General features: G+C 38.0%; 4 protein-coding genes and 1 long non-coding RNA gene across 5 annotated transcripts in view; 2 read left to right on the top strand and 3 right to left on the bottom strand.

Moving 5' to 3' along the window:
- Positions 1-5764, top strand: part of LOC110884577 (formin-like protein 14) — an 8763-nt gene extending 2999 nt beyond the window's left edge. Inside the window, exons 5-18 of the mRNA XM_022132296.2 lie at positions 494-2199; positions 2276-2399; positions 2916-2987; positions 3128-3226; positions 3371-3412; positions 3520-3600; positions 3699-3749; positions 3841-3922; positions 4037-4131; positions 4686-4757; positions 4851-4967; positions 5067-5135; positions 5210-5276; positions 5358-5764. Coding sequence (XP_021987988.1) covers positions 494-2199; positions 2276-2399; positions 2916-2987; positions 3128-3226; positions 3371-3412; positions 3520-3600; positions 3699-3749; positions 3841-3922; positions 4037-4131; positions 4686-4757; positions 4851-4967; positions 5067-5135; positions 5210-5276; positions 5358-5587 — 2907 coding nt within the window. The 3' untranslated portion in view covers positions 5588-5764. The remainder of the gene's footprint in view (positions 1-493; positions 2200-2275; positions 2400-2915; positions 2988-3127; positions 3227-3370; positions 3413-3519; positions 3601-3698; positions 3750-3840; positions 3923-4036; positions 4132-4685; positions 4758-4850; positions 4968-5066; positions 5136-5209; positions 5277-5357) is intronic.
- A 1518-nt stretch (positions 5765-7282) lies between these two features.
- LOC110884576 (regulatory-associated protein of TOR 1-like) lies at positions 7283-10763 on the bottom strand. Its single transcript, XM_022132295.2, has 8 exons — positions 10463-10763; positions 10232-10367; positions 9022-9135; positions 8801-8940; positions 8520-8621; positions 8295-8380; positions 7893-7977; positions 7283-7624 (listed from the first exon to the last, which is right to left on the bottom strand). The coding sequence occupies exons 3-8, from the start codon at positions 9044-9046 to the stop codon at positions 7292-7294; spliced, it is 771 nt and encodes a 256-aa protein (XP_021987987.1). The 5' UTR covers positions 9047-9135; positions 10232-10367; positions 10463-10763; the 3' UTR covers positions 7283-7291.
- A 6561-nt stretch (positions 10764-17324) lies between these two features.
- On the bottom strand, positions 17325-18182 carry LOC110881139. The gene is made up of 2 exons (XM_022129498.1): positions 17854-18182; positions 17325-17397 (listed from the first exon to the last, which is right to left on the bottom strand). Exons 1-2 carry the CDS (start codon positions 18180-18182, stop codon positions 17325-17327), a joined length of 402 nt encoding a protein of 133 aa, XP_021985190.1.
- A 1881-nt stretch (positions 18183-20063) lies between these two features.
- On the bottom strand, positions 20064-36665 carry LOC110884575 (regulatory-associated protein of TOR 1). The gene is made up of 21 exons (XM_022132294.2): positions 35898-36665; positions 33591-33776; positions 33346-33504; positions 33127-33243; positions 32898-33058; positions 32064-32218; positions 31846-31990; positions 31622-31700; positions 31406-31507; positions 28826-28909; positions 28637-28747; positions 28177-28533; positions 27319-28090; positions 26372-26698; positions 26148-26271; positions 24108-24232; positions 23579-23724; positions 22690-22791; positions 22498-22583; positions 20857-20962; positions 20064-20780 (listed from the first exon to the last, which is right to left on the bottom strand). Exons 1-21 carry the CDS (start codon positions 36306-36308, stop codon positions 20442-20444), a joined length of 4194 nt encoding a protein of 1397 aa, XP_021987986.1. The 5' UTR covers positions 36309-36665; the 3' UTR covers positions 20064-20441.
- Positions 36666-53523: 16858 nt separating this feature from the next.
- On the top strand, positions 53524-65244 carry LOC110881318. The gene is made up of 3 exons (XR_004870272.1): positions 53524-53644; positions 54540-54738; positions 64910-65244. It is a non-coding gene; the product is annotated as an uncharacterized LOC110881318 (long non-coding RNA).
- The last annotated feature ends 6845 nt before the right edge of the window (positions 65245-72089 follow it).

Here is a 72089-nt window from a genome sequence, read left to right as displayed (position 1 = left end):
GTTCGTTTATGTTCATTTGTGTTCGATAGTTAATTAGGGTTTTTAATTTTATATTTATTTTTTATACAGGTAACTGAGAAAAATGAACACTATTCCAGTATTCCCACGTTCATTAGTATGTTTTTGGGTGGATATACTTGATGTTTATGATGAAATATTCCTATTTTATTCGAAATTTAATATATGTTCATTTCTATTCATGAACGCTTGTTTGCGTTCGTTTCTGTTCATTTGTGTGTGTGTGTGTGTGTGTTCATGAACGTTTGTTTGCGTTCATTTGTGTTCGGTACCTAAAATTAACAAACGAACACGTTCAGTTCCTTAATGAACGAACATGAACAGGAAATCATGTTCGGGAAGTGTTCATGAACACATGTATTTCCTTGACAAACGAACACGGTTCGTTTGTAGCCCTATTTTCACCCATAAAAACTTTTCTTAGATATTTTTACGTAACCACTAGCTTTATATGCTACTTTTTGGCACATGTCAGGTTCTTTTTGGGGACGTTGAGAATGTTGCAACACCAAAAGCTCCAACAACGATGTTGAACGGAGAAGAAAAAGGTGGATTGCCGATTGAAGCGTTTAACAAAGTTCAAGAACTTTTTAACGGGATTGAATGGGGTGACGGTGGTGATGATACTGCTTTATGGTTAGTCAAACAGCTGTCGCATTTAAATGATGCGAAAGAATTGTCGATGTTGAGGAATAAGTTGGGTACATATTCATCACCTTTTGACTCTGAGGACGAAAATAATGCGTCTAGTGTTGCTGATAGTTTAGACTTTTTGGAATCTGAAAGGAGTAGTGATGTACATACTGCATCGGTGGTTAACTTTTATGATGAATCGTTGGAGCATAAAACATCAGACATAGTTGATTCAAGTGTTTCATCGTCTGGAAGTGGTGATTTGTTACCAAATGGCAGTTCAGCATCGCCAAATAAAGTTTCGGTTGAAGATGTTTCAACAGCTCCTGATTCCGATTCTTCTAGAGATGCTCCTCAAGCAACAACTTCTCCTCCAGCTCCTCCTACAAAAAGTGCACCAGCGCCACCACCGCCACCACCACCACCATCAGGACCACTGGATTCGACGTTTAATTTTTCCAAAAGTTCACCACCCCCTCCACCACCTCCGCCTCCACCTTTTTCTTCTATAGGTCCACCACCACCACCACCACCGCCTCCACCGTTTTCATCTAAAGGCCCTCCACCACCACCACCACCACCTCCGCCTCTACCACCACCACCTGTATCTTCTAAAGGCCCTGCACCACCACCACCACCACCTCCACCTCCACCTGTTTCTTCTAGAGGCCCTCCACCACCACCACCTCCGCCTCCACCACCGCCACCTGTTTCTTGTAAAGGCCCTCCACCACCACCACCACCACCTCCGCCTCCACCTGTTTCTTCTAGAGGCCCTCCACCACCACCACCCCCTCCGCCTGTTTCTTCTAAAGGCCCTCCACCACCACCACCACCTCCACCTCCGGGCCGCAATGGTCTAGGTGCAGCACCCCCACCCCCACCCCCACCTCCACCTCCGGGCCGCAACGGTCCAGGTGCAGCACCCCCACCGCCACCACCTCCACCTCCGGGCCGCAACGGTCCAGGTGCACCACCCCCACCTCCACCACCTCCAGGCCGCAACGGTCCAGGTGCACCACCCCCGCCTCCACCACCTCCAGGCCGCAACGGTCCAGGTGCACCACCCCCGCCTCCACCACCTCCAGGCCGCAACGGTCCAGGTGCACCACCCCCGCCTCCACCACCTCCAGGCCGCAACGGTCCAGGTGCACCACCTCCGCCTCCACCACCTCCAGGCCGCAACGGTCCAGGTGCACCACCCCCACCTCCACCTCCAGGTCGCAACGGTCCTGGTGCGCCACCTCCGCCTCCACCGCCAGGTCAACCTGGTGTACCGGGTCCGCCTCCGCCTCCAGGTCACAGTGGTGGACCAGCTCCACCTCCACCGCCTGGACCAAAGGGCTCTAATGGGGTGCAGCAACCTACCCCAGCCAGTGGACGACTACGTGCTTCTGGGACTCTATCTAGTGGAAAAGGTAGAGTTGGTGCAGGATCTTCAATTCCGCCTAAAAAGACGTCTTTGAAGCCCTTGCATTGGGTCAAAGTTACCAGAGCAATGCAAGGGAGTTTGTGGGCTGATAACCAAAAACAAGAAGACCAGTCAAAGTAATTACTGTTATTGATCATACTAGCTAATGAAAATATTATTGTCCACATTGTTACCTGAACGTAATTTTTGTAGGGCTCCTGAAATCGATATATCAGAGCTTGAGAGTCTATTTTCAGCAGCTTCTGTTTCTGACAATGCCAACAAAGGTGGAGCTAGAAGAGGTGCAAAAATTAATAAACCTGAAAAAGTTCAATTGGTGAGTGGGCTTACTTTCATAGATCTACATCACGTTTTTCTAACGGTATTTTATACAATATGTATGAATATCAGCACAAAAGGTAAGCATCATACTGATGTATTACTAAAAATTAGAATATATTAAGGATACATACTCATATGAATATGTACCGATTTCATCTTCATCTTGAATTTCTACTTCATATGAATTGATTATGTAGTTGTCAGTTGTCACTAACCGATATGTTTCGAGCACCATAAGTGCATACGTCTTTTAGGTTTCATCTTAATTATGCTACTTCATATGAATTGATATTGTAGTGTATCTGTCACTAATAGTTAACTCACTGCCTCTTCAGTTTCTTGCATTTTGGAAAATAAATCTGTGTTTAATATCTTCCAACTTGGTGCATTACTTTGAAATATGGGAAAAGACGAAAAATAATGTTTGGTTTAATCTTTTGCTCTTGATGATATGTTTATCAAATTATAAACAATGCTATTTCATATTTGTTGACAGTTTATTGATTTTCAGGTTGATTTGCGTAGAGCATATAATTGCGAAATCATGCTTACGAAGATAAAGATTCCTCTGCCAGATATGCTCGTAAGTTCTATTTTCCTCGAAATCATGATTCTCTTGTCCATGCATACTTTTTACATTATGTTTGGTATACTATTTTTTCTTCTTCCTCTGTAAATTCAAAACAGTATTATATTACTCAAAAAATTAATGCTCCTTTTTAGAACGCCATTCTTGCATTGGATGCTTCCGCCTTAGACATCGATCAAGTTGAGAATCTTATCAAATTTTGTCCCACAAAAGAAGAAATGGAGACACTAAAGGTACTCTGCTTCATACATTATCTTCTCTATGATTTCTTTCCTAAACTATGACGCCACAAATTTGTGTAATTTTACCACAAGTAAAATTCATTAAAATCATACGTGTCCTATTTAGTGAAATAATTTCCTTTTCTGCTGTCTCAGAACTATACAGGAAACAAGGAAATGCTGGGGAAGTGTGAACTGGTAACTTACACTATAAGATCAATATAGTAGTTCAGAAGACAATAATTATTTAATAGATATATATATATGTATGTAATGTAACATATTTACCGTCCATTTTCTTCTAGTTTTTCATGGAGCTAATGAAGGTCCCACGGGTGGAGTCAAAACTTCGAGTTTTTGCATTCACAATTACCTTTACCAGTCAGGTAAATAGTAACTATCATTCTGGTGTTCTTTTTACCATTTTCAATACATTATCGTTTGTTTTTGTCTATCTATGCCTTTATTTCTCTAAAATTTCCAGGTCAGCGATTTAAGACGAAATCTTAGTGCAATCAATGATGCTACTAAAGAGGTAAACATATGAAATATTTGATAAACATAGGAAATTATTTTATGATCCTTTTTTAGGTCATAATAATCACCTGCATAAATGCATAATGTAGGTCAAGGAATCTGCAAAGTTGCGTCAAATAATGCAGACGATTCTTACACTCGGAAATGCATTAAACCAGGGGACTGCTCGAGGTATGCTCAAGATTTTGTAAAATAGTTGAAAATTTTATTCGACTTGGGTGTTTTTAGAATTTGTGGGCCCCCTTGGTATTTTCATACAAAACACATGCATGATCTGTGTTGCAGGATCTGCCATTGGATTTAAGTTGGACAGCCTTCTTAAATTGTCGGATACACGTGCAAGGAACAACAAGATGACTCTAATGCATTATTTATGCAAGGTAGGAATGTTGCTGACTTCTTTAATGATATGTTCTATGATTCTAATAGTAAAATGTCATTTTCGTCCCTGAGGTTTGGCCAGCTTTGCGACTTTCGTTCAAAGGTTTGTTTTTCTGTGTGTGGATCCAAAAGGTGTATTATGGTTTTTTTGTTCAAAGGTTTGGCCAGCTTTGCCATTATCATCCGGCTCGTTAACTCCATCTAGTTTTCTCCATTAAATCAGGTGTATTATGGTTTTTTTGTTAACTTAAAGGGCAATTCGGTCTTTTCCACTTTATGGACAAGGATTTAGCATAATGTACAAGTATTAAAAAGACTGAATTGCCCTTTAAGTTAACAAAAAAGACGAAAATACCCCTGACTTAACGGAGAAAAATGGATGGAGTTAACGAGCTAGATGAAAATAGCAAAGATTTCAAACGTTTTGGATCTACATGCGGAAAAACAAACCTTTGGACTAAAGTTGCAAAACAGGCCAAACCTCAGGGACGAAAATGGCTTAGAAACATGTTTTATTATTGTTACTCATGTAAACTTGATATCTTCACTATAGCTTCTTGCTGAGAAGATGCCAGAGTTGCTAGATTTCGACAAGGATCTGGTTCATTTAGAAGCCGCCTCAAAGGTATGTCATGTTACATGTTAAAATCCGAAGTTTATTTTTTAAATATCAAGTCTATCGCTGAGTTGTATACGCGACGTTCAACCGCTATAAAAGATACAATTGAAGACACTTGCTGAAGAAATGCAAGCAGTGAGCAAAGGTCTTGAAAAGGTTGAGCAGGAACTCACAGCTTCCGAAAATGACGGCGCGATATCCGCTGGCTTCCAAAAAGTGAGCTCTTGGTCCTTCATATGTTAAAATTAGAAAATACAGGTGAACAAAAGGGTGCATTATAATTGATGGGTATTTTCGTAAAAACAACACTTTCAGGCGTTGAAAGGTTTTCTTGATACTGCTGAAGCTGAAGTGCGGGCTTTAATCTCATTGTACTCCGAAGTGGTGAGAATTTCACTAATTCATAAAATTTTAAGCATCTGGTGATTATTACATATTTTAACAAGTGTTATGTACAGGGAAGAAATGCGGACTCACTTTCACAGTATTTCGGAGAGGATCCTGTTCGTTGCCCCTTCGAGCAAGGTATACGTAGCCGTATATAGTTCATTCCGTTTCTTACTGTGATCTGTTGTATCAAAGATCTCATGCTTTGTTGATATGCAGTAACACAAATTTTGGCGGTATTTGCAAAAATGTTCAAGAAAGCCCGCGATGAAAATGAACAGCAAGCAGAGGCGGAAAAGAAGCGATTAGAGAAAGAAGCGCTTAAAGAACAATCCTCAGTCAATCACACTTCAAGGAAGGAGGGTGTCGATGTCGATTCCCAGAAAGACCTTAGAAACATGATCCGTGATAAAAATCTCTCTATAAAAAAACGAGACGCTGGTAATTAAAGTCGAGATACGATGCTTCATTTTTACTTGCAAGGGAGCAAAGAGAGTATTTTGGGATACTCTTTTATGTATGTATCTTCTTCCCACATGTATAGAGATGTTTCAGTGACTGGTTGTAACATATGAACGTCCTCTGCGCTTTTTAGTACTTAAAAAGATCAATTACGCTTTAACAAATTGTCTCAGCATGTTAAAACTATATATAAACATGAAAACCAATTTTTAAAAGTTTAGCAACCACTCTTCTTTGAAATTGATAAAAGAAATGCTTAGACACCCATTTTTCTCTCCCAAGAAAATGGACCATTTTCCATTCCCCTGAATATTTATACATTATTTTTATTTTGACAATATTCATTAGTAAAAAACTGTAATCCAAAAACAATTGTATAAACTTGAGTTGATAAAGCCACGAGTGAGTTCTTAAATTATCCTGAATCTAGAATCTGTATTGGAGGGTTTTTTTTTTTTTTTTTTTGAAAGAAAAAAAAAAAAAACAAACTCATCAATATTGGAGTTTGTGACACCACTAATTCTAAGCCTTGTATTCTATCTATATGTATGATCTAAATCATCAATATATATGGTTTGGTTTTGCTTAATAGTATGTATAAAACATGTTTTGAGTTTGGATATATATGCGTTCTATATTGTTAAAGGGTTGTGCTAAACGTACTCTCTCTCCTATAATATTTATTGTAGGAGTCACATCATAACTCTACTTTTTCTCATAAACAGTACTTTTAGCCTCATCGGACCCACATAAAGTGAGTCTCTCTCTAACCATAAACGAGAGTGTGGGACCAAGGGTAGGGCAGAGTTAATTAATTAAAAAAAAAGATTATTTGTATATGCGTATATATAGTGAGAAAAAATTATAAGGTGTTTGTGGGTTTTAGTGTTTTTAAACATGTTTCTTGGTGTTTTTGGACTTCCTTATCTCGTATCTTATGAAACTTTTGATTGTTTTAAAACCGTTTTGCAACTTACTTCTTTCTAACTTAGTGTAGCTATTGGCAACAATCATGAAAAACTGTACTAGCGAACATGTTCATGCCCAAATCGCCGAGAGGAAAACACCTCAAGAGATGATTAAGATTGTCAAGAAAAAGGTATCCTTGTTCTTTTTTTGTTATTGAACTAAAAAGATTTTAAAAACAAGTCAAGATTCAACGCACAGAGTGTAACACTACACTATGTGAATTAAAGCTAGTACGTATATTGGTCCATCAATCTTGAATTTGCATAAATACGCTAGAAAATTGACGGGAAATTGGTTTTTGTAGACGTACCCAGTTTCTCAACAAGGCATGATGAGCCTGTCGAGAACGTGAGGTATGTGAAACAGGATGGTCAGGTGGGTTGGATAACGGGTCAAAATGGATTTATGCTAAAATGGGTAACTTTTATACGGGTCAGGACCTCAGGTTGGGTTGAATTGAAACGGAACATTGGTTACCCAAAGCTGAAAGTGATTATATAAATTATGTAATACATTTATATTGTCACTACATTGATCCGTTTTATTTACTTCTATTTTTTAGTTTAACCCATTTCCCCTTTTGAAAATTAAGATACAACTCAAATCAACTCATTTTAATATAGCATAGCAAGACTGCAAAGGGGAGGCTTAAACGAAGGTATTGCATCTTTCGACAACTCCCCACTAGCCCGTTTGCACACCTATACGCCAACCTATGAAACTCAGGCATCGACTTCATCAGCATAGATGGAAACACAGGCATCGGTAGAACCGGCTGCTAATAGTATTTGGTAAGGGTGGAAAGCAAGACTAGTAGCGGACCCTACTTTTCGGGCCATGAAATTTGGTGAGTAGCGAATGGTGTCCAATTGTTCACCTTCGGTATTGAAGACTTTGATGAGTTGTTTGGCTGAGTTACTGGCTACAAGTGGTGCGTGCCGGTGTATAGCGAATGCGGTTAGTGATCCACGGTGCGCGTCGATGGTCAGGTAGGCTTCACTTTGGTTTCTGATATCTAGGAATTGAATGTCTCCTGCTTGAGATGCACTCACAATCTGAAAATAGTATATACAGTGGCACATGTAAGTAATGATTATTTTTTTGGAATATATATTTAGGAGGTTTTATGCAATAAATATACACTTTGGGCAACTTTCAACTCGTTTGTCCATTTGATACGTTAGAAATAAAAAGGTAATAATAATAACTTCGAATCGACCCGTACATAAGTAACGAGGTAGAAATTGGCACCTTTATATAAACCATTTCTGTAGCATTATAATAAAAAAAATTAAAAGAAGAGTAGCAAGTTGATATTTTTACCTTTGCGGGATAAAGTCCGGGTTGAAAACCGATTCCGACAACTCGTTCTACTCTCAAGGCGTGGGGTCGGGTAACACAAACAAGCCTGGACGAAGCAAAATACCAATAAAAAATTTCATATTATGATTATCTTTTTTTTTTTTTTTTTTGTAAATATGAAAAGATCAAAAATAATAAAAATGAATAATTCACTCAAAAGATATGAGTAGAGTGAATTGAATGAAGATTTACAGATTATTGATTTATTTTATGAATTAGTAATTTAGAAAACTAATTGCATCAAAATAGCATAACATCATTAACTGGTCCACTAAATCCCATTTAGGTATCTCAAAATAATTCTTATATGTCACATTATTAAACACAAACACTTCTTATTTGCCATGCTGAACTAATACATACCCTTTATGTGTTCGAATATCATATAACCGAACAGAACCGTCCATAAATCCAGCTGCAAATTGACCCCCATGAACTTGAGAAGCAGCCTAAAACCAGCAAAAAGAAAAAAAGAAAATAGATATAAAAATTTCAAAAATACTATAGAACTATTAAACAACATAATAACAATCTTTATATCAAAAAATACATAAAAACTAGACATTTTGATAAACATAGTAAACCTACCAATGCTGAAATGCTGCAAACTGATGATAGAGGAATAGAGCTTAGAAGTTGCTCTTTATTTAGGTCCCATACCATGGTTGATGAAATCCCACCCGAAGCATACTGCAACCATAAAATATATTTTTTTATAAACTGAAGCAGATATAAACTTATATTGATCCAGATTTCTACAGGGTCATGCATAAAAATCAAACCTAAATGAATAGTTTGACCCGTGCAAGCCATTCGACCCGTAACAGTAATATATAACTTTAAATATATATATATATATATAAATATACCATATAGCCAGATTGCTGCTGCCAATCAACTACAGGATTAACACTCCTGACAGTGACACCATGAATGGAAGAAAATGCAGTTACGAGTTTCTGTTTGCACTTAATTGTGTAATCTTTCCATACACGCACATTTCCATCACCTGAATTAAATAAAGCGTATCAACACGTTAAAAAACAAAAGAAAGTAACAGTAAGGATGAAGCTAGGGGTGGTAAACTTACTTGAGGCTACAAGCAACAAACTCATTCACCAAGCATAGTTTTGATATCTCTTTTCCAGGGGATTCATGATTATTGAAACTATTAAGCAACGTTGCTTCCTCGTAATCCCATATCCTGTAAAGAAAGAATGAATTTCTACAATCAGCATCAACAATGGTAATCATATATGTTGGTTCAATCATCGATATATGGGTATGCGTTAAAACTTAAAATACTTGTTAATGGAGCTAACTATATAAACAAGATAACTGTACAATCTTAGCAGATCAATGTGGATTCTATTGCCAATCTTAATCATAAAAACTGATTCCTAAAATTATATCAATCAAGATTCAAGACATATATCCTTTACGAAGAATATAACATCAACAGAGTCAGCCTTAGAAAAATCTACAAAGTTATGAGTGCTTATGCAATGTGGCGACATTTTTCTTAATTAAGTAAAACTCATTCCTTATTAAGTTGCTTGCTACTAATGCAGCAAGTATAAAAAAAAAAACAAAACGAATACAGGTAGGCAGGCATATTTCTTATGGTTATTTGTATACAAGGTGTGTTAGAAATTCCACATACGTCAGTGTACAGTTTAGATATGGTAAAATTATCACAAAATATGATAAGTATACTAAGTCAAGGTATTAAAATTCACTAAATATTAGCAAAGTTGAGATTTGACACAAATCATACAATAGCTTACATCATCGATAGTTCGATACTTATATTTTCAATTACAGCAAATGTTTACATCATGCCCCTATTTATACGACAGTTATTCAACTAACATGCCGGTTGGATTATGGTATAACTTCCAATCCAAACGGTGTGACTTATCACCGTATAAACATACTTCGTAGACCTTATTTACATAATATATTGTCACACACAGTTACATAATAGTCTAGGGCTGGCAATTCCTGACTTGTTTAAGACACGATTAAACCTGCTTAATAAAAAGTACAATTGTGTAACTTTACATATAATTTTCTTTTTATCATTTCTCCGTCTTGGTAATAAAACATACAACTGTGTTATAAACATATAAAGTAGTTAAACAAGCCATATTCATGTTTAATATTTGTGTTAATCGCGTCGTCTCTAACCTGTTAAATTAGCACGATAACTGCTATTCCAACAATATCAAACTAGAATCTAAAAAACTTTGAAAACAAAGATATCATAATCAGGAAAGAGAGAGAATTGATTGGTAGACCTGATGCATCCTCCTCCTCCTCCAGCGTCATCTGAAGCAATCAAAAATGGCGAAAAGGGATGCAACAAGAGCGTTTGAGCACCAGTCTGAAAGTGTGTATCCCACCGAGCAATCGCATTATGAAGATTGCAACCAGCTGAAATTGTAATTGATGCACAAATTAATATATATATATATATATATATAAAGGTTTATATATAATATAGCGATGGGATGGGATTGTAGACTGACAATAACGTTGACATTTATTGATGCGTTGAAGAGCAACTTTTACTCTCTCGTTGCGTGTAGCCGGAAAATCTTCAGCTGGTGTAAGAAACGGTTTTGAAAAACGAGTGCAACTCCGGTTGTAGATGGTTGATTTTGGAAGGAAAATTGGGTCCGGAGGAGATGCATGATGATCATGCAAAATGGGATCAGCTAGCCCCAATCCCATTGATCGGAAGTTGACGGAGAAACCCTCGGTTGTATTTACAAGACTGTCAGGAGTCATCACATGATGTGGCTTCTTCGTTCGTTTTCATCAAGTCATTTTTTTTTCTTTTGTGAAAATTACAAAAATTGCACCAAAAGTTTTCCTAAATGGAAGAGAATTGTAGGATTTTCAAAAGTCAGGTACCTTTAGCCGACTTAGACTAACGGCTAAAGCACAAATTATAAGGCACAGGTTGGTAAAAGTTGTTCTGGTTAGTACTAGTTTAGCCGACCTATCTTAGCATGCTGAGCTGACTTAGCCGGCTAAACAACATTATGAAGTACCGGCTAAACCGTCAAAATAAATGTCGAAAGGAGAGTGCTTTTGTGATGGACACCACTTTTGAAACATACATCAATTAAAATAAAAAGCTATACAAAAGCCTATTATGATATGTATTTCCTTGATAATTACAATGTAAATGATACAATATATAGAGATCGAGACCCTAACTAACCTCCTATCTATATGGAAAAGATATAAGCTTCCTAATATACTATACAATAATATGGTAACAATATAATGGCTAATACTCCCCCTTAGTTTGAGCGGAAGTGTAAACAGATGGTCAGACTAGAACGGAAGCTTTTAAACAGTTGTCTCGAGAGACCCTTCGTAAAAATATCGGCATACTGATTGGAGGAGGGTACATGGAGAACGCGGACGTGACCCAGACGAACCTTCTCTCAAACGAAGTGGATGTCAAGTTCAACATGTTTGGTCCGCTGATGTTGAACAGGATTATCAGACAAATAAACGGCTGAGATATTGTCACAATAAACAATAATGGCACGAGAAACGGGAATCTGCAACTCCAATAATAAATTACGCAACCAGCTAGTTTCGGCTACAGCGTTGGCCACTCCGGTATACTCAGCCTCGGCACTAGATCGAGAAACAGTAGGTTGTCGTTTAGATGACCATGAAATTAAGTTGTTGCCGAGGAAAACACAATAGCCGGATGTGGATGGTCTGGAGTCAGGGCAGCCAGGCCAGTCAGCGTCCGAATATGCAATGAGTGATGAAGTTGAAGAAGCTGTGAGCCGCAAACCATAATCTAGAGTACCCTTGATGTACCGTAGAATCCGTTTCAAGAAAGCAAAATGTAGTTCGCGTGGAGTGTGCATGAATAAACAGACCTGTTGGACGGCATAGGAGATGTCGGGTCTGGTGAATGTGAGATACTGAAGTGCCCCTGCTAAACTTCGATAAAGAGAACCATCAGATAATAAGTTTCCATCATCGGCGCTGAGCTTAGAAGCTATGTCGACAGGTATGGTACACGGCTTACAATTCGTCATATTTGCACGATGTAAAATGTCACGGGCATACTGTGACTGAGATAAAAATAACCTTTGAGCATCACACTTTACCGAGATGCCTATAAAATGATGTAATGTGCCCAAATCTGTCATGGCTAACTCTCAAGAGAGTAGCTGAATAATGTTAGTAAGCAAGGCGTCCGAAGAAGCCGTCAAAATGATATCATCCACGTATAATAACAAATAAGCCATATGAGTACCCTGTCGAAGAACGAATAATGAGCTGTCACATACACCACCTTTGAAACCGTGGGAAATGATGAAGCTGGAAAATCGTTGGAACCAGGCCCGTGGGGCTTGTTTAAATCCGTATAAGTACTTGCGTAAGCGACACACATAATTGGGTTTGGAGGTATCACTGAACCCCAGTGGTTGATGCATATAAACCGTCTCTTGAAGATTCCCGTGCAAAAAGGCATTCTTAACATCAAGTTGATTGATCGGCCATTTGTTATTGAGAGCAATAGATAACACAGTGCGTATAGTGGCAGGTTTTACGACCGGGCTGAACGTGTCTTGACAATCGATGCCAACTGTTTGAGATTTACCATTCACAACTAATCTCGCTTTATACCGATCCAGACTCCCATCCTGTTTAAATTTGTGGCGAAATAGCCACATGCATCGAATAATAGGATGCTCGGTTGGACGCGGAACCAGTTCCCAAGTATCATTATCAACTAATGCTTTATATTCAGTGTGCATAGCCCTTTGCCAATTTGGGTCAGTAAGTGCTTTGTGGTGTGAGGTGGGTGTAGGGGATACGGGTTCGGATGAAGGTATGGAGAGGTTGTATTTTGGATTTGGTTTGAGTATACCATCTTTGCCCCTAGTAGTCATAGGATGGAATTATGGGGAGCGGGTGAAGTTGATGGTTGTGGAATGTGGGGATGTGATGGTGGGGCAGGAGGTGATGTGGTTGGTCTGTGAGATGGGGTAGGACCGTGAGGTGTGGTTGAACCGGTTTTAGGGATTGGGCTGGTTTGTGGGATTGAGCCGAGAGGTGTGGTTGGGCCGTTTGGTGGGTTTGGACAGTGAGGTGTGGTTGGGCCGTAGGCAGGTGGTGAGGTATGATGTTGAGGTGATGTAGTATGGTTTAGAGTGGTGGGTTGAGATACGGTTGAGGCAGTAGGAAATTGATATGGGTGGTGGGAAATTAGTTCGTCATCCAGGAATGTGTAGGATGCGGGTGGGTTAGACGTGGGAAAAGGGAAGGTTTCTTCATCGAAGGTCACGTGGCGAGAAATGTGGACTTTACCGGTAGTGGGATCAAGACAACGATAACCTCGAAAATTAGGTGGATAGCCGATAAATATGCACCGGATTGAACGAGGGTTTAGTTTATTTGTTTCAGTGGCAGAAAAGTTTGGGTAGCATGCGGATCCGAACACCCGTAGGTGATCATATGTGGGATGACAAAGGTATAGAGCAAAGGTAGGGGTGTTGTAGTTTAGGCGAGTGGTAGGAAGAATGTTGTGAAGATATACGGCCGTATGAAGGGCTTCAACCCAAAATGTCGGGGGGATATGGGCGTGGGTTAGGAGTGCACGGATGATGTCGTTAAGACGACGTATCATACGTTCGGTGTGACACCTGTGTCACTGTGACCGTCAAACAAATACCAAACCAATGAAATATTGTGTTTCATTCTTGGGATTTGTGAAAATATGTGTATCATTTGCACATATCAATTCTTGTTCGATTTCGGGCTTTAAATCGCTTTCTGGAAGGTTATACGCGATCTGATGCGTAAATATAACCAGTTTAATGTAACAAACACTCCGGAATAGTGACATAGGCTTAACATACCTTAAATAACCTTTACATAACTTAGAAATAAGTTTTGGATGGTTTGGTATGCCGAAATCAAGTTTATTCGCTTACAAGGACTAAATTCGACAAACTGCGAAAGTATGCCGATTTGTACTGTAACGAACAATCCGGAACTTGATCATAAGTTAAACACACCCTAAATATCCTTTACATAGCTTAGAAATAGGCTTTGAGGGGTTCGGTGTGCTAAAATAAACTTTATGCTCATTCTGGGACTAAAAGCGTCAAAAAGTGCATAAGTTTGCATTTTCGCGCATATCTTACGTTCTGAATATATCCGGAAATCCAAAAATTTATGTAAGCATTAAAATAATTTATTTTAGTGTTTGGCATGATAAAAATCCATTCGTCGCGCAATTTGGATCGTTTTTGCGTCCGTTACGACTTCCGTCGTAATTAACCGAACAACGCAACCGTACAACCAAACGAACCGACATCCGAGATATTTTTGAGCATATTTTAAGTTCCCTATACTTTAACTTCATTTTAGAGCTTTGAAATGGGGTTAATGGGGCTTAAACGTGTCAAAAATGCATCGAAAACCAAGTTTGGGACTTCAGGGGCTAAATCTGTCATTTTTGAAAGTTGCTGGTCTGCAGGTCCCTTACGGTCCGTATGGAGCTTTGCTTACGGTCCGTAAGCAGTACCCAGTACATCAGAATTGTAGAAACATTGAATCTGGTCATTCCCACTTGTTCCAATGGTTTTGATCCATGGTTTTTCATGCTATGGGCTGGTTTGTGTGGAGAACAAGTCCCCCAATCATTCTCTAACACTTGTAAGGCCTAGATCATTCCCTCTTCTCCAAGAAATGATCCTAACGATTTTGCGAAAACTATATATAGCATGGCCCTCATTCCATTTTCTGCACATTTGATCTGATTTTGGCCCTCTAAGTTGGAGTATACACTTCATACCTGAGGGTAAATCGGATCAAATCTTGCGGGGACCCTTTGTAAGTATGCCTTCGTTCTTTTATCGCTTTTCAAGTGTGAAAGTCAAACTTTGTTTGACTTTCAGCTTTGACCACGAGATGGTCAACGAGAAGTTCGTTTGAACTTCGCAACGTGAGCGTAATCACGATGGTTATAGTCCTTTATGACTATACCTACTGATTACCATGTTGACTAGGCATAGTGACGAGTCGTAGTTTCGGTCGAAATGCGCATTTAAGCGTATTTTGCAACCAAACTACTCTTGGTATCAAAACACTTTGTTTTGATATCAAAACCTATTTTCTAAATTAGTTAAGCATGTTCTAACATGCTTAGCTCGTCACTTTTAGTTTAGTATTTGTTTAGAGTCGTAAGTCAAGCGGTCTAAACCACTGCTTAGACTTTCGAACTCGACCCGTTTGGTCGATCTTTAGGATCCGACCAAGCATGATTAGTGACCATAGTTGTATAGGGAATAACCTCCCGAGGTTATACCTTATGGTCACCTAGTTTAAGTAGTTGTATGATAGGTAGATTATATGCCTTAGGTAAATGACCAAAATGCCCTTTTCATGCATAATTGGATTTTAAGCATATGTAACCTAACTTTTGTCACCTAAACTGATTATGCAACCTATTTAAACATGTTTAGGCATATAATACTTGTCATAGGACTAGTTAGACGTCTCGAACGCGCATTTGCGCGAACGACGCGTTAAAGTAGCATAAGCTACCTTGATGGGTGGCAATGGGTCGAAAGCACTTAGGTTAGGTTTCACTTTAGTATGTAGGCTTTGTTAAACCATATCATATGAGTTCCAACACTCATTTGGTTTATGAAACCTCATCCTATCCGATCTCCCGATTTAGGTCCGGTTATTAACATAGTTACCTATATTAGGTGCCGTTTGATTTCCGTGACCCCTCTAGCTTTGCTTGGTTGTTGTTCAAGACTTCTAAGCACCCTCAAGTGAGTACATAGTCCCAACTTTTACTATTTTCAAACTGTTTTGGGGTGGAACACATGTGCCTACTTGTTACTTTCATGTTTTTCATGTTCTATACTTGCTATGTTCATTAGTACACTATAGTACATGATTTCATTATGTTTTGCTATGTATGTTCACTTAACATGCTAGCACATTGATTTCCATATACTACATTTTGTCGCATATGCTCATCCAGCATATGGATATATTGTTTTACATTTTGAACCGTTGTAACCGTTGATCATGTGAACCGTTTGTGACCACTTGACTATGTGAACCGTTGGACTATGTGAACCGTTTGTAAACCGTTTGACTATGTGAACCGTTTGTGACCGTTGAGTAGGTGAACCGTTGGACTATGTGAACCGTTTGTAACCGTTTGATTATGTGAACCGTTTGTGACTACTTGATTATGTGAATCGTTTGTGACTACTTGACTATGTGAACCGTTTGTGACTACTTGACTATGTGAACCGTTTGTAACCGTTGATTGACATGAACCGTTTGAAATCTGTTTGAACCGTTGGGTTAGGGAAGTGATTAGGTAACGGGGTGGGTGTAACGTGTTAAAAGCATGGTGGATACGCCGCTGGTACTTCCTATATATAAGTGCTTTTAATACATTATATGTCGTTGCGTTATCTAGATCACTTGGGCAAGGTTATCGAAACAAAGTTACATTACAAGGTTTTTCTAACGATATATATATATATATATATATATATATATATATATACTATTCGAGTTTTATTTCAAAAACGATTTACAATCTGGATTTAACTAAACAAATGTTTTGGAGTTAAGAATCATGGTTACGAGATTTTATAAATTATAACCAACTTGATTTGATTTGGTTAATTATGTCGCAATACTATACTTTTCAAAACAAGGTTTTTAAATAAGTATTGCAACATGCAAACTAGCCATGAATCCGACACTCAAACAAAACCTATGTACTCACCGGCATTTTTATGCTGACGTACCTATTTTCGCATGTGTTTCAGGTACAATAGTTGATGATGCTTGATGATGATATTTGTGTACTCTCACATAGGATTGGACGAGGCCTTAGTGACATTAAAAGATACAAGACTATTTGTACATGTTTTGTTTCAAATTCCAATGTAATACAATACACTTAATTCAATAAAACGAAACTGTTTAATCCATGGTTGTGAAACAATGATTCTGTTACAACACTCCCCGACGTTTCCGCCACGTTTTGTTGTTTTACGTGGTCGGGGTGTGACATTCGGACCGCCCGTTTTGGGGTGATGTTTGAGGACACGAAAAACGAAATGCAAGACCGTTTGTGGATGCAAAATTATGAAATGCATTGTTATCGAATTCTCCCCCTAAATCACATTGAAAGGATTTGATGTTTTTGTGAAATTGAGTTTGAATATATTTATGAAACTTAACAAATGTTGGAAAGGTTTCTGATTTAAATTTCAGGGGATAAACCCAAACATAATTGGAAAAATTGTCAACCAATACCATGTAATATTTATAAGATGCATTACTAAGAACTGGTGAGGTTCACAAATCGCAGTGAACAATATCAAAAGGTGCATATGTAAATGAATTAGAACTAACAAACGAAAGCCGTTTACTGTTAGATAAATGACAATAGTCACAAAAAGCAAATGATTGTTCATTACATGGAATATTAAAACGACTAGAAAGAAACTTTAAAACTTGTGTGCCAGGATGTACAAGACGATCATGCCACTTATTGGTTTCAGCTGCTAAAAGAACTTGACGAGGTGGGGTGATTGGGTTGGGCTGCTGTGGGGTTGGAGCGGAAGTGTTGGGTCGGGTCCAGTGGGAGGTCCATGGTGATTGGGCTGGGTGAGGGCAAGGGGGTGGAGAGGCCCACCAAGGATATGGGTGGTAGGCAGGATTGTAGGTTGGAGGTTAGGTGTTGTTTTGGCTACTAGGTTGGTTTTGGTTTTGGTAGTAGGAGTAGCGACCCCAGCCGCGTCCTTGATATGAGTGGCGGCCACGGCCCCTGCCCCTAGTTTGGTTACGTGGCTGATAATTGTCAAAGGTTTGGGCCGGGTGATACGGTTGAGGGGGTGGTGGGTTGGAAGTGTTGGGGTTGGGGTTATTATTGGTAGTGTTTTGAGGGGTGCCGTGGGAAGCAGTGAGGGCCGAATGGGTTTGTTGTCGAGCAGCCTGTCGCCATTGCTCACGATCAATCATCTCTCTAGCATCATCCCATGACTTATCGGCCTGAGTGATAAAGGAGGCGACGGTGTCATATTCTTGAGGGAGACCCGTAACCATTTGAAGAACCAACCGAGACTCACTAACCGGGTGACCGACGTCATTAAGTTGCTCCGCAAGATCTTTCATCCGTTGAAAATACTCATTCATAGATGAGCATGAGGCCATAGTAGTGGTGGTAAAAGCATGTTCCAGGGTGCGGCTCGAGAGTTTTTGTTATTGAGAAAGATGGTTTGGATCCGATTCCAAGCTTGTTGGGCCGTTGAATCTGTTTCAAGGACACGAGCCAGATATGAATCTGAAAGAGTTCCATATATCCATTGAAGGACAATGGAGTCAATTTTGGACCACGCCTCTGTAAGACGGATCGGTTTTGGTTGGGGGCTCGGTGCCATCGATATGGTTTAACACATCATACCCGTGGGCGTGTAGTTTGAAGAGTTTCACCCATGCGGAGTAGGTAACCTTTTCGCCATCAAGGATGCGAACTTTGTTTTGAATGTTTGTTACGGAATAAATGGGGTGAAGAGTTTTAGAGGTGGAATCGGTGGCTGTTTTGGGTTGATCGGCCATGAGAATGATCGGAAAAAAAAAGGAAACAAAGGGAAGGGATACCGGCAGTAGGGTTACACTCTGATACCATATTATGATATGTATTTTCTTGATAATTACAATGTAAATGATACAATATATAGAGATCGAAACCCTAACTAACCTCCTATCTATATGGAAAAGATATGAGATTCCTAATATACTATACAATAATATGTAACAATATAATGGCTAATAAAGCCAACATAGAAAATAAAAAATACACATCAACTTCTAGTCACGATCCTTATTTGATATATCCAAATCTGTAAAAATACACATCAACTTCAACGATCGTCATTTGATATATCCGAATCTTTATCATACTCTTTATCATATGGATCAAAGCGTGAATGGCCCAGTAATGATATAATACTACCACCCGTCTATCACTTCGTCATTATGATATCGAACAAAATCGTCCATATCAGCAATTCATGATCCGGTACTGACCATCTTCTACAACCGGTGTGTTGTCCAGTTTCACCATCCGAGGGTTTTGGAATCGATAAAATGTTACCACGATGGCTGTTGGGATCCATTTCTTGAGTTAAAAAAAATAAAAAAATAAGAGATGAATCTTGAGTTGTTAAAAGAAAATTTGAGAGATGGAGTTTGGATTTGGTTGAATGTAGTGAAAATGGTTGAATTTTGACGATTTAATTTTATCAAATACCCAATAACAACCAACATTAATTTTCAACCCACCTTAAAAACGCTTAATCTTATAGTCACGTATATTTTATTTCATTGTTCAAAGAAAATTATTCTCTTTCCCTTAAATGTGTGGAAGGGGCGACCATACATGACACCACCTGTAAACAGATTTGTAATTTAAGCGAACCAAACACATCTTTGATTGATTCAGACGTAGCCTTTTAACGAAATCGTTAAGATACAGCCCCTGACTCCTTGAGTTTTTTAACTGAGAATAAAAGAGAAAGGAACAGTTAAATAATAGCACACACCAATTATAAAAAGATTTCTTTTGAATCGTAGTAATTCATTATTTAAATTGTTCTAAAGTTTCTATGTATTGTACAAATTTATAAATAGTTATAAAACGAGTGACACAAAACACGACACGATTTTAAATGGGCATGACACAACACGGACACATGTTGAAATAGGTTTAATGAATTCAACCCACCAACCCAAAATCCATCAATAGACCAACCCAACATGATTGATTCCCCTATCTCTTGGTTCATCTTGATTCGTGACGCAACGTAAATTCATAAGCACATATCACACATCATCAAGATCCTTTTAACTCTTACCTTTAAATTTTGGGACTGCCATAATCCCTTGAGATCGCGAAAAGGCAAAGAAATACGAGTCACAGCCTCACAGGCATTTATATATACTAGCGTTTCAATAATCATGTGTTGAATTATGACAACTAAAGACATCAAGACACCAAAATCTGAGATCAAAAATCACTAATCCATTGGCATATAAACAAACTTCACAAGGAATTTCCATTATATATAAACTTAATAATCTTAAAAGATGGAGAGGGATGAGACATTTTTTACAAATTAGTGAAAACAAAGCTGTAAAAACACACACTAAACCAAATAAAACAAATTCCAAAGAAAATGAAATATTTACACCGTTTTTATACCTATGTATTATCAAATTATTTGCCGAAAGCCTCCACCAAATGTACTTCAGTCTTTCCAGACTCACCAACAGCCTTCTTTCCCCGGAAGCTTAAACGAATGTATTATACCTTTACAAAACACCCCAGGAGCCGGTTTGTTCTAGCTTTTGTCAACGTATGAAAACCGAGCTATAGTCCTTGAATTCGGACCAGAACGTGGGTGGGTTTGTTTATCTTGGTGGTGAGATTTCATCAGCATATATGGAAACACAGGCATCAGCAGCACCAGCTGCTAGTAGTATCTGGTATGGGTGGAAGGCTAGACAGCTAACGGGCCCGATTTTTTGGGCCATGAAAGTTGGTGAGTAGCGTATGGTGCCCAATTGCTCGCCTTCAAGATTGAAGACTTTTATGAGTTGCTTGGCTGAGCCACTGGCTATAAGTGGTGCGTGCCGGTGTATGGCTAATGCGGTTAATGAGCCACGGTGTGCGTCTATGGTCAAGTAGGCATCACTTTGGTTTCTGATATCCAAGAATTGTATGTCTCCTGCTTGAGATGCACTCACAATCTAGAATAAACATAGAGGTGAAAGCGGTGGTTAACATTTACCAAATAAATAAAAGTAGCAAGTTGCTTCTCTTTACCTTTGCTGGATCAAGTCCAGGTTGAAACCCGATTCCTACAACGCGTTCTATGATACCACCAGCTCGTTCTACTCTACGAGTGTGGGGCCGGGTAACACAAACAAGCCTGGATCAAGCAACATGGATAGATGGAAATTTAGGAAAAAAATGCATCAAACAAATAACATCAAACTTTTAATTCATGTGTGTCTACGAATTACAGAAACTGGTCTTAAGCCCTCCGCGTTGTCGATCGGGGGTAAAACTATGCTAACCGAACGACGACCAAAACCGGGAAAAACGCAAAACATAAAAACGAATTTCTAACACCAAGTGACTTATGTGATGTAAAACGTAGACGAAGTCGAATAATGACGGGGTGTCCGGTTTTGAAAGTGAAATAGACCGAGTAAAGTAAGCGGGTGTAGATGCAAATTCACTAAATAAAGTGCATGAGATGCAAACGAAAATTAACTAAATGACCGAGTAGAGTACACAGGTGTAGATGCAAATTCACTAAATAACAAAGGAGTAAAGTACATGAGATGCAAACGAAAATTAACTTAATGACAAAGGAGTAAAGTACAAGGGTGTAATGTAAAATGGTGAAAAAAATAGACTGAGTAAAGTACATGGAGTATAAATGAAATTTACTAAATGAGAAAACACTAGACAAAGAAGTAACATACATTAATGTAAATGAAAATTTGCTAAATGACAGCCGAGAAAAGTACAGAGATGTAAACAAAAGTTTACACTAAAACACGAAATAGACTAAAAGACAGTATTTATTATTCATCTACATGTTCAAATTAATATATTAATATATGTAGGATTGGGTGCATTTCAGAACTCTAAATAAATGCAGAACTTTCAGAACTCTAAATAAACAATTATTTTATATATATATATATATTTAGGTTATTTTTATCATTTATTATATGTATTTTTATGATTACATACATGTTAAGAGTAGTTTACATATATGTAATAGCCAAATTATGTATATGTGTAATAACTAATTACATATATGTAAAAAAACTAGTTTACATATGAAAAAAAAAGGGTAAATGCACGGTACCCTTGACCGCGGGAGGGATCCCCCTCCCCAGTTTGCTACCCGACCAAGCGCCCTGGCGGTGAATTCCCCAGTCTGCTCAGGGTAAGAATCGAACTTGCGACCTCCCCCTTGCAAGTTTTAAGATGGGTGTCGGTGGCCACTGGGCTGACACCCAGTGGTTAGTTTACATATGTGTAGTCACAAAATTACATATAAAAAAATGATAAAGTTGCTCTTAACATGTATGTAATGATAAATATACATATAATCAGGGGCGAAGGATAAGAGGGGCGGGGAGGGGCGCCCCCCCCCCCCCCCCCCGAATTTTTCGCTCAGTAGTGTTATATATGTAGTTTTCGTATAGAAATTTGTGGGTATATACGTTTTCGCCCCCCAGGCCGAAAATTCAAGCTTCGCCACTGCATATAATAAATGATAGAATTATCCTAAATATAAAAATATACAAATAAAAAGATTGTTTATTAGAAGTTCCGCGAGTTCTGTAAATATTTAGGGTTCTGAAATGATCTTCACTCAATATATATATATATATATATATAGAGAGAGAGAGAGAGAGGGAGAGAGAATAATTATAACATTACCCATCAGGTGTTCTAATATCATACAATCTGACCGAGCCATCCACAAAGCCAGCTGCATATTGACCCCCATGAACTTGAGAAGCAGCCTAAAATCAGACAACATGAAATTACCAAATCAACCACGACAAAAAAAATTCATATAGCTTAGACATGAAGAAAAATTCATTTAAAAAATAATATAATATAATGTACCAGTGCTGAAATGGTGCAATCTGATGCAAGAGGAATAGAAGTTAAAAGTTGTTCTTTATCCAGGTCCCATACCATGGTTGAGGAAACTTCACCAGATGCATACTGCAAGCACAAACAGTAACTTTTTATAAATATGAGTAGAAGAAACATATTTAGGGCTGTAAACGAACTGAACGTTCAGCGAACAATTCTTAAACCATTCGGCTGGAAGTTTGTTTATCAAATGAACGAACACGAACAGAGGATGTGTTTGTTCGTTTATGTCTGTGAACGTTCGGTAATGTGTTCACTTATGTTTGTTCGTTTATGTTAATCTGTGTTTGTTCACGTAAAGATTTTTATATGTTATATTTTAATTTATTGGTTTTGGTTTTTTTAGAATTTTGAAATCCTAGGTATACTATGTGCCTACGCCAACATCTCTCAATTGACCATTTCAAATTCAGTTTGTGTTAAAGCTTGAGAACCATCTTAATTTTTGCATTAGTTATGTTTATGACAAATATGTCAACTACGTTCAGATAATTATATTAAGTACTTATTTAATTTGGGTGGATTCTTCGTAATCTATGTAATCAGAAATGCATATTTAATTCTAAAATGAATATATGTTCCTCTGTATTTGTTTGTGTGCATGAACGTTCGCTTGTGTTCTTGTGTTCATTTGCGTTAGTTTACGTTTGGTAAGTGTTCGTAAGCAGTTCATGAACACGTTCATTTCCTTAATGAATGAACACGAACAAGAAATCTTGATCGGCAAGTGTTCCTGAACAGGTTCATTCCTTAACGAATGAACACGAACAAGGTCTTGTTCGTGTTCGTTCGGTTTGTTTACAGCCCTAAACATATTATCTAAATTATATTCAAGTATTTGTAAATAAACGAGTACCATATAGCCAGATTGCTGCTGCCAATCAACTACAGCATTAACACTCCTGACACCAGGTCTATGACCGTGAATAGAAGAAAATGCGGTTACAAGTTTTTGTTTGCCCCTCGAAATGTAATCTTTCCATATTCGCACATTTCCGTCACCTGCATTGAACAAATATAATAAATTCAAATAAACCATTAATTAAAGAGTAAATTACGATTTTGGTCCCTGTGGTTATATCACTGTTACCCTTTTAGCCAAAAAGGAATCTTTTAACATCTGAGCCCCCAACGTCTTTTTTCAAACCCTTTTGGCCCCCAACGTCTTTTTTTCTAACCCTTTTGGCCCCTAAAAGTAAATGGATGGGGTTAGTGTTAGGGGCCAAAAGGGTTAGAAAAAAAGACGTTGGGGGCTCAGATGTTAAAAGATACCTTTTTGGGCTAAAAGGGTAAAAGTGATATAACCACAGGGGCCAAAATCGTAATTTACTCTTAATTAAAAAAGGAAATACGAGTCAGCACTGATATAGAGATGGGAAACCTACTTGAGGCTACAAGCAACAAGCTGTCATCAAGCTCATTCACTAGACAAAGTTTTGATATCCCTTTATCAGGATATTCATGATTATTAAAACTGTTTAATAATGTGGCTTCCTCGTAGTTCCATATTCTAGAAAGAAACAAGATCACAAAATCAGTGAATAGTATTTAGAAAAAGAACAAAATAAATTCATGTAACATGTGCGTCTTAATACATTTCTTGCTACTTATTCACTAACATCATAAATTACAAAGGGCAAGATATTAAGTCAAGGAAACAAATTAGTTATATTTCCTGGACAAAATTGATCAGCATAAATTCTTTCTTTTGCAAGCAATGCTTTTTAGTACATTAAAGATAAACAATACAGCAGAAAAAAACACAATTCGGCTTGTGAAGACTTGGAACATGTTCGGTATAACGTGGAGATCCTGAAATCTAGTCCCAACTCATGTATAAATGTATAGGTGCGCACCATACATACATATAGGGAAGGATCTTTTGAAAAGAATTATAATGTGAGGACATAAAGAACAAAGGGCATAATGGTAAAACACTAAATAGTTAGAACTCCTCCCATTTATTGTTCTCTTCTAATTAATTAAGCAACAAAAAAAATATCCTACACATATTTGAAATTTATCCTACACCTGTCGAAATTTGTCTTTCACCATAAACTAGGCTTGTTTTGAAAGAATATACTTCAAAAATGAGTTATTAGTTTGAACCCTCCACTATATATATGTTTATATGTGTGTGTGTGTGTGTGTGTGTGAAACAGTAAAAAACCTAATATGATTTATTTAGAAACTGTAATTAGATGAAAATTTTACAAAGACCAAGAAAAAGCAGAATTAAGAGAAAAGAAAACGTAAAGGTTTTTTTCATGTTTTCCCTTCAAATTATGCAACTATTTTTTCAAACTTGAACCCAACTTCCACTGAATGGCCTCACAAATTCTAATTATTAAAAGTACTTGAAAGATGAAAGATGTCACAATGAAGCAATCTTTAGATAGATTCTCAAATCTTTTATTTTCAGTATTTTTCATATGTATTTAGTTTGGGTGGAGAAATAAGAATAATGAATAAAACGTTATATATTTAATTATAATTAGTAATCTAAGAGTAGCCGAGCGGTAACTCGGCATTATATAAGATCTCTAAAGAGTTGCACAGGTTCGACCCTCACAGACATCAAAGTCCTCTAAAAAAAATGTTTACATTGGACATCGGTTAGAACTGGATCCGTGTCACGTGGCCGGTCATACAAAAAAAAATTGTTCTTTATTATATATACACTATCAGTAGTCAAGTACTTAACTTAAAAGAAAAGAACGTATTTTGCAAAAGTGTGGGGAGTTCCATAAATATCCTAATTCCTAGATAAATTTTAGGTTTTATATTGTAACTAGATAACATAGTTTCAATAAATTTAGAATAAATATTAGGATAGATTGAAAATTACAAAGATCTTAATATTTGGCTTCTATTTAATTACGTGTTCAATCGTTAATCTATAGAATAAAATATTATTCTTCTTTCTCAAAACCTTTTAAAAACTCACTACAATCTAAAATAAAATATCTTAACATAAATGATTTGAGGCACTTCTGTAGTACTCAAATCAAAATATTCATGTGTTATCACATATAAAAATGAGAGTTTATCTAAAGAAACAAATGTTATCTTAAAAAAGGTCTAATGCTTTCATTCACTTAAATCCACATTTTGAAAACACATGTTATATCTTGATACCATGCTTGATACTCATTACGAAGGAAAATATAAAAAACCAAATATCGTTAAATAAAGATACATCCCATATATATATGCAAATACTATCTAGGCTTCTCCGATTTAAAAAAAAAAAACAAATATTGTTGGATAAAAACTTGCAGTTCCACATTTGTTCAGTTTATATCAAACACAATCTAGAAAACATTAAATACAAATACCCCTTAATTCATCCTAGAGAAAAAATAAGTTCGACAATAAAAAGCAATCCAATTATTAGGAACAGAAAACAAATAAAGCTAGTATACCTGATACATTCACCCTCATCAGCAGCAACCACTATTGGAGAAAAAGGCTGCAACAAAGATGTTTTAGCACTGCTTTCAAACTTTGTATCCCATCGAGCAATTGGATTATGCAGATTGGTACCAGCTGAAAAACATATGTGACACATTAATCAATATAAACTATAGAGTCAACTGAAGATGAAAGTTATTGTAAAATATGAAATTAATTGCTATTTGGGACCCACGGGAGCGTTGGCACTTTGTGATGTGTTCAAAAACATTTTTTTCCCTTTCTTCACGTTTAACCGTGATTTCATCAGCGTCATCGGATGCTGTAAGAAGTGGTTTTGAAAAATGACTGCAACTCCAGTTGTAGATGGTAGATTGTGGAAGAAAACTGCGATCTGACGAACCAGGAACCCCATGTGAACCCAAAAGCGAGTCGGCTAGCCCCGAGTCCATTAAATGTGGTCTGAACTCAAGAGAACAAACCCTTCGCATTCCGGTCAAGTAACTTGGTCTTGGAGGGCTAACAGGGGGTGTTCTAAAAGTCAACGGTAGATGACCCGTTCCTAACACACACAAAAATATGTATCTGATTAAAAAAATGAAAGTTAATAAAACATGATATAAGACTAATTACTGGGACCTACAATCGTAACAATATAATTAAGAGTTTGGTTAAATATGATATTTGTTCATTGAGTAAAATGCCATTTTCGTCCCTAAGGTTTGGCCAGTTTTGCGACTTTCATTCAAAGGTTTCTTTTTCCGCAACTGGATCCAAAAGGTTTGAAATCTTGTCATTTTCATCCGGCTGGTTAACTCCATCCATTTTTCTCCGTTAACTCAGAGATATTTCCGTCTTTTTTGCTAACTTAAAGGGCAATTCGGTCTTTTTCACTTTATGTAAAAAGACCGAATACCCTTGAAAACAACCGATTTGCCCTTTAAGTTAACAAAAAAGACGGAAATACCCGACTTAACGAAGAAAGATGGATGGAGTTAACGAGTCCAATAAAAATGACAAGATTTCAAACCTTTTGAATCCAGATGCGGAAAAACAAACCTTTTGACAAAAGTCGCAAAACTGGCCAAACCTCAGGGACGAAATGGCATTTTACTCTTATTCATATTTATAACCTCAAACAGGGCATGTGTAACTAACTACTAACATTAAGAAGAAAGGTACCTCCATTCATATCGAACCACGAAGATGAGCGCGCTAATCCAGCAAGACTGGTGGTGGTGGTTGAAGATTCTCCCGCTCGTACACCGCCAGCGGCGGTGACTTTAGCGGACTTAGTCACCACTTGTTCAATTCCAATAATAGAAAGAACCCGTCGGCCCAAACTCGAAATCCGCGGTGACGGATCCTTTGCTAGTGTACACATGGCGGATACACATTGGGTATACAACCCGTTGTCTAACTGTCTAGGCTTTGCATGATTAACCGCCCCGTTTGTGATACAATCGGTTAGCATGCCGGGATCCGAGTGCTGTGATGAGTCATCAGAAAGTGGTGACCCGTGCATTATACTAGATGTAGCAAGCGGGATGCTGGAGGAAACCCGCGCGTCTCGTGCAGCAGATTGGCTGTCACCACCAACCCGCGACAACGGACCGATTTGAGAATACTGGGTAGGAGTGTTGTAACCACTAACTGAATTCCTAACTGTAAAAGGAAAAGAACTCAGCACAGAGTTAGGCTGTGGTTTCCAATACGCAGCAGCTATAGATTTCAGGTTACGATTGTGGCCGAAAGCAAACCGCGCAAGAGCTACTGCCAACTCAGCCCTAACTAATGGGCTTCCATCTGAAACAACATTCAAAAGGCTTTTAACAATGCTAATTTCAGCCGCAACTTTTTCATCATCATCACGTTCATCATCTCCAACTTCTCTAGATGTATCAAAGCCAACATCGAGTAAAGTGCCCAATGCAAATACAGCAGAAGCTCTGACCTGAAAAAGAGGTTTGGGTTCTAACTATTGACGAAAAAAAAAACAAGCATTTAAAAAATATCCAAAAAGTGTAACGAATAGTAAACCTCGGGTTGGGGCTCGGAAAGTAGAAGTGAAAATACAGTAGGAGCATTAGACTGCACGCCTATAATTTGTGCTTCTGTGAAATCTTCCCAAAGTTTTCCCAAACAAAGACACAGCCACTGTAAAAAAAGTGGTTCAGTTTGAGTGTCGCTGGAGGTTGAACCACCTTGAAGATGTTTTAAACAGACGTGAATTAGGTTGGCTTCGATACAAGCTTCTTGACCCTTTCTGTGTCCGTCAACAATGACAGTTAAAACAAATGCAGCCATTGCGCGTTGTTCGGGGAATGCTTCCACACTATCCAAAAACCTGATGAAATATGTGTGGCCCCCATCCTTCACCAGATCCACCTGGCATGACTGTCAAATCAAATAAATTTGATTTTAGTCAACACCAGCATGCTATTTGAAAAGATATAAAAAGATGGTAATAGCTTTAAAACATATGAATACAAGTAGCTACCTTATCAAGTGCTAAGATTTTTGTCCATATGAACACAAGAATTTGTCTAAGTTCAGGTGTAGTCGTCTGTAATAGCTTCAAAACATATGGAAAAATTCCAACTGATAAAGCCTACAATGAAAAAGGTTATTCAATCTATGATACCATTAAGAATTTGTCACACGCCAACGAGAAGCTGAAATAACATACCAGGTCAACAGCCCATGGACCCATATCAAGAAATCTGCCAAGAAGCACCAAGGCACGAAATCTATGGCATTGACTGAGTAAAACCTGAACCGTAACACATTTTAAATCAGTTAGCACTAGACAATAATGAATTATTTGTAAGTTGAGCCTAGTAACCCCATTCTTCGTGTGGCTAATGAAGTTGAGCCTAGTAACCCCAGGGTTGCTTATCTACGTAAGTTTTCTGTTCTAGACACAGCTACGTTAGGGTTGCTAACAATGCTGTTAAGTTTTGGTTCTTATTGAGGTTTGACTAGTGGAGTAGTGAAGTTTGTTGTTTTTGCCTTCTATTTTGTAATCATATGCAAAATTAAAAGAAAGAATGGTATATCCTCGGTTCCCCAGCATATAGTTGTAGACTTGTAGGTTTATGGCAAACCATTCAACATGCATCATTTATCTATAAGTTTGAAGAAGAGTGTTATGCATTTTTTAAAGAATCCACTTGATGTTAATTTTTTGTCAAGTTCATGACAGTGTAACTTTTCTTCTGTAAGATTTGTTTTGAACAAATGAAGGGTTGTTAAGGAAACTTAGATTGTAGAATCAGTGAGAACTTATAAACAGGACCGTAGGTTAACAAATTAGTAGAAATGCTAATTTCAAGTCATTATTCACACTTAAATATCCATATTTAGACTAGCAACAAATTATTTTTTTATTATAATTAAAGATATTCATTATATATAAATTACCCGCTTGCGGCGTGCACATATAATGTATATATGTGTGGGCCCTCGGGGGCCAAAAGTGAAATTGCACTAATTTTAACGGTATTTTACTAATTTCGTGAAATAACGTTAAAAGCGGAGGATGGTTAATCATGCATCATGTAGTGGCGTTGATAGCCGAAAGACGAGGGGGTGCATGCACTAATCGGCCTTTTTGCCGAGAGTTATGCGTCTTATGTCCAAGGCTTGATGCAAAACTACTATGGAGTCGGCGTCTCACTGGTAGAGGTAAGGTTGTCTACATCTTACCCTCCTCAAACCCTACCTTAGCTTTGCTATTGGTGGGATTTACTGATGATGACGATGATGATTCATTATATATAGGTATCCTATAAATTTTCAAATATATGTAAAAGTAATCTATTAACTTCACATAAAATTTTCTTCAAATTATATAAATAAAATATTCATACATTCGATTTTTCATTATTCTCCACCAACTTTTTTTACTTCCTCTCATCCTCACTTATTTACATAACATATGTTAATCCTGCATATTTTTGTGTGTTCTTTTAGCTAATTTATTTATGCGTATTAAATTAGATTAGATATTAGTTGGTATATAATAAATACAAATGGATTGCTTTGTCATATAGCAAAATCAATACATATTGTTTAGTATAACGGGTTATTTATAATATTAAATACAATGATTATTGCTATATAATTATTTTATTTTCTTTTTCGCTTATCTCTTATTTATTTAATATTTTTTTCTTAACTACTTCTTTTGTTTTTATGCTTAGTAATAACTATTTAATATTTCATTGAGACGTTTCTAATTTCTAACATATTAATAAATAAAAAAATACAAAGTAAAATGTTATAACTTATGTAATACACAAGTTTCTAACCTAATAATAAATAAAAAAAATAAAGTAAAATGTTTTAAAAGTATATGGTACATCAGAGTTCATTTTTTTCAAAAACATATATTGACAACTGTGTGTTCACTGATTACATTATATGTATTCAAGCCGTGTAATACACGTGTTTCTTCAATACGTACAATGCATGGGTTTTTAAAGATGTAACTTTTTATTACTTAGTATATAAAATTATACTTATTCAGCCCGTGTAATACACGGGGTTCTGACCTAGTTTCGGATAAGATAAAGGAGTGGAGATAGAGATGGTTTGGACATGTGAGGAGGATGCAGGTAACAACGTCAATTAGAGTAGTGGAAACCCTCATTGTGGAGGGGAGGAAGTGTAGAGGTAGACCCAAATTGATTTGGGATGAGTGGACTAGGCAAGATTTACTAGGGTTGCACCTCTCTGAAGACATGGTCCAGGATAGGAGGTCATGGAGGCATATGATTAAGGTTAAGGACTTTTAGGGGAAAATACGTTTATGTCTTACTTTTAGATTAGTGATGTAGATGTTCATTCACTTCAGGTGGACTTTGCATGTTTTTGTGACTTTGCATGGATATATGTTGTGCATCATGTTATATGTGTTCTTGCTTTTAATATGTTACTCCTTCACCGTCCCTTTTGTTATTGGTAGCTTTTTTTTAACATGTTACTCCTTCACCGTCCCTTTTGTTATTGGTAGCTTTTTATGTATATACCTTTAGTTTTGTGTGTTTCTTTGTTGTCTGTTTGGTGTCGAGGGTCTCTGGAAGCAACCTCTTTATCCTTGAGGATGGAGGTATGGTGCGCCTACATCCCACCCTCCCCATACCCTAAAAATAGCTATGCTATTTGTGGGATTTATTGGGTATGGTTGTTGGTTGTTGTTTTGCTTCTTTCTATGACTTTATTAAACCTAAATAGTAAGGTACATGACCATGCATATTGTAGAGACCTGGAGAACAATTGGCAACTGCTCAGGCGGTTTCTTATGTTCAGACCCATGATTGAGCCAAACCTCAAATGCTGTCAGTTGTTCTGTGAAAAAAGGACTTGGCTGCAACAAAAAAAAAAAAAAAAAAAAAAAAAAAAAAAAACTTATCAACGACTTTGATAATCAACAGTGTTGTGCAAGTCTCATAAAAACAACTTAATTAAGCAAATCCCAAACCTGAAATTCCGCATTAGGGTCTTCGAGCAATGTTGGAAGCTGAGAAAGACAGATTTCAGCAGCCATATCCCATGCATCCCTGCAATGCACATAATCACAACGCCACAACTATATTAATAAAAAATTACCAACACGCCACATATGAGTGAGTATCCACGTTTTTTCTTAAAAGCAACATATTATGTTATGTTATTATAACAGGGTAAATAAATGTATGTGCGTACCACATATGATGCTGATGAGTTGGCGGCAACATTGGATAAGAAACAGGTGAACAGTTTGCAGAGCGCATAATTCTCTCAGCAAGTAAAAAGTTCCGAAACAAACTTGCAACCAACAGATCTTGCCTGAATAATCTCTGAAATAAATCTGCAAGGAAAAATAACCTGTTACAATCAAGTGCTAGTAATATAATAAAAGTTCTGTTATCAAATATCAATACCATGTGGCAGAACATTCCAGGCTATTGTGTCTGTTACTGCGGTAAAAATCCAGTTCAGCTCACCAAGCAGTGTTTTACGATCGGTTTGACGGCCAGGAATTCTGTCTATAAGTGAATAATCAAGTGACTCGTGTAGTAAGGAACGCGTGCAAAACCTGGAGAGTTAAATGAGATGAGAAGATCAATGTGCATAATAAAATGATGTAGCGGAATGCAAGAAAATTTTTCCTGGTGTACTTTTACTGTTGCCATGTTTTAGTCGTAACTTTTTGTTCGTGAGAGTCATCAAAAGATAGACTTTTCCCCGTTTGGGACATTAAGTGAACCTTTTGTACCATTTGAGTCATTATGCTGTCAAAGTTTTTGTCTCATTTAGTGACATTGACAGTCGTTATAAAGACGCAAACAAGACAAAACTTCATCTTTAATTAGACAACGTATCCAAAACACAGATGGTGTTTTATGCAAAAACATATAATAATAATAATAATAATCATAAGTCATAACAACCAAAAGATAAAACAAAACAAATGGATTAACAGGTCAAACAAATCAGATGTCACTTGCATTTTATGCAAAAAGAAAAAAAAAATCCTAAATCAGTTTAATCAACAGAATTAGTTTACTATTAAAATTATATAACTTTGTAAGCATACCCAACCTGACCCAACTCAATTCGACATGTACCAAAAATCAACTGTTTTGACTGTTGATCCAAACTTATTTTGAACCGTTGACCGACCTGTCTGATCCACCCAATCCATCCATTTTGCTACCTCTAATTTTATTATTTTAGTTTTAACTTTCAACAAAATGATTTAAAAGAGCATTCACCATCTCAATGCAATCTTGATGGGAGTTGTAAGGCAAGAAGTAAACACATCAGCAGGAAACTCGTGACTTTGTGGTAACGTCTCATGTGCTTCACAAGCCGCCAGTAGAATACAGTCGCGTGGTGAAGTTCCGGAAGAGCTTGATGGACCCCAATCCTGAAGCTATAAATGTTGTATAGACTATAGTTCAATATTTTGTTAAGGGTTTAAGAATATAAGATCACTGATACCTCGATGAAAGCATTGACTATCATCCCTGCGGCTGAACAGTCAAAAACATATATTGATGGAGTCTTCAACCACGAATCGAGGTCGCTGATAGGTAAGGGAATATACTGTGTATAACTCTACAACAAAACAAAAAGATCAGTTTGGCATAATTAATTTTAGCAGGGGCATAAAGAAAGTTAAAAAAAAAAAAAAAAAAAACCTAAAATTTTATAAATTACCCTGTTAAAAAACCATATTTCGCCGTTGGCAGTTGGCTTAGGTACACCATGACCATTATAATGAAACAAAACCCTTTCAGATTTTGCATATTTTCGACATGTGGTGCAGAGTTTCTTCACTTCTTCCACTGTGGGGTCTAGCTGGATTCTGTATTTGGCCTGTTTCCATGTTCCGTTAAGTTCAGAGGATGCTAGTTTAAAAATTCGTTAGTGTTGTATGGTGTAGTAAAGCGATAATCTCTCACCTTAGGTTGCCACCTTTCATACTGAAAAGTCAATGTTTTCCCGATTGTTTCAAGTGCTTTCTGTGGGGCCATAGAGAACGGATCTATCCAGCACTCCATTCTGGCACAAGGTGAAATCTTTATAACATCAGGTGGGTCAACGCTAATATTCAAACATAGAACAAGTGCAACACATCCTGTTTTCATCTGCAGTTCAAAACAAAACAAAAAAAAAACTGACTACACAAGTAAATAAATGAGGCACAGATACTTAATGAAACTTTACTTGTTGAAAGATGGGCTGATCTAGAGAAGCTTCTTATAAGTTCCAACAAAAAGTTATGATAACACTAAAAAACTGTATGCTTTATTAGTTTATATATATTTCCAATTACATTAAGCTTCCTACTTTGTTACTATATATACACAATGCATGCTGATACACAAGCATATAGCATTCTAAGAATTTAATCCTAGGTTACTAGAAAAAATAAAATGTAAGCAAAACCTAGAGCAATGAGCTAACAATATAGTCTAGTTATATAAGCAAGACCAAAGTAGATCCCTGCTAATCTAATCATCAGTCAACACTAATGTGTAGCCTATATCTATGTTGTCAAAGGCGCATGTCTCGCCCGGAGCCTAGGCGCAAGGCGCTTAAAAAGCAAGGGTTTTTTTATACGAGGCGCATGGTATAAAAATAGCATTTTTAGATGTATTAGACATGTTTTAGGCTTGTTTAGGGCTAGTTTAATAATAGGCATTAACAATTATTACATTAATACTATTATACAAATATAATAAAAAAAACTAATTTATAATTTTATACATATAATTCATTAAGAAAAATAAAAAGCTGTTAAAAATAAGCAATTTAAAGTTAATATTAATAATATTATCAAAATAGATCATTATTGATAGGTTTATAGCATAAGGAATCGTGGATACATAAATCTCAATAGCAAACATAAAGGAAAGCCCAAAAAAAGTCAAATATAACAATATGAAAGAAGCCCAATAAAACTTAAATACACGAACAACAAAACCCTAAAAGGGTATCTGCCAATTAAAATGACCGCCGCTTTTGCAAGATAGAAAAAAAAGAAGGAACGTGAGAAGAATGAAGACGCAGGGTATGATTGTTGCAGTTCAATAGGTTCGTCACCTCTCTTGTTCTTCTTCACCGCGCCTGACGTGTTTAAAACCAACGTTTTTTCTCCCTTGCGTCTGGCTCTGGGCGCTCGCTTGAGTAGGGTTTTTACAAAAAAAAAAAAAAAAGCCCAGATTCGCGCCTAAGCCACCACGAGGCGCTATAGCCTCGCTTGGCTGCGCCTGAGCGCCTAGGCGTGCGCCTAACGCGCTTTTGGCAACATAGGTCTGTATTATATAAGTTATAACCAGTCTGACACCTTAAACTCTTAAAGAACTTTTAAAACATGTAAGCATATCATATTTCAGTCCAAAAACACCAAACGCTTAAAATAAATGCGGATCCATTATTACAATATTAACACCAACAAATTACTATCTTATTCCACTCTCGCAACTCGTAATCTTTTTCGCAATGCTTGAAAACACTAAAATGGGCTACAAGAACTAAAAAGGCACTGCCACTTACACAGTTACACCACAAGGTCACATCTTTGTTACTTCTCCATTTTACCATTTTAGTTTTGACTTAATGTTAACATATATTTAAATCCCAAGATGTTTCATGATAACCATTACGTCTACAATTAACATCTATCCCATTAATCAACATGATATCATGTGCATAAAGACTATATTATGGGACATCACCCCACGTGTCCTTCATGCACATATCCCTAACCAAAGCAAAAAAACTAGGCAACAATCATCCAACTAACTCCCTCCCCGTGTAACGAACAATAATACCAAAAGAACTAATCTTGCGATCACATAATCACACACTCATAACTCATTGCAAGTATCAAAAGAATAAGATGTCTGCTATTGACACAGTGTATTGAAACCTCAGTCTTAGCCCCAAGAATCATCATCATCATTAAGACAGCAACACTATGAAATACTCGCAAGGTGTAGCATTACAAAAACAGAACCTCACGCAAATCTCTAAAACAGACAACTTTATGATCATGTGAATCCTAGCTAACAAAATGATAGCACTTTTGCCTAATATCCAACACTAATAGCATATAAGTGACAAACAAACATGATTCCAGGTCACCCTACTCATCCAATCAGCATTCAACCATTAAGTTGTAAGCTAACAGATTAGATTTAAAACAAATAAGCTGCAAGCATCAACTCCAAAACATACAAAATGGAAGAAAAACAACAAATTACCCGGTCCTTAGGCCGCCATTTCGAGACCAAACCGCTATCCACAGGACCAGAAGGAGCACCCGCCTCAAACGCCTCATGTCTAAGCTCAGTCAACACAACATTCTGGGGCAAATACGCCATACTAGTAGCCGGTATCCCACTAACAACCACATTTCCATAACCACTACTACTAGCAACAGTCTCCGAATCCTCCCTATCCACATTCCTATCATTCTCCCTACTCTGTACTCCACTATCAACCCTATGATTATTATTACTATCCCTATTATCATGCACTACAACATCCTGAACAACAACAACAGTTGAATTCGTTGAATTTGTTGAATTCACATCCAACCGGTGCGAATTCGAGTACCGATCGAGATGATTAGAAACCGAAAACCTAGACTCCATTAAATCTCCCAATGCCATTCAAGTTGAAACGGAAGAAGCCCTAGGTAGGACCTAATTTGAAAGCTGTTCGAAATTGATGAGTGAGTGAATAATAATAATAATCGCTAATCAACGAAGCCGCTAAACCAGCGGCGCATGGAGATTCTTCGGAGGATAGAGAGCGGGTTATCCAGCTTCGTTCAGAAGCCTAGGGTTGTGGATGATTGGATGAGAAGCTATGGTGGATTTTGAAACCCTAAGTTGCAGATGCAGATGAAGACGAAGAAGATGAAGGTGAAACCCTAGAGAAGAAGGAAGCAGGGGATTGATGATGGAGGCGCATGTACAGTAGTGCGGCTGTCAACAGGGAGAGAGAGAGAGAGAGAGGATTTTATGGGTTAAAATATTTGATAAAAAGTTTTATAGGAAGAGAACCTCTATAGTTTTAGCGTGAGCGGAGTGGTGCGGTAAACACAGCGGCAAAGCGGTTTACCGAACGGTAACACCGTCGTCGTTTGTGTTTACCACTCGGTGAATATGGATGATCGGTAAAGGTTTATCGATGACGGAAGGGGGAGAGAGAAAGGTGTGTGGTGGGATTCATTCCTTCTCAATCAATCACACATTTTTTTCTTTTTTTAAATACTTAACCTAAATCCCATTGGGTAAACCACCGCCAACGTTTTTGAGCATTAGGTAAACAATTTAGGTGAATTGACGTGTCACTGTCTGATTGGGTGAATGGAGAGTTTACCTATTCCAAATAGGTAACCACTCCCTTCACCCTTAGTTATTTGCTAGAGTGTGAATTGTGTCGGGTTTACAAGTTGTTTTATGTCCTGACAAGTTGATATAGAGGTTAGTCACTTGATTTCTCTCTTTCAGACTCCAAGTTCAACTCCCACTAGCATCGGACATTGGTGGTGACAATGAAATTTAGAACTAGGCCTCTCTAGAGGTCGCCAGTTCGAAACCGAGCCGAACCGGGTTTTACCGCAGCGGGCCTTCGAGCGGCAGGTTTTCCCCGGAACTGGTGGCTTGGTTGCTCGGGTATGCATCCAACTCTGACCGTTATAAAGGAGGGGACGCATTTACTCGATTAAGGGCATCCAGGATGTTTATCCAGTGATTTAGTTTGTCGTTAAAAAAAGTTGTTTTATTGTTGTTAACATTATCAACCTTAATTTTTGTATGGTGAAAATTGTGTAACTCAAACATTGCATTCACATCCAATCCACTAAAAATATACATACATTTCACTAAAAAACAACTCTTATATGAATATATTTTCACTAAAAACAAATACTTTTTCTCTCTCATTTTCAATATATATTACATTTTTCTCTCTCTTTCACTCACAACCACTTTCAATATATATTAAAAAATTATAGTGGATGAACAGTGTCCCCCAAATATACAGATGAACAGTAATATTTTCTCTCTCATCCACTCACAACCACTTTTTATACTCTTTACATTTTAAAAACCCCACACACTACATATGATGGACTGGATGGGAATGCTCTAACTTGTTTATTTTGTATCGAAATTCGTTAAAACGGTTTATGAGTAGTTATCAAGGAGGGGGCAAAGTGGACGATTGCCGCTTTCCGGAAGGACTAGAACTTTTAAAAACAAATAATGTTACCGTCCACTAAGTAATGAGAAATAGAATCAATTTAAGCCCAATGTTGTACTGAATCAAATTGAGATCACCAACTGAAGATAGTCGTTAAATGAATAATATCAACTACTTGACCAAACTAAACTTATTAATGTTTTAAATTAAACCTAAACTAGTAACAAGCCATCCGCGTTGCGACGGGGTCCGTAAACTGTGCCAAGTAGCACCAATACTACACCACTGTCAGCGATCACCAACACCAAAAAAACTCGTAAAAACAAAATAAATAAAAAGGTAAAATAACATCTTCAAAAAACAGACGTAAAATCGTTGAACAACGCACATTTGTGTTTCATGTTAATGCGAAAAAATTAGACATAAACGTAAAACATAAAAAAGGACCCGCACGTTGTGATGAACCTGTTAAGGATAGACGCGTTGCTAGGGTTCTGTCAAACGAGAAACACACGCACATTGCGGTGTGTTAACTCGTAAAATTTAGTACGAAATATAAAACGAAAAAATTGCAAAAGATGAAAAGTATTTCGGATCAAAGTTGAAAATAACAAAATTGTTGGGGTTAAATTGCAAAAAAAATGAAAAACTTTAGTTAAAAGTTAAAAAATTAAAGGGATTAAAATGCAAAGGATGAATGTCTTTGAGTTAAAAATGAAAAATCTAACATTTTTTAAAAACTCCCAATGCTTAGAACAACTCCATACAACACTAAAATGTTGCTTATTTATAGTTTGGAAATGGCAAAATATCAAATTAAATAATACCAATATTCAAAGTCCTGACCCAACTAAGATGGTGTTTGATATTGCTTATTTAATTTCAAATGTTTTTTAAAGTTTTTATTGACTTGTGATTTTTGCAAACAAAGTTTTTTTAAAAAGTGTTTGGATTAGTTTTTATGGTGTTAAACATCAATAAGCTATAACATTTTTTTAAAGAGTTTGGCTTTGATTATTTATGTAAAATGATCAAAAAAGACATTCTTATATATTTAAAGTCATTTACTACTTTTACCCAATGCCTGAACTAGTAGGTTGGTCTACGCGACTCGACGGGTGTCATTAATACTCTTTTGGATAGCGCAATATAACCCGACTTGCTTTAACATTTATTAAATTTATTATTATTATTTAAATATTTAGTAATTATGTACTTAAGTATTTAAATAAGATAATGCGTAATTTAAATAGTATTTAATTATAAAAATATAAATAGTAAATATAGCTCTTTTGGAGAGCATAATCTAACCCGACTTACCTTAAACACTAATTTTATTTAGGTATTATTATTATCGTTGTAGTTATGTAAATATATAGTAATTATATACTTAAGTATTTAAATAAGATAATACTTAATTCAAATAGTACTTAGTTATAAAAATATAAATAGTAAAAGTTAATTTAAGTGTTAATAAATTCTACAAATATAATTTTTATTTGTTTTTTTAATAACAAAAGATTTCATAATTATTAATTAGTTGAGTTTGATATTTTAATTTTAAATTTCTTCTATTCATTTACTCTTTTAATAATACGTATTGGATGGATCGGATCGAGTAGTATGTCGCGTCAGAACATGTCACATAAAAAAGGTTATTTTGATTCAAGTTAAAACGGGTTCGGGTCCAAACAATCTTTAAAACAGGTCGGGCTAGATCACGCTCTCCAAAAATGCTATGTTTACTATTTTTATTTTTATAACTGAATACTATCTAAATTATATATTTAGGGTAGTCTTGTAATCTAACTTAAATTTTAAGACACGTAAGAAAATCGATAATGCATCTAGTACAAGTCTTGATGCGTAAAAACCTTGTCATTTACCATTTTGTCCCTCTTATGATATTATTGAAGTAATGAATATGAAGATAACTTAGCTTGACTTAAACACTGATTATTATTATTACAATTATTATAAAGTAAATTACAAAAATCGTCCTTTATGTTTACACCAGATTGCAAAGTGTGTCAGTTGTCTTAAAAAAGTACAAAAAGCGTACTCGATGTTTGCAAATTCTTGCACGTTACGTCCTTTAACCCTAACTAGGTTTTTTTTTGTTGAATTTGACCAAATGGACCCCGCATAAGGGTATTTTGGTCATTTTACACTAAATACTAAAATAAATAATCATAATCATAATAAATAATAATTAAAAATAATTCTTCATCATACTCAGTATATCCCACCAATAACAAAGCTAAGGTAGGGTCTTATGAGGGTAAGATGTAGACAACTTTACCTCTACCCCATAGGAATAGAGAGGCTGCTTCCAGTGAGACCCCCGGCTCGGTAGTAGTTTTGCATCAAGCTTTGGACATAAGGCACATAACACTCAGCAATTGGGACAAAAGTCGATTAGCGCATGTACCCCCTTGTCTTTCGGCTATCAACGCCACTGCATGATGCATAATTAACCATCCCTCGTTTTTTAACGTTATTCACGAAATTAGTAAAATAACGTTAAAATTAGTGCACTTTCACTTTTGCCCCCCAAGGGCCCACACATATATACTTTATATGCGTATACCGCAAACGGGGCGATAAATAAAAATAATTGTGTTTAAATATATATCTATTATATATAATCTATTATCTATTATATACAATAAATGAAAGTTATTTGGGCCACGTGTCACTTAATTAGGGCATTCTCAGTTCTCTTTTCCCGCCCAACAGTACCACTTCCCTTTTCCTTATATAATCTCTCTTCTCACTTCTCCTTTTTCTTTACAAATGCGTAGGGTTCCTTCTCTCTCTCTCTTTCGGCGATTCAAATTCAAATTTCACAAACTCTGCAAACCTTAATCTTCTTGCAAACGCCACCATAAAATCTTCTTTTGTTCATCGATTACTTCATCAAAAGGTTTGTTCTTCTTTTTTTTTAGTTGAAATAGTTTCATGATTTCCTCTTATTTATACTAATCCTTTGTGTTTTGTGTCTTTTCATGTAACCATTGCTAGGGTTATGATATAGAGTACAACATCTCTTGATTATTGATCTATGAATATGTTCACCGTTTATTATTTTTGAAATTAGGGTTTCGTTTGCTTGAGATTTGAATCTTCCGATTTTTTAGTTAATTTTTGTTGATATGTGGTTTTCCATAATCATGGTATGTGTTTTTGTTTTTTATTTTTACTAAAGTTTTGTTATCTGAGTTGTGACTAAATGATGATTGTCAATGATCTGTTGCAGATGATAATGATGATGATTGTTCTACTGTTGTTTCCAGTATCATTGTTCTAATATCGTTTAAAGTATGTGTTTTTTGGTACTCTGATTTTCAAATTTTGAGTTTTTAATTATGAAGTGATATACTCTAATTCTCGCTTTATATTTCAGTCTAATGACAGTTGTTTGAAGTTTATACAATATGTTGCGGGTTATTATAGGTTTGTATTCAAAGAAGTATAAAGTTTAATTAAACACAAAGAAAGATTATTAAATTTACAGTTAAAATAATTTTTTCTTATGAGTAAATGAGGATTATAATTGACTTGTGCAGAAGATGATGATGACTTGTCCAAGAAAGGATCTGCTACTGTTGTAAGATAACATTTTATCTTACTAGAGTAATGGTCTTTCCTGCCTTTTTTGTATTAAAAGAAGCATAACGTTTGGTTTAAAGCAGCTCTTTATAAACAAAGTTAAGGATTAAGTATATAAGGACAGGGCTACTCTTCAGCAGCTGAAGAAGTGTTTTCATGTACTACATCTTCGTCTGTTCACTAGAGATCAGCTTTCTATAAATCCTGATGTTTATGCATTGAGTCCTTCTATGGAGTTCATGGTGATTGTTGGAGATATAAATTGATTGACTTTATGTAACTAGAGTTTGATTATTCAAAGGAAAACGACTGTTTAGTATCAGCAGTGGTTCGGCATCTACAACGGATTCAAATTTAGTATTTAATTATCAGTGGTTCTTATGTAACTTTAGTATTTAATGTAGTACAACAGTTGTTTGATCTGTATTATAAATACAACAGTTGTTTGATCTTTATACTACTAAATAAAAATGTAGTACACTTGGATGTTAAATAAGTTCCTCATTATGATTATTTGGATATAATGTTTTTGAAATTCGTTTTTTTTTTTTTTTTTTTTTTTTTTGCAAATAGATGTTTATGGACAAACTTCTCTTTAAGGTCAAACATTTGTTTAACCTCAAATATGTTTTTATGTTAAAACATCTGTTTAAGGTGAAATATCTGTTTAACTCCAAACAACTGATATTGAAGGTCAAATATCTGTTTAAGGTCAAAGATATTTTTCATTAATCCTTAAAAGTCTGTTGGAACCACTGTTTTGGTTCAAACATCTGATTGTTAAATGTTATCCACTGCTGAGAGACAACCTCTTCTTCATTCTTTATGTTGACCACTGACTGTCCAAACATCAGTGTTTCAATCACTCACTGTTAGCTATCTACTGGTATTTAAAAATTAAAGTTAACATAAAAAATCCAAATAACTGTTGATGAGATTATGTTCCATATAAAATTAGTAATTAATGGTAATTTTTTGAGCTTTGGACATCTTAAATATGGAAAATGGGAATTTCAAATTGACATATATTTTTTCTTAATTAAAGTTAAAATAAAAATTAGAAATGTCATGATGACATTGGCTTTCAAATTAAATCAGTAATTATTGACAATATCGTTAACTTTTCAAATTCAAAATATGCAAAATGGTAATTTAAATCACTGTTGGTTATCCACTGATAGTTAAAAAATTGTCACTGCTCACATTTTTATTCTTCATATCCACTGATATTGACCATCATTGCTTTTACTAAAAAATATCCACTGCTCACATTTTTATAATTGATGCGGTTGATTAAATATAGAATGAAATTATCAAATGAAAACTAAAATTGCAATAAAATTACCGTTTAACCTAATCGTTACATTCCAATGAGATAAGAGTTCCTCCAATATTGTTTTGGTGATAAAAATTAAAGTTAAACATAAAATATCAAAATAACTGTTGATTAAATTTTGGATATAATGTTTTTGAAATTCGTTTTTTTTTTTTTTTTTTTTTTTTGCAAATAGATGTTTATGGGTAAACTTCTCTTTAAGGTCAAACATTTATTTAACCTCAAATATGTTTTTATGTTCAAACATCTGTTTAAGGTCAAATATATGTTTAACTCCAAACAACTGATATTGAAGGTCAAATATCTGTTTAAGGTCAAAGATATTTAAAATAGTAAAAAATGATAGTTTTCATTAATCCTTAAAAGTCTGTTGGAACCACTGTTTTGGTTCAAACATCTTATTGTTAAATGTTATCTACTGCTGAGAGACAACCTCTTCTTCATTCTTTATGTTGACCACTGACTGTCCAAACATCAGTGTTTCAATAACTGTTAGCTATCTACTGATACTTAAAAATTAAAGTTAACATAAAAAATCCAAATAACTGTTGATGAAATCATGTTCCATATAAAATTAAAAGTTAATGGTAATTTTTTGAGCTTTGGACATCTTAAATATGGAAATTTGGAATTTCAATTTGACAGATATTTTTTCTTAATTAAAGTTAAAATAATAATTAGAAATGTCATGATGACAATGACTTTCAAATCAAATCAGTAATTATTGACAATATCGTTAACTTTTCAAATTCAAAATATGTAAAATGGTAATTTAAATCACTGTTGGCAATACACTAATAGTTAAAAAATTGTCACTGCTCATATTTTTATTGTTGATATCCACTGATATTGACCATCATTGGTTTTCCTAAAAAACATCCACTGCTCACATTTTTATAATTGATGCGGTTAATTAATTATAGAATGAAATTATCTAATGAAGAATTACAATGAAATTACCGTTTAACCTAACCGTTACATTCCAATGAGATAAGAGTTCCTCCAATATTGTTTTCTTGATAAAAGTTAAAGTTAACATAAAAAATAAAAATAATTGTCAATTACATTTTGTTGCATATCAAATCAGTAATTAATGTTAATTTCTTGAGCTTTGGATATTGAAAATATGCAAACTGGGAATTTGAAATTGACGGTGTTTTTCTTTTAATAAAAGTTAAAATAAAAATTAGAAATGTCATGATGAGAATTGCTTTCAAATCAAATCAGTAATTACTGACAATATCCATAACTTTTAAAATTCAAAATATTCAAAATATTCAAAATGGTAATTTAAAATTCAGGGGTATTCTCAAATAATACTTTCTAACATATTTTAGATGCAAAATATGCAAAATGGTAATTTAAAATTGGCATTCTCTCTCTCTCTTTTTTTTTCCTACAAGCGCAACATAGATTCATAAGATTAAAATTTATTCATTTATTCATGACCTTGAAAGTCCAATTATTACATAAATAATATACTGAACCAATAAACTTTTAAATCTAACAATAACCGTGAGAATTAAGAAATGACAGCTTCAACTCCATCGATTGCTGAACTTCTTGATGAATGTCCTTCAGCATCGCCATGAACTCAACGTCTCTATTACCGCACTCTATATTGCTGACAACACAAAGGTCACGAACTGCAGTTGAAGGCATTCGCATAAGGTTTCTGGAAACCTGCTCTCTCGTGAACAGGCCAACTTGCAATCCATCAAAACATCTCTTCAGCTCTTGAAGAGTAGTCCTATCTTCATACACCTGTTCCTCTATATGCTTGACAAAACGCTGCTTTAAATCATGTGATTTTACAGTAGTGAATGACGCCATATCAACAATAAACTATATTAGTCCACTTTTTTGAAAGTATGAATCTTGTTAGGAAATTGTGATGAAAAAGGGTGAAGTGGTCATGAGTTTATATACTTAATCAATCTAAACGTGTAGATCTAATATAAACGGAAAATTGGTATTTAATAAACCAACCTTTGCCCAGTTGGTAAATAATAATCCAACCTACAGAATTGGTATATAATAATCCTACCTATCAACATGTTGGTACTCAATGAACTTCTGTTAGTTTTTTTAACTGAAGTTAGTTTTTAAGTTTTATTTATTACACAAACAGTCCCTGTAGTTGTAATTTACTAGTTTTAACTATGAGTTAATAGCCAAAATGGTCCCTGAGGTTAATAGCCACAGCACCGCCACCACCGCCACCGCACCGCCACCACCACCACCGCCACCACCACCGCCACAGCACCGCCACCACCACGATTAACGCGGTAATTTACGACCCTTAATTTCGTGATTAACAAGCGATTAACGCGACATTAGATTTACAAGATCTCTTGAGAGATCTCAATATCTCTATACATAAATGCCTTTTAGTCTCATTCACAAACAAACACAGAGAAGTAATCTTCTCAACTAGAAAACCCTTAGTTTTCTTTGTCTGCATATTGTACATACACACACAAACTTTATCTTCTTCATCTCACAAACAAAACCCTATCTCCTCTCTTTCTCTCGATTACTTTCACAAGCAACAAAGAACAACCCTCAATCTTCATTCCCTCCTCTCGATTCTTTGTCTGCCGGTGGTCCCCTCCGATGAGCGACACCCCCCCCTCCAATTTCCGATTGACAACTGCCACCACCAGATGGTGGCATATGGTGCGGCGGTGCGACACAGAGAAAAACGGGAGAGAAAGAGACTGAGAGGCGAGAGAGAGAGAGAGGCTGAGAAGAGAGGAGGGCGGCGGCGGCGGAGGTGAGCAGCGGCGGCGGAGGTGAGCAGCGGCGGCCGGCAGTGACAGCGGCGGTGGAGCTTGGCTCCGTCAAAATCTTCCGGTAAACATACCCCCCTTCGGTTCCTTTTATCTTCTGATGATTGAAGATGGTATTGATTTGTTGTGGTTAATATTGTTTAACTCAGATCTGAGTTATGTAGGGAAACGGGTGGTGGTGACGGTGCTGTGGTGGTGGTGGCGGCGGTGCGGTGGCGGTGGTGGCGGTGCTGTGGCTATTAACCTCAGGGACCATTTTGGCTATTAACTCATAGTTAAAACTAGTAAATTACAACTACAGGGACTGTTTGTGTAATAAATAAAGCTTAAAAACTGACTTCAGTTAAAAAAACTAACAGAAGTTCATTGAGTACCAACATGTTGATAGGTAGGATTATTATATACCAATTCTGTAGGTTGGATTATTATTTACCAACTGGGCAAAGGTTGGTTTATTAAATACCAATTTTCCAATATAAACCGATTAATGTATATTTCAAAACAACAGTCTTTTAATGCAAAATCCTTTCCAAACCCCAATTTTTATGGGAAAATTTTAAAATTAAATATCAAGAAACCCAAGGGACAAATTTTCGAAGTTCAAAGAACAAAAGCATATTATCATAAATACCATTAACCTATTCATTTACCATGTACACGCGTTTTTAAACTCTATAAAAGATTGATAATTACTTTTCATTCAAAATATCAACAAACTGTGTTACTAATCATTGTCTGTGAAAGATTTTCCACATCAGAAAATTCAACAAAAATCTACATGGCAAACTTCAGCTTCTACCACTGGTCAGACACGAGCGATGTTAAAACCCAATTCTCGATGTGGTCACTTAAAGAAAAAAGAACAGACGAAGAACTAAACATGAAAGTCGACATAATCAATGACACTAATTACAAGAAAACCTGGAACAGCATAGCATTGCTTGATGAAGTCCTCCACTCTCCTCCATCAGATTTCCAGAAAAATGCAGAAGAGTTTGTTACCCAACTTCTAAAACAGGATCAGATAATCTGCAACATGCTAACTGATCTGAAAAACAAAAGAGAGCATGAAATGACATGAAGAAAGGCCAGAGTTTACGAAATCCTAACAAGTGTTAACTCTAGCGTGTAATAGTTTATAAATATTTCGTTAAATTTTATTTTTCTATGTAATACTTTATTTTAATAATCTCAGTGTGAATAAAAATTCTCAACATGATTCAAACGTCTCCTCTTAACTGTTGTATCATGTTGAGAGTTTCATGATTTTCATTCAAAGTTTGATGATACTTCAGTGTTTATTCGTTCATAGTGTTTAATCTATCATGGGTTTCCAAACATCTGTTGACCAAACGTCAAACATCTGTTCATCAAAAGTTAAATTGAGGTTCACCAATAGTCAAATACATCTTGACCTTAAACAGATGTTTGGTTTAAGACCATTTGTTTAAGGCTAAACATCTATTTATGGCCAAATATCTGTTTAAGGTTAAACATTTATTTAACTCCAAATATCAGTGTTTCAATTACTATTGGCTATCCACTGTTAGATAAAAAACAACTACTGCTCACATTTTGTTAGTTGACATCCACTGAATAAAAATGAACTACACTTGGATTATTATTAAGCTCCTCATTTTGATTGTTTGGGTATAGTATTCTTGAAATTGGTCTTTTCTTGCAAACAGTTGTTTATGGGCCAACTTCTTTTTAATGTCAAACATTTATTTAAGCACAAACATGTGATTGTTAAATGTTATCCACTGCTGAAGGCCACCCTCTGTTTCTTCGTTCTTCATGTTGACCACTGACTGACCAAACATCTGTGTTACATTTTGTTGGGTATCCACTGATAGTTAAAAAATAGTCACTGCTCCCCTTTTTATTGTTGACATGCACTGAAACTTACAATCATTGGTTTTTTCATCAGCGGTTGACATGTGGTCAGTTTTTAGCCTTCAGATCTTTGTAACCGCTGCCACATCAGCACTTACTTTTTCCCTAAATAAAAGCCTGATCAAAACCCTCAAACAGTGTTTTACACTGTCGAATTGAATTCTAAAAATTCTCTTCTCAAAGCAGTTTCCAGCCTTCCATTTCGAACCATTCTTCGTCTTCTTCATCAAAATGACGAAATCTAAATCAAAGTCAAAATCATCATCATCTTCCAAAGAGGTCGCTCAAACAGCAGCTGAACCCATTGAAATCCCTTACAAATCCCGTCACAATTACTTAGGTCTACTCACAAAACCCACCATCAACCACACTTTTGATTCCATCATCGACACCATATCTGCATCAAAGTACAAAACTTTGCTTACAACAGATTCTCCCATTTTCCAATAAACTCAAAGAGAGTTCTGGAAAAATGTTACCCTTGAAAAACAAGGAGACATCGTCATAGCCATCAATTGTTCTATACAGGGAAAAGCAATTCAGATTACTCCACAATCAATCTCAGAAGTCTTTAAACTCGATGATCAGAAAGGTAAAACTTCTTTTTCTAAAACCGAGTTGAAAACTGATTTCTTGAAAAGGGGGTATGCAGAACAACCAAAAAGGGATACCTTAGAAAAGGGTTTCTTCCCTTCTGCAGCTAGGTTTTTATTCCACACACTTTTGATGTGTGTTTCAAACAAAACAACTGCTTTTAACGAATACCATTGAAGATCCAATGTCTGGGTTATGCTATTTTAAATAATGAAAATTATAACTATTCCCAGGAGATCTTTAATGACTTAGTAAAGAATGTTGATACCAAATCATTTTTACTCTTTCCATGGTTTCTAAGCTACTATTTCAAAGAAAAAATTGGAAAAGAAAATGAAAATTTACTCAAACAAGGTGCATCTTTTAAAATAAGTGGTTTGACAACTGAAACATTTTCTAGAATGATGGCACCTACAAAAACAAAAGCAGAGGTGCCTGAGGAAAATTTAGCAGCTACCACTGCTCCTCAGGCATCTACTGTTGAGCCCACTGCTCCAGGTGATCATAGCAGCACAACCACTGCTTTGAAACCGACACCTGCCATTACCAAAAGGACCAAAAAGAAATATCCAGAAACCCCTCCAAACCCAAAACAAAGGCAACTCTGGAAGATGAGATCCCAGAGCAACTACCAGTGACAACACAAATGTCACCAAAAACCACTCCTACTACTTCCTCACAACAGATGGTAGAAAAATCTCCACCTTTACCTCAAACTCCTCCTGCATCTTCACAAAAGGATCAGGTTGTAAACACAGGGACTCCACATTATGAAGCTCTGGATCCACTCGGATCCATCTTCCACAGTCCTGATCCCAAGGACATGTCTCTTTCAACACCCTTATCCTCACCCCTGATATTACCCCAATGCATGATACCTCTGTTGCATGCAGTTGATATAGCTCAGACACAAACCAGTTCCTCTCAATCACCTATCACTGAGAGCATACTCCTACAAGTGACTGGGTCTGATGATTATACCTCTGCTATCCCAGCAACAACTGAGGAGGTTATACCCCTTGAGTTACAAGTAAGTCAAGTAACTCTTGGTGGTAGTTCAAGTGGAGCAGCAACTACAAGTGATGGATCAACAGGTCTACATTTGGACAGTTGTTTCATTAGTAAGACTCCCTTGAAGGCAATTTCTTCTATAACACCTCTGGTAACCACCAGTGAGTTTGTTTTAACCACTGGTACCATCGAAAGGTTATCAAGTGCTGAAGAAAGAAGTCCCCAGTACCAAGAACAAGGGGCATCAATGGATGATTTCTGGGCTTCATGTCCTAAGTCACACATTGGTACAACCACTGCTTGTGGGGAAACAGATGATTCCATTAAATTGGATGATGATTCAAAATATCAGGAATTAACGGGCAGAGTTGAAAAACTTGAAACATCAGTTGCTGAAATAAAGGATATGGTGCAACAGCTGTTAAAAGCTCAAAAAGCACAATCCACTGTTGTTCCAGCTCAAGCACCTGCACAACCTGCACTTGCTGCAAACGAGCTATGGAGTGTATTTCAACCCCTGCTCCAAAAACAAAAACAAGCGGCTGATCACCAGCATGCAATACATGTACAAATGCTAACAAACATGGTGGAGTCTAGGTTTAAAGATACTCAAGCAGACATCAAGGCTATAAAGGCCAGTATCCAAAACACCACTAGCAAAGCTCCTTCCACTTTACTATTCTTTGATAACCCCCTGCAGATAATGCCAAAAAGGGGGAGATACTAAAGCAGTTGAAGAAGAAGGGAATAGAACATGGCCTGTGTGTTGAACCTGAGCAAGAAAAACAGACATCTAAACCACCTCCCAAAAGCTCCAAACCTCAAACCACAAAAACTCAAACTTCCATTCAAACTGTTGATATGTCAGTAGTTTCAAAAACTGCTTTCCAAACAGCTGACATCTCTTCAACACACACCACTACAACACACACTACAACCACTGCCCTACCAGAACCTAAAACTACAACACCGTCCACCAAATTACCACCTGCTCAAAAGCAGAAGGCATCTACTGACACATCAGTAGTTGTAATGACAATAGAGGTTGAAACACCAGTTGTTTCAACAGTTGTTTGCCAGTCATCCACCACTGCTCTCATCAATGTCACATCACCACCATCACCTCCTGCGAAAAAGCAGAAGACATCAGATGTTACAACATCTGTTGTAATGGCAACAATAGTTGAAACACCAGTTGTTTCAACAACTGTTAGTCAGACACCATTCACCACTACCCTCACTTCACTTCAAACCATCTTCACTCCACTCAACAAATCACCCAAAAGCACTCCTTCAGTGAATAAAATTTACTCAAAAGAAAAATAACTCAGGCAGATGAAGACAAACATGATCCTAATGCTGCAAAATATCCACTGGAACTGGAAGCTGTAAAAAATGAGATGAGACAATTCTACACCAAGGATAATCCTGTAACAAGAAGATTCCCTTCTCTCATCGGCTTCATAGTCCCAGAAGATATGGATGAATATCTCAAGCTCAAAGCAAGACAGGCTAAAATAAGAGCAAAAGTTGAATGTGAAGGTCAAAGTAACGAAGCCATCTCTGAAAAATTGGAATTCTTGCTCACTAAGGTCAAGCAGATGGAAGACTATGCACAAGATCTAAACAAAGAAAAGACAGATCAACGAAATAAAATGAGAAAAGAATATCTTGCATATACCATGAAAGAAAAATTCTATCCTGCTGAAGAAAAACAATTTGAAGAATGGCCAATAGTTGCTTTAAAGCATGAGGCAAACAGGATTGAAAGAATTAAAAACGATCCAAAAAAGAAGAAGACAGCTCCAAATTGGAACAAATTCAAAAAGCTCATACCTTTGATTACATCTGAGTATAAAAGAAAGAAGCAAGAGCTGGTGGATGCTAAGGTGGATACTGCTGAAGCCATAGCAAAATGGACAAAGCAGTATACCGACGAGGCTTATGAAAGGCTTAAGAAAAGAAGGATAACAGTCTCAGACACTTCTAAGAAGCCTGATTACAAAAAGCTAGAACAACAGATTGATGCTTAAAACACGAATCACATCAGCAGATAACCCTATCATTGTTGAAAACAAAGAAAAAGGAAAACTGATGACCAGTGAAGAAGAAAAAGAAAAGGAAGCTGAGTATTTCACAGAAGCCATCAAGAAAATGGATCTAAAAGAAGACAAATCAGCAAAGCTTCAAGACCTTGCCAAAATGGTATTAACCAAACCTGCATCACCAAACTCTTCAGACATAGACATGACAGACATTGAACTAGATCAAAAGAAGAGACAAGAGCAGATTGAAAGAGAGACTACAGAAGATATAGCTGCATCAAATAATGTCATCGAAATGGCCTTCAAACAAATGTCTGAAAGTTTATAACTTTTCACAAGACCAATTTCTTCAAACTCATCAGAAAATAAATCTCTCCCAAGAAACCCATTGGGTTCAAAAGTACTAAAGTGGATGTCTGATCAAAAGACCCACGTATTGACCTTGGTCAGATCCAATGGGGAAGTGAAGTACATATCAAGGAAAGAAGCACTAGGTCTTGGTGTTGAAGATTTGCAGGATCTCCTTGAACTTTCACTGTGCAGGGATGAGGATGACTCAAGTTCCAAAGACTTTGAAGAAGAATTTAAAAGACAAGCTAGGGAACTTCTGATGAGAAATAAAAATCCAGAATAATGAAGGGTTTTGGCATTATCTGTTCCAGGGGGAGATTGTTGGGATTGAACCCTACCAGAGGAACAGATAATGAAAGCCAAAACTGGTGGCTCTCTATCAACTGTCCGTATACAACTGTTGCTACCCTTTAAGCTGCTGACAAAGCCCTGAAGAAGTAAACACTGCTGGTTCTATCTACTGATGACAAATCACTGCCCACTCAAGGACTGATCAACTTTGAGGAAAGCACTGATGGAAGAGGATAGCAGTACTTTAGTATATTACTTATTTTATGTAGAATCGGTGGTTAATAATAGCAGTATTTGTATAGGAACAGTTGTTACAGGTTGTTAGGCTGTTAGACGTCGCTTTCATGGTGACGTCAGCTGAGATGCCTCAGTTGTTTGGATTGTCTATAAATGAAGCAGTACCCTGTACTGTTACATTTGATCGTCTTGAGTGAGTTCTTCTCCTCAATTCAATCCTTTCATCTTATGCAACCAACCATGGAGTAACAGGCTGAGGGGGAGTTTAGTTTGTAAGCATGCTTGTAATCTTTTGCTTTGATTTGTAATCTTTCAACTTAATGAAAAGCAAATGTTTATCAAAACTATCTTCCTCTTTGATTGTGTTTACAAAGTCTGTTATTCATTTCCGCTGCACTTAAACTATGTTCATTTCTATTTGATTTGTTCAAATTATACAAACAAACACAATCATGAAACCCTCCGATCCTAACAAGGTTAGCTAACGGACTAACTACCGGTGTTTGTGTTAGTGTGTTGCGTGTTCCGCAGCATCGCGCGGGTTCCTTACTATAATAATATGGGTAACTATCCATTAATAAGGATCACATGTGGAGTTACATTTTGTGAATTTATTGTTTGTTGAACTTTTTTTCCTGTAAGGTACTGATCGTTCATTTGTTTAAAAGTATATTAATAACTTTCTGCATCCTGGGAAGCAATCCCGGTGATGTGAAAACATTGATGTTGAATCCAATGAGATGCTTGATGTAAGTGCATTGATGTAAAAGTGGAAATGATATTATTCATATGGTCCTGTTGTGCTTTTATTTGTCCTCTAATATGAGTTCATGATCTAATCCGGTGATTTGAATACATTGATGTTGAATCGAATGAGATGGTTGATGTAATGTGGTCGTATTACAAACAAATAGTAATTAATTAATCTAAATAACTTTCCCGAGCCCGGGAAGCAATCCCAGGTAAAAACCTAGTTATATATAATAAACAAAAATAATTTGGGACACGTGGCATCTAGTGATGCCTTCTCACATTGATTTGAGCGGGAAAACAAATGGGTCAAAATTATGGACTGAGACGCGGTGCCCATACCCATTTTTTTACCCGGTTAGATAAAGTATGTATTATGTAATAACCCTAATTCCTCATTCTTCTCCTTCACGTCGTTTATGGATGCTCATACATTCTTTTACAAAAACCCTTTTTCTCTTCTGCTTCAACATCTGCAATAACCTAAACCTTCATTGACGCTTCCTGGGTATCGCTATGAAGTTCAATCGATTCATGAAAATGAGATATATTTCTTTTTCAAACCTTAATTGAAGCTTTCAGTCGATCTCGCCCATCGTTGTGATTCAAGGAAGAAGCAGTTACGATTAAGTTTAGGCCTTTAAGGTAATTTGATTTTTATCTTCGTACTTTGATTGAAGTGGATCTGTTCACTTCGTAATTCATCCATTTCTCTGTGTATCTTACTATTCCCTTAATCCCTTTCTCATCAATCCTCTATGTGAAAACCCTAAACTGATAGTCTCTTTGTTCTTATTTGATCGCAACAATTACATTTAATCTTCAACGATTATATTAGTAAGACTCAATTGCTCCTATTTCTTCTCCTCCATCTCAATTAGGTAAAATAACGGCTCTCTTTTATCTATATCTGATTCTGTAATTGATGGATGTGAATGCATACTGGGGATCTTAGCTTTTATGCGGCAAAATTTTTGAAAGTGGTATAATAGTAGTTGATTATCTGCTTAAGGCTTATTTTGATTGGGAATTTAAGATTTCATGTGATTTGTTGGAAGTTTAAGCTTGGTCGGAAGATTGATAATGGATATTTTGGACAACTTTATTTGGGTAAAGTTGTTATATTGTGCTCATTCTTTGATTTTATTGCATTTGTGCTTGATTTATTGTTCTCAACAGGAGTAAATCTTAAGGTATGTATACGAACCATATTACTCATGTTTATTCTGCAATCTACATGTTACAACAAAGTATTTAAATCTGTTAAAACCCATTAGTTTTCAAAGTTTGTTATTAGATCAATATTCCTGTTTGGTCTTAAATAACCATGAGCTCATTTTTTACCATTGATCAGGACAATTTTTTATACGAATCACACTGTTAACCCAAGGCGTGTGAGAAATGGTCACCAATAGTGATGTCATCTTCTTATTTCTCACCACATAGAAATTATAGAAGAAATTCATAAACGCGTTATATATATAACTTTTAGATACCTTACTATTGATTGTATAAGTATCTTACTTGATGATTAGTTATAAAATTGTAATGTACGATATGCATCGCAATAATAAAAGCAACAAGTTTGGACTTTGAGAGTAAGATGACTGATCTTCGCATTACCCAAATAAATCTGTGTCCGCATGATAAACTTGTGTCGTTTCTGGGCATATAGTAAGAAAATCTTAGTTCTTTATATCTTTTTTTTTGAATTCCTGATAAAACATGCTCACCTTCCTTATTAAATCTCATAATATGTTATATCTCTTTTTGTAGGTTAGTGGTGTAATACCACTGCATAGTGATATCTTAAAAGTTGAGCTATTAGCTGATTATTTTTCTATATGGCCAATTAAGTTCAAAATAAGACCAATGGCATAACACCTAGAATGTGGCTCAAGATCGTCGAACTATAGCAAATTGGTCTAAAAGACAATGGGTCACCAACCTAGACCTGCTTGTGGGTTTGCAGGAGGTATGTTTTTCCATTCATTGGTATCCTTACTATTATTAGGTATACTTTATGCTTAAAACAATACGAATAATGAGAATTTTTCTTCATAAGTTTGCTGACAATTAGGAACTACAAGTTGTATACGAGTGGAAAGTAAACTTCTCTATGGTGATTATCGCCCATTGCTTGGCTCACTATTTGTGTTCTGTTTTTCTATAAAAACCAATTAATTTCTTCACTAAGCATAATATTGTTATTAAAAAATACATTTACTATTCGGTTCAATTGCTAAGGCAGTTCTTGCTTCTGTTTGGACATTATTAGAGCTTAAAGCCTATAGCCAGCACATTAAATGAGATGTTTTAAACAAAAAATGAAATGTTGACATTATTAAAAATGGAAAGGAAAATTTACATTACAAGAACACTATCCATGGTCTTAGATGTGACAACCCGAGTTTTCAAGGTCTCTATTCGACTTAATTTGGTACTCATTTGCAAAGTGTATTCTATATTTAATTGATGTGCAATATACGTGATGTTGTAGATTCGTGGTGCATATATTATGTGTGAATGTGCTATACGTATCTTGTATAATAAATTGTATAATAATTTAAAACATGTATTCCTTACAAAACAACCCCTCACCCGAAAACACATCCCACCTGAAATATCCTTTGTTTTCGTCGGAGGAGGGAGATTTCGGCGCCAAGGGATTGGGCCCAAAGTTAGGCGCGGCCCAATGGCCCGTTTTGTTTGCTTAATCACGTTCAAAGTTTACGAAACCGTTTATTATCAAACCCTAAAGTCTTTCCTTGTGCGGCGGCAGCTACACGACTTCAAGCCTTTTTTTCCTTTCGATCAATCTTGTGTCCCTCCCATCTCGGTTAGTGTGCACTGCTTGTTGTTGGATTTTCTGCATAACCTCGTAGTATAATCATCACATGTCTGTATGTATATTAATTGTGACTATAGTGTATATATGAGTATCATTGATGTGCATGAATGTGGTAGCTATTGGTCCAATGGGAGGGAAGTTTAATGGCTGATAGAGTTTATAACTTTGAATACAAAAAATGGCGGCCATGTGGAGCTAATTAATGTTGTCAGTGATATTTATTAGTAGCATGTGCTAAACTTAGGTTGATGATAATGAGTTAGTGTTTTACACGAGTGCATGAATCGGTTGTTTGATATGATCGGCTGTGTGTGACTGTTAATGATGATCTACTGATTTCTGTGTGACCGTATGTCTTCTGCATGCTAAGCGGCGATTAGGGTTTTTGTGATATTGTGTAACCGCTTGACAGACCGACGAAACAAAGTGATACCCCTTGTGATCTCGACGAAACACATGTCTCGACGAAATGCATGATTGTTTCGCCATGACCAATCTCGACGAAACACATGAGTGTTTCGCCATGACCAAACTCGACGAAACACATGGGTGTTTCACCGAGACAGTAAGCAACCAGCCCAACATTTGTAAACGGATGCATGATGCTTGTAATGTTAAACGTAATACTTACGAACTAGAATTTTTGCATGTTGATAGAACCCGATGATATGGTAAAGCCTGGTATCCATAAATAGGGATGGGAAGGGAGTGAAGTATAAAACAGTTAGATGGTTGATCTAATCTGATGTCTCAGATTGTGAATGTTCAATGTTAATCAGAGCATGGTTTAAGTTGTATAGCATATTCATTGGATTAATTTGAACTTGTATAGTCGATAAATGCAATGCGTTGGTTGTTACTTGCGTGTACGTGATGATCTTGACTGTTAGTTGAATCTTGTGAATGTAAACTAATTGCGTATACGTGCAAAACTTTAGGACTCGACTGATTATTTGTGAGCACATAACTTAGCATACCGAGCAAACCAAGGTGAGTTCACACTCTTACTAAGGCATGGGATTCCCGGGGTAGGGAATGGGATTAATTGACTGATTGTACTTACATGGTTATGGGAATTACGCACTACTGACCTCATTTGGGAGAGGTCACTTATAGATACTGCTAGACTAGTGATACATGGGGAAACCCCCACTACTCTTCGCACACATGCCTGTAATGGCCGCGATACTGATACTGATCTTCGCACACATGCCTGGAGGGCCGCGATACAAATATAACTAGTCTACAATACATGGGAAATTCCCACTAATCTTCGCAAACATGCCTGGAGGGCCGTAATGTAATTATAAACGATATATGGGTTACTAAACATGCAAACGTTTTACGAAATGAATACTATTACTAAACAACCCTCTGTGAACTCGCTCAACTAGTTGTTGACTCTCTGTTACATGCCTTGCAGGTCGTTAGGTACACTTGGAGCTTGCACTGGGAGGCGCGGTCGTTGTGGACAAGGATCGTGAATGCTTTGTTAAACGTTTATGACATTTCATACTTATACTTATGATGGGTTTACTTTTATGCTTCCGCTAAACGTTGATATTATACTTATGTTTTGAACACCTTTCATATTGGTTTGGTTGAATTACATTTATATATATATTCTTCAATATGATTGGTGGCTTGATCCTGGTCAGTCACGCCTCCAAGCGGTGATACTCCGCGGGTGGATTTTGGGGGTGTGACAGATTGGTATCAGAGCCATTGGTTATAGAGAACTTGGTTTTAACTTGGGGAAAACGTTTTTATTAAAACCAGACTATAACCAGTACAGTGCTCAACGATCCACAACGACGCTTCGCTCCACGTGCAAGGCTCAACACACTAGGTACTACTATTTATGTTTACATTGCCTACTTGCTAGATGACATAGAACTTTGCTCGTGGTATGCTTAGATTACATTGCCTACTATTTGTTATTGCTTGAGAACACTTGTGTGCTTACTCTCTTCTGTCATCGCACTATTCGCGAACCTCTCTCACTTATGTTACTTTTGCTATGAAGATCATGGCTGGACGTATTAACTTGACACAAGCCCAGTTGACGGCTCTCATTAACGAACAAGTTGCTGCGGCACTTGCAGCCGCACAAGCAGGAGGTATACCTTGCAGTCGTAACTCGCACTAGGATCTTTAGATCCTACACTCCTAAACCAACTCTTGTGTTTAACCTTGTCCTGTTCTTATATACACAACAGGTCAACACGCTCAGCCACCTGTTTGCACTTTCAAGAATTTCATGGACTGTCGTCCAAGCACGTTCAGTGGCACCGAGGGAGCAGTTGGGCTCCTCCATTGGTTTGAAAAGCTCGAGTCGGTGTTTGAGATGTGTGAATGCCCTGAGGCTCGCAGGGTGAAGTACGCCACTGGTACTCTGGAAGGAATCGCGCTGACTTGGTGGAATGCGCAAGTTCAACTTTTAGGGTTGGCAGCTGCTCACGCCACCCCTTGGAATGATTTCAAAGAACTGATCAAACGGGAATACTACTCACATGATGACATCCACAAGTTAGAAGTGGAGTTCTTTCATTTGAAGATGACTGGGTCGGAAATTGAGGCATATACTAAACGGTCAAACGAGCTGGCCGTCCTGTGTCCAACTATGGTGGACCCTCCTATCAGATGTATTGAGTTGTATCTCAAAGAGCTGGCACCAGAAATTCAAAGCCACGTGACATCAGCCAACCTTAATAATATCCAGGATATTCAACGTCTTGCTCATCGCCTCACAGATCAGGCAGTGGAACAGAACAGGCTGCCTAAACGTATTAACGCTACCGATGTTACTACTTCCGCTACTCCCAGTGATAACAAGCGGAAATGGGATGGGGATTCCAGCAAAGGCTCAGCTACAGCTCAGTCTCAGGTTCAGCAGCGCAAGACTGATAACTACCAGAGCCCTGGTCAGCAATCTTCGGGTAATCAAAGACAGGGTGGATATCGAGGAAACCTCCCAAGGTGCAACACTTGCAACAAACACCACAACGGCCAGTGCAATAAGGGTCATTGTCAGCGGTGCCTCAAGATGGGTCATGAGGCTAAAGATTGCAGAAGCTCACGACCTGCGAACCAGAATCAGCAACAACAGTCACCTGCTCCACAAAACCAGCAGCAACAACAACGGCGAGGCAACAGAGGACGCTATCAATGTGGTGCTGAAGGCCACTTCAAACGTGACTGCCCCCAGTTAAACCAGAACTAGAATAACAACAATAACAACAATCAGGGCAACGGGAACAACAATGGGGGGAATAATAATGGCAACGATGCTAGGGGTCGTGTGTTCGTGCTGGGGCAGGGTGACGCAAGGAATGATCCTAACGTAGTTATGGGTAAGTTTCTTCTCGACGACTTTTATGTTACTGTATTGTTTGATTCGGGTGCAGATACCAGTTATGTGTCTCTAAAAGTTAGTCAAATGTTAAAACGTACACCAACACTCTTAAACACCAAACATGTCGTAGAGTTAGCCAACGGTAAAAGTTTAGAGGCCACACATGTAGTCAAGGGTTGTAACATTGTCTTAGCGGGTCAGACTTTCTCCATCGATCTCATCCCTATAGCTCTGGGTAGTTTCGACATCGTCATTGGAATGGATTGGTTGTCCCAACAGCAAGCAGAGATCTTATGCAAAGAGAAGATAGTTCGTATTCCCCATTCTGGTAAAGGACCTCTTGAAGTTCAAGGCGACAAAAGTGGTGCCGTGGTTGGTATCATTTCCTTCCTGAAGGCTCAAAAATGTTTGAGAAAGGGTCACACTGCCATCTTGGCACTTGTTACTGACGCATCAACGAAAGAGAAAAGATTAGAAGATATTCCAGTGGTACGCGACTTTCCTCAAGTGTTTCCTGAAGATTTACCTGGTCTACCGCCTCGTCGCCAGGTTGAATTCCAGATTGAACTAGCTCCTGGAGCAGCACCAATAGCTCGTGCACCGTATCGCTTAGCTCCAACTGAACTTGAAGAACTGTCCAAACAACTATAAGAGCTCTTGGATAAGGGTTTTATACATCCCAGCTCTTCGCCCTGGGGAGCTCCAGTACTTTTTGTGAAGAAGAAAGACGGTACCTTCAGGATGTGTATTGACTACCGTGAACTCAACAAAGTGACTGTGAAGAATCGCTATCCTCTTCCACGTATCGATGACTTATTCAACCAGTTGCAAGGGTCGAGCTACTACTCAAAGATAGATTTGAGGTCAGGTTACCATCAACTGAGAGTCCGGGATGAGGACGTCTCCAAAACAGCATTCAGAACTCGTTACGGCCACTACGAGTTTCTAGTCATGCCATTCGGGCTAACGAACGCGCCGACAGTCTTCATGGATCTTATGAACAGAGTGTGCAAGCCTTATCTAGACAAGTTCGTCATTGTTTTCATCGACGACATCCTGATCTACTCTAAGAGTCAGGAGGAACACGAGCAGCATTTACGACTTATCTTGGAACTTCTTCGAAAGGAACAAGTGTACGCCAAGTTTTCAAAATGCGACTTCTGGCTCCGTGAAGTCCACTTTCTAGGCCATGTGGTAAACAAGGATGGGATTCATGTTGATCCATCCAAGGTAGACTCGATCAGGAACTGGCCTGCACCGCGTACACCAACGGAAATACGCCAATTCTTGGGGTTGGCGGGTTATTACAGACGGTTTATCAAAGACTTCTCAAAGATCGCACAGCCGCTTACAATACTGACACAGAAAGGTGTTACTTATCGTTGGGGTAGTACACAGGAAACAACTTTCCAACACTTAAAGGATAGACTATGCAGCGCACCTATACTCTCATTGCCAGAGGGCACAGACGATTTTGTGGTCTACTGCGACGCGTCGATTCAGGGTCTTGGTTGTGTATTGATGCAAAGGGATAAAGTCATTGCCTATGCTTCGCGGCAACTTAAGGTTCATGAACGGAACTACACTACACACGATTTAGAACTGGGAGCTGTTGTTTTCTCGCTTAAGATATGGCGACATTACCTGTACGGTACTAAGTGCACTATCTACACCGATCACAGGAGTCTCGAGCATATCTTCAAGCAGAAGGAATTGAACATGCGACGACGTCGATGGGTCGAGCTACTTAACGATTATGAATACGCGATCAAGTACCATCCAGGCAAAGCCAATGTTGTAGCTGACGCCCTCAGTCGAAAGGATACTATGCCTAGGCGCGTACGAGCATTACAACTTACTATTCAGTCTAGTCTTCCTGCACAAATACGAGATGCTCAGGTAGAAGCATTGAAACAAGAAAACGTCAGGGCTGAAGCCCTACGCGGCTCAAGGCAACGATTAGAACAAAAGGAAGACGGCGCCTACTACGTAACAGGACGCATTTGGGTCCCACTTTATGGTAACTTACGCGAGCTGGTAATGGATGAAGCTCATAAATCCCGCTACTCAGTACATCCTGGTTCAGATAAAATGTACCACGATCTTAGAACTACGTATTGGTGGCCTAGCATGAAGGCCCACATAGCGACTTACGTTGGCAAGTGTTTGACCTGTGCGAGGGTCAAGACAGAATATCAGAAACCATCAGGCCTATTTCAGCAACCCAAGATACCACAATGGAAATGGGAAGAAATTTCCATGGATTTTGTTACCGGCTTACCTAGATCCCAGCGTGGGAACGATACTATTTGGGTGATCGTGGATCGACTCACAAAGTCTGCTCACTTCTTGGCTATCAAAGAAACAAACAAGTTCTCTACGTTAGCAGACATCTACTTGAAGGAAGTTGTTTCGAGGCACGGAGTGCCAACCTCTATTATTTCGGATCGTTATGCACGATTCACTTCAGAACTGTGGCAAGCAATGCACAAATCTTTTGGCTCCCGGTTAGACATGAGAACAGCTTATCACCCTCAGACGGATGGGCAGTCTGAGCGCACTATTCAAACTCTGGAAGACATGTTACGTGCATGTGTTATCGATTTCGGCAACAGCTGGGAAAAACATCTCCCGTTAGTGGAGTTCTCGTACAATAACAGTTACCACACCAACATTCAAGCCGCTCCATTTGAGGCATTGTATGGACGTAAATGTCGGTCACCTCTCTGTTGGGCAGAGGTGGGGGATAGTCAAATCACAGGTCCAGAAATGGTAGTTGATGCTACTGAACGGATTGCACAGATACGGCAACGCATGGCGGCGGCTCGTGACCGTCAGAAAGGTTACGCTGATAAACGCAGGAAACCGCTCGAGTTCCAAGTTGGGGATCGAGTGCTACTCAAAGTCTCACCATGGAAAGGTGTGGTTCGTTTTGGTAAATGAGGCAAACTCAACCCGCGGTATGTCGGACCGTTCGAAATCATTGAAAGAATAGGCAAAGTGGCCTACAAACTGAACTTACCAGCAGAACTCGGTGCAGTTCACAACATTTTCCACGTGTAGAATCTGAAGAAGTGTCTGTCAGATGAGACCCTCATAGTTCCTTTGAAAGAACTCACTATCGACGAACAGTTACATTTCGTCGAGGAACCTGTTGAAATCATGGACCGGGATGTTAAGGTCCTCAAGAACACCAGAATACCTCTTGTCCGAGTTCGTTGGAACTCCCGTCGTGGCCCAGAGTATACTTGGGAATGAGAAGACCAAATGAAACTCAAGTATCCCCAGTTATTCGGAAACCGTGCAACCACTACTGAGGCTGAAGCTACTACAGAATTTCGGGACGAAATTCCAAATCAATGGGGGATGATGTGACACCCCAGGGAAACCAGTAAACGATACAACTTATCTAGCTTCCTCAGTAACCGCACGCTAAATTTCGGGACAAAATTTCTTTCAATTTGAGGATAATGTGACAACCCGAGTTTTCAAGGCCTCTATTCGACTTAATTTGGTACTCATTTGCAAAGTGTATTCTATATTTAATTGATGTGCAATATACGTGATGTTGTAGATTCGTGGTGCGTATATTATGTGTGAATGTGCTATACGTATCTTGTATAATAAATTGTACAATAATTTAAAACATATATTCCTTACAAAACAACCCCTCACCCGAAAACACATCCCACCCGAAATATCCTTTGGTTTCGTCGGAGGAGGGAGATTTCACCGCCAAGGGATTGGGCCCAAAGTCAGGCGCGACCCAATGGCCCGTTTTGTTTGCTTAATCACGTTCAAAGTTTACGAAACCGTTTATTATCAAACCCTAAAGTCTTTCCCTGTGCAGCGGCAGCTACACGACTTCAAGCCTTTTTTTCCTTTCGATCAATCTTGTGTCCCTCCCATCTCAGGTAGTGTGCACTGCTTGTTGTTGGATTTTCTGCATAACCTCGTAGTATAATCATCACATGTCTGTATGTATATTAATTGTGACTATAGTGTATATATGAGTGTCATTGATATGCATGGATGTGGTAGCTATTGGTCCAATAGGAGGGAAGTTTAATGGCTGATAGAGTTTATAACTTTGAATATAAAAAATGACGGCCATGTGGAGCTAATTAATGTTGTCAGTGATATTTATTAGTAGCATGTGCTAAACTTAGGTTGATGATATTGAGTTAGTGTTTTACACGAGTGCATGAATCGGTTGTTTGATATGATCGGCTGTGTGTGACTGTTAATGATGATCTACTGATTTCTGTGTGACCGTATGTCTTCTGCATGCTAAGCGGCGATTAGGGTTTTTGTGATATTGTGTAACCGCTTGACAGACCAACGAAACAAAGTGATACCCCTTGTGAGCTCGACGAAACACATGTCTCGACGAAATGCATGATTGTTTCTCCATGACCAATCTCGACGAAACACATGAGTGTTTCGCCATGACCAAACTTGACGAAACACAAGGGTGTTTCGCCGAGACAGTAAGCAACCAGCCCAACATTTGTAAACGGATGCATGATGCTTGTAATGTTAAACGTAATACTTACGAACTAGAATTTTTGCATGTTGATAGAACCCGATGATATGGTAAAGCCTGGTATCCATAAATAGGGATGGGAAGGGAGTGAAGTATAAAACAGTTAGATGGTTGATCTAATCTGATGTCTCAGATTGTGAATGTTCAATGTTAATCAGAGCATGGTTTATGTTGTATAGCATATTCATTGGATTAATTTGAACTTGTATAGTCGATAAATGCAATGCGTTGGTTGTTACTTGCGTGTACGTGATGATCTTGACTGTTAGTTGAATCTTGTGAATGTAAACTAATTGCGTATACGTGCAAAACTTTAGGACTCGACTGATTATTTGTGAGCACATAACTTAGCATACCGAGCAAACCAAGGTGAGTTCACACTCTTACTAAGGCATGGGATTCCCGGGGTAGGGAATGGGATTGATTGACTGATTGTACTTACATGGTTATGGGAATTACGCACTACTGACCTCATTTGGGAGAGGTCACTTATAGATACTGCTAGACTAGTGATACATGGGGAAACCCCCACTACTCTTCGCACACATGCCTGTAATGGCCGCGATACTGATACTGATCTTCGCACACATGCCTGTAATGGCCGCGATACTGATACTGATCTTCGCACACATGCCTGGAGGGCCGCGATACAAATATAACTAGTCTACAATACATGGGAAATTCCCACTAATCTTCGCAAACATGCCTGGAGGGCCGCGATGTAATTATAAACGATATATGGGTTACTAAACATGCAAACATTTTACGAAATGAATACTATTACTAAACAACCCACTGTGAACTCGCTCAACTAGTTGTTGACTCTCTGTTACATGCCTTGCAGGTCGTTAGGTACACTTGGAGCTTGCACTGGGAGGCGCGGTCGTTGTGGACAAGGATCGTGAATGCTTTGTTAAACGTTTATGACATTTCATACTTATACTTATGATGGGTTTACTTTTATGCTTACGCTAAACGTTGATATTATACTTATGTTTTGAACACCTTTCATATTGGTTTGGTTGAATTACATTTATATATATATTGTTCAATATGATTGGTGGCTTGATCCTGGTCAGTCACGCCTCCAAGCGGTGATACTCCGCGGGTGGATTTTGGGGGTGTGACATTGGATGCTTAGGTTACATGGATTTTGTAAAACTCCTCATATAGTGTATAGTGTAATGGGAAATGAGTATTAAATATATTTTTGGAAACCGATTGTCTGTTAAGACTATATCACATATCCTGGTTGGGTGGTTGTTTTTTCAGTTGCTAATGTTTTAGAGCCATTGCTTAAGATGAAGTATCCGAAAGCCACGTGACCTGATTTTCGGCTGATATATGACATCAGGTTAAACCGAAAACATAAAAGTTGTTGGTTGCATTTTCAGGTTCAAATGGAAACGACAACTTCGTTGTCATTGCTTAGCAATTATCTATAAAGCACCTCAAAATATACTGGAATGGTTCAAGCATCCACAAAGACATCTTTAGAGAAGAAAGCCTTTTAGAAACACTACCTTCAATCAGTATGTTCACGTCAGCTTTAAGTTTGGTGGATAAGCTATGCTGATATCTCAGGCATTAATGTTTCTTATAGCTTGCATTAGCACATCTATCAGTGGTTTTAATCTATTTTAGACAAAGTGATCTACTTTTGTTCAACAGGTTGTATTAGTTACTATTATTACAAATATTTGATTATTTGAACCATCTTATTCATGATTAATTTCAAAGTGACACCAAAGAACCTCTCTTGTAATTTTATACTAGTGGGGAACCCGCGCGTTGCGGCGGGGTGACAATGCAGGACGAGAACATAATTCAAACCATAAAATGACACATGTATTTTGTGGCGAGGTAAGTTTTTAACGGCTATGGAGGACACCTAAATGATATGATGCTACGTTCTATATACATTCTGGCACAACAAAATGTTAGGTCTTTAGTTTACATTAAATGTAAGAAGCGGAAATTGTTATAAAAAACAAAAAAAACGCAGTCTCCTTTAGTTTAAGACCTTTGTCTAGAAGTGCTGGTCCATTTAAAAAACAAAAACTTGTCTATTTTTTAAAATTTAACTTAAATCTTCCGATCACAAACAAACTATGGCAAGTCTTTAGTATGATGCTTCGTGTCATTACTGAGCCTGCAACATCAACATCAAGTCACCAGAGGATATAGTCATGGTCAGTTTCTTCATACATCAACTTGTCAAATTAAAATATGAGTTAATTGCTCGGATGGTCCCTGTGGTTTCAAGTTTTTTCACGTTTAGTCCCCACCTTTTGAAAATAGCATGTATGCTCCCTATGGTTTGTCATTTTGTTAGTTGGATAATCCCCCAACATTTACTCTCGGGACTATCCGAGTAACAAAATTACAAACCATAGGGAGCATACCTGCTATTTTCAAACTAACTAACATCTACTCAGGGACTATCCGAGCAATTAACTCTTAAAATATTAAAAGATCATTCTAAAACTTTATCAATTAACTCTTAAAATATTGGTCGTCATGCAAACTAAATAGTAATTTGTCTTCAAGTGATTCGTTTTCACAAGATGGGATATATTTGGTAATTTGGTTGCTAAAAAGGATTACATGGCAAGCCACCTCATCTAAATACACAAAAAAATGGTAATTTAGTTCATGTCCAGTTCTCGGGTTGACCCATTTATTTCTATAAACTATAAAGACATATATATATCATAACGTAAACAGGTTGAGCATTATATGCCAAAATATAACAGATAAAAGAGAGATGAGCATTAGCTTTTATAGTTTCTGATTGTAATTTTAGAATTATTAATATGCAAAAAAATAAATAAATAAAACTTGGGGTTAAACATTTCGCATTCATGTTAGCCCGCGAAATTCGTGTCATGTTCAAGCTCATGTATCTCATGTTCATGTGTCACAAAATTTTCGGGTTCGTGTCGCATTCGACCCCCGGACACGGCCCCATTTAACAATCCTACACCAGCCTTTTAATCCTTGATTATATTGTTTATCTAGTAGTAGTCAACTTAAAATACATAAAAAAATAGGCAAAAGATCAAATACAAATAATCTTAACATACTAAACATACAAATTGAAGGAAAACCCAAAAAGACAAGGTGGCATTTTTGTAATTACCACCAACTATCAAAGTTACAACCAAAAATACCTAAAAAAACACAATTTTTTTAACATTTTTTATTAAAAAATCGCTACATTTCGTTAGCAAAAAAAAAAAAAAATAATAATTTTTTTTTGCTGCTACTAAAAGTAGCGATTTTTTAATAAAAAATGTTAAAAAAATAAAATAAAATAATTTGTGTGTTTTTTTTTTTATTTTTTTAGATTTTTTAGGTTTTTTGGGGGGTTTAGTTTTTAGCATTTTAGCTTGGGTGGGGGGGGGGGTTAGGTTTTTTTTAGGTTTTTGGGGGTGGGGGGTGGGGGGGGGGGGGTTAGGTTTTTTTTAGGTTTTTGGGGGTGGGGGAGGGGGGGTTAGGTTTTTTTAGGTTTTTGGGGGTGGGGGGTTAGGTTTTTTTAGGTTTTTTTTTTTTTGGGGGGGGGTTAGGTTTTTTTAGGTTTTTGGGGGGTGGGGTTAGGTTTTTTTAGGTTTTTGGGGGGTGGGGGGGGGTTTAGGTTTTTTTTGGGGGTGGGGGGAGTGGTTAGGTTTTTTTAGGTATATTTGTAGAGTAACTTTGATAGTTATTGATAATTACAAAAATGCCACCTTGTCTTTTTGAGTTTTCCTTCAATTTGTATGTTTAGTATGTTAAGATTATTTGTACAAGAACTTTACCCTAAAAAAGTAAAAAGAGGTCATTTTATACCTGTTTTCATCCAACGAAGAGGCTCAACAAAGACAGAGGTACACTCAAGCTCATCGTATTTGTTGTAACTATTGTGTTGAAACAGTGATTATCACAAGGGTAATCAATGGGGTTGTTTCGTCCAATGGGTTCAACCTCTTCTTCTACTCGTATTGATGGCTCGAAATCTGCAAAACAGTAAACACCGTTAGTCTCGTTAAGAGGGGGGAAGGGGATTTTCCCTCTTAACCAGGCTCCGGCGTGAGAATAAGTACTGTTCCGAGAGGAAATAAACAGTGTGTGTATAGAGTGAGTAAGGAGAGTAAAAAGATCCTGATCCTGAACCTGAATGATGAAGGGTCCTATTTATAGCCTGAGGGTGAAGAAGGAGGAAGCAGGTGTGCCAGCTGTGTGCGCACGCCAGCTGTCCGACCAAGGGGAATATCCTCTTGGTCTGCTCTGTCACGGCGAGTGTAGTGGTACACGTGGCGTCATTGCATTCGCCTGCGCTGGGTACCTCGTACTGGCGTTGTCAGTCTTGCTCCCTGGATTGTCGCAGGCCTATGTGGCGTTCTGCTAGTGGTGACACGCGTTGTCCTCTATGTCGGATAGGGCATCTTTGATGCCAGCTGTGAATCGTCCAGAAGTCTTCTGGAAGCTTCTAGAATGTTTAGGTGACATGGACGCCTTGTGTGCACAAAAGTGGTGTGGTCCCTGCCATGTAGGCAGGGAATTGGGACCATACCTCTTCAAGTCCCCCCAGTCCAGTGTGCCTTCTAGTTGAGTTAATCGTCTAGGAGGGATTCTGGACTTATGAGAGTTATGATCTCCATGCGTCGCGTTGAAGTTGGTTCATATAAAGTGAGCCAAATGGGGGCGTGCCGCATGGTTTTTACCTTTTGAAAAGTGAGTCAAATGGACGCATGCCGCATGAGTTTTGACTTCTTGAAAAAGTGAGCCAAATGGACGCATGCCGCATGGGTTTGGCCTCTTGAAAAAGTGAGCCAAATGGACGCATGCCGCATGGGTTTTGGCCTCTTGAAAAAGTGAGCCAAATGGACGCATGCCGCATGGGTTTTGGCCTCTTGAAAAAGTGAGCCAAATGGACGCATGCCGCATGGGTTTTGACTTCTTGAAAAAGTGAGCCAAATGGACGCGTGCCGCATGGGTTTTGGCCTCTTGAAAAAGTGAGCCAAATGGACGCATGCCGCATGGGTTTTGGCCTCTTGAAAAAGTGAGCCAAATGGACGCATGCCGCATGGGTTTTGGCCTCTTGAAAAAGTGAGCCAAATGGACGCATGCCGCATGGGTTTTGGCCTCTTAAAAAAGTGAGCCAAATGGACGCATGCCGCATGGGTTTTGACTTCTTGAAAGAGTGAGCCAAATGGACGCATGCCGCATGGGTTTTGGCCCTTTTGTGTTTCCTTCTGTTGGAAGTTTGGTGGTTATGGGGAAGTGTTTGGTGTGACCGTCTGACGTCCCTGTCTTTTCGGAGGTGAACAGTTGCTTTTGCAGTGACTTTCTGTCACATCAGCAGACCCTGTCGCCCATGCTTCCCGAAAAACGAGCCGACGTCTTCTCTCTCCTTTGACGTGTCAGTCATCTATTGGGTGCTTTTCCTGTTTCCTGACGGTCCACTATCCATCGCATTAAATGCGATGAGTATAAATAGGGGGCGGTTATCCCTTGCTTCTTTCATTCTTGAATTCTAAGTGTGATTTTCTCTCTATCCTCCTCCTGTGTTTTTCCATCTTTCACATTTTCTTGAGTTCAAAGCATCTTCTTCTTGACATTTGTCATGGCTGAAAAGAATCCAACTCAGAAGAAGAGGAAACAAAGAGGTAAGGCTCCTCCTGGTCCAGATCAGGCCGTCATTAACTGGAAGGAGGAAGAATTTCAGAATCTTGTTAGGGGGATGAACTTCCGTCCCGAGTGGGGGGCTCAGTACCCTCCTCCTGGATCTACTGCCTTGGATGCCCCTCCTGGCTTTATCACGTTATATGTTGCCTTTTTCCGGGAAGGCAGTTTTACATTGCCGATTACAAAGTTCACTGCTGCCGTGCTGAGGGGTTATGGGCTCCATATTTCTCAAATAAATGCGATTGGGCTTCCCCGGATTACCCATTTCGAATTTGTCTGTAGGTCTTACCGCGTTGAGCCTACTTTTGATATGTTTAACGTTTTCTACAGCGTTTCATACACTAGTGGGTTCTATTCTTTTCAAGCGAGGACAGGAGTTGCCCCAGTGTGTTCTGTGCCCTTAAAGGGCATTCATGACTGGAAACAAAAGTTTTTTTACATCCGCCGCGGTGTGATTCCAACAGATATGTCATATAGACATGTGAGTCAGGGGATCCCGAAGGTGGGTGTGATCCCAGATTTTGCTGCTCAAGACTGGTATAGGAAGATAACCGCGAAGGCGACTGCTATTTCTCAACTGGATGAGATGGCTTTAGTTGGTGCAGGGATGAGTTTGCTGTGGGTGCCCAAACATCCGCTGGGTCAACCTGCGTATAGCCATAAGGACAAATGTATGGTTCTTTCATGTCTTACCACTTGATTATTTCGCTTTATGTTTACTATGTATCCTTATTTTTGTTGTCATTTTGCAGTTGGTTACAGTTTGTTGAATGCCTTGGACCCTAAATCAGCGGGTGCCATGGTTGAAGCTATCCAGGCTGATGGGAATCCGACGTGGTTGGATCAGATACGGGGTCGGTTTTTGCATCCCACCGACGAAAGCCTGAGCAGATATGCTGATGAAATTCTAGGTGAAGATGTTTGGGATGACTCTGTCGACTCGGGTCGAGAGGAAGTCATCATCCTTTCTAGTGGGAGTTCTGACCAGAATGTTGAAGATCTAACCTCTCATTGCGCGCGTGCAGGTACCGCGCATGGTGGTGCTGCTGAGCCCGTGCATGAGGTTGTTGGTGATGAGGATGATGCAGAAGCATCTGTTGATCCCTCTGCCCAGTTGGAGACGAGAAAGAAAGCATGGACTGATAGATCTGGAAGGAGAGAGGAGAAACCTGAGGGTGGGGCTTCTGGATCTTCTCGTAAGCGATCCTCTACTCTTCCTTATCTAGATTATGTGGTAGTGTCTGATACGTTGCCTGGCCTAGGGGCTGGTGAGGGGCGTCAAGGATCAGATCCTGACGATAAGGCCACTTTGACTGAGCATATGAAGAAAAAAGCTCTTGATGATCACAAGCGTCAACTTGATGAGCAAGCAGCTGCCCTTCTTGCGGCCAAGAAGGCTAAACTTCAAAAGGATGTTCCCCCAGCACCTTCGGAATCTGAAATTGATTTGGGCGTGTTTAGTGGGGGTCATGGGAACCTTTTGGAGGAGATATTTGCTGCCTCTGCTCCTCCAACTGGTAAGTAGCTTCTAGTTGTGTATTGTAGTGTTTTTCCTTCTTGGTTTTTTTTGTTGTTTTCTCGTGGTTGTTCTTGATTCATGTTTTATGATAGCAGCCAAGATTGGGAAGAAACCTCGAGCGGTAGATATTTCTCAGATTACTCCACCTACTTCTCCTCCGTCGAGGACAGTTGGTTTGACCCCTCCTCGTGGTGGTGTTGAGGTGAACGTGGAAGGTGGTGAAGGGTTTGCCGAAGGTATGTTTGAAGTAGGTGATGCTGCTGGAGGTGATGGTGGAGGTGACAGGGGAAAAGGTGTTGAAGTGCAGATGGAGTCTAGTGAGACCACCCAACAACAAACCATCTACACTAAACGTCCTCCTGGTGGGGGTGGAGCTACTTCCGGCGTTGTCCGGAGTCCGCACTTTGAGCGTAATCCTGATGATTCCTGGGGTAACCCAGCTTACGACGATTTGCCTCACGTCCCCCGCTGGAGCCTTACCCAGGGCTCTCGGATGGATGATTTGAAGAATTGTCATGAGTTTTTTTCTCTGTCTCTTCCGCCTGCGGAGAGAATGTTTCAGAAGAATCGCAACCGCTTTGCCCTTATAAACGGTCATGTTAGTGCGGGGGTTCACTTCTTTGCCACATCGCAAGAGATTCTTCGCGAATGGAGGTCGATGGGGGAAGAAACTCTTGAGTTTGAGGAGGCGAAGAAGTTGTTTTCCGAAGAGAAAGAGAAGTTTAATGCGGAGAAAAAAGGCTTGCAGTGGCGGGTTGCTGAAGCTGAGCGGAAGCTTGAAGAGCAGAAGCAGTTAAACGAGCAAAAACAGAAAGATTGGGAATCTGCCTGTGCTCGTACAAATTTAGAGATGCAGTCGCAGCGTGATGCTATCGTGCGGCTATCTGGTGAGAAGACGGCCCTTGCTGAAGAGGCGCAGCAGGTGCGTGTTGCTGCGGAGAAAAAGGAAAAAGAGTATGTTGCTCGGATTGACAAGCTGGAGCTTCTTGCTCAGGAGAAGGCTGCGGAGTGTGAGACTGCTCAGCGCCTTCTTGATGAGAAGACGGCTGAATGTCATGCTTCTGAGCTTCTTGCTGAGGAGGCCTCAGCTGATAGTAGGTGGTTGCTGTCTCGCGGTGTTCCTTTGGTAACGTTCTTTGTTTGCCTTGTATTCATATTTCTTTTTGCTTTTGCCTTTGTCTATTCGTTTCTGCTATCTTATTCGACCCTGTTTTTCATGCAGCTTGCTGATCGTATCTTGCATTCTTCTGAGCTTGCCCGCTATATGTTTGAGTTGGGTGGGGCAGGGTATAATAGTGGGCGCAAGTTTGGGTATGCTGAAGGCAGGTTTGCAGCTGTCAACAATGAGAAGGATTACCACTTTGAGTTATTTAAAGAGGATTGTGACG

This window comes from Helianthus annuus, chromosome 10 (assembly GCF_002127325.2).
Source record: "Helianthus annuus cultivar XRQ/B chromosome 10, HanXRQr2.0-SUNRISE, whole genome shotgun sequence".
In the NCBI taxonomy this organism is placed as follows: Eukaryota; Viridiplantae; Streptophyta; class Magnoliopsida; order Asterales; family Asteraceae; genus Helianthus; species Helianthus annuus.
The sequence above is the reverse complement of the archived record's forward strand: the minus strand, read 5'-3'. Positions and strand labels throughout refer to the sequence as shown.

Coding starts and splice junctions, on each gene's coding strand:
- LOC110884576 (XM_022132295.2), bottom strand. CDS start 9,046: ATGAGTTTGTTGCTTGTAGCCTCAA. Junction 8,622..8,800: donor AGCAGCAATCTGGCTATATG/GTATATTTATAT, acceptor TTATGGTTGCAG/TATGCTTCGGGTGGGATTTC. Junction 7,978..8,294: donor GATATTCGAACACATAAAGG/GTATGTATTAGT, acceptor TGCTTCGTCCAG/GCTTGTTTGTGTTACCCGAC.
- LOC110881139 (XM_022129498.1), bottom strand. CDS start 18,182: ATGGCCTCATGCTCATCTATGAATGAGTATTTTCAACGGATGAAAGAT. Junction 17,398..17,853: donor AACCCACCACCCCCTCAACC/GTATCACCCGGC, acceptor TTTATCTAACAG/TAAACGGCTTTCGTTTGTTA.
- LOC110884575 (XM_022132294.2), bottom strand. CDS start 36,308: ATGGCATTGGGAGATTTAATGGAGTCTAGGTTTTCGGTTTCTAATCAT. Junction 26,272..26,371: donor CACAAAGTGCCAACGCTCCC/GTGGGTCCCAAA, acceptor TATGTTTTTCAG/CTGGTACCAATCTGCATAAT. Junction 23,725..24,107: donor CTTGTTGCTTGTAGCCTCAA/GTAGGTTTCCCA, acceptor TGTTCAATGCAG/GTGACGGAAATGTGCGAATA.